Source organism: Triticum aestivum, chromosome 1D, assembly GCF_018294505.1.
Source record: "Triticum aestivum cultivar Chinese Spring chromosome 1D, IWGSC CS RefSeq v2.1, whole genome shotgun sequence".
NCBI lineage: Eukaryota > Viridiplantae > Streptophyta > Magnoliopsida > Poales > Poaceae > Triticum > Triticum aestivum.
In genome coordinates this window covers 7,051,559-7,112,506 of record NC_057796.1, presented here as the reverse complement: position 1 = coordinate 7,112,506, position 60,948 = coordinate 7,051,559, and the positions used below count along the sequence as shown (strand labels likewise).

General features: G+C 44.4%; 1 protein-coding gene across 2 annotated transcripts; it reads left to right on the top strand.

Annotated features, from left to right (window-relative positions):
- Positions 1–487: 487 nt before the first annotated feature.
- On the top strand, positions 488–6,515 carry LOC123179829 (zinc finger CCCH domain-containing protein 43). Of its 2 annotated transcripts, none has more exons than XM_044591720.1 (6): positions 488–1,440; positions 2,993–3,088; positions 3,265–3,540; positions 4,530–4,850; positions 4,929–5,834; positions 5,958–6,515. In XM_044591720.1, exons 1-5 carry the CDS (start codon positions 589–591, stop codon positions 5,505–5,507), a joined length of 2,124 nt encoding a protein of 707 aa, XP_044447655.1. In that variant the 5' UTR covers positions 488–588; the 3' UTR covers positions 5,508–5,834; positions 5,958–6,515. The 2 variants fall into 2 exon arrangements, with proteins under 2 accessions (XP_044447655.1, XP_044447656.1); XM_044591721.1 differs by lacking the exon at positions 5,958–6,515 and having other exon boundaries at positions 4,929–5,110; positions 5,206–5,448.
- Positions 6,516–60,948: the final 54,433 nt, after the last annotated feature.

Genomic DNA, 60,948 nt, shown 5'->3' with positions numbered 1-60,948 from the left:
TTTCCCGCTCGCTCACTACTAACTCAGAAAAAACCAGATATTGTATTTTATTTTAAAAAGGTCATTAAAATACAGATTAAAAATGTTACGAATTCAGAAAATCATAAATTTTGGAAAAGATCACAAATTTTAAATATAATTTTGTATTCCAAACAACATTTGTGAATTGGAAGAAAGTTGTGCAAATTTCAAAATGTAAGCATATTTTAATTTAAAAAAGTTCATTGATTTTAAAAAGTGTTCATGAATTTGTGTGTGTGTGTGTGGGGGGGGGGGGGGGGGGGGGTGGCGAATGCCTTTCCGCCTCTTAATTTCTGCTTGTCATGTGCACCGGCATCACAAAGTGAGCATGTTCACTGGCGAAGTAGCAATAGTGCAAAAAGCTAAAGAAGTTCCTCTGCGTTAAGGAAGTGAGTCAAAAGAGATTGTTCGTACGGTTTCTTTCTTTTCTTTTCCCTTTGTCTAGGCCTATGGGTCTTCTTTCCTTCTGTCTACTTTTTTCAGTCCAATGCTCCTCGACCCCATAAGCAAACACAGCGAGAGTTCGTTCGTGTGTCCTCATTCTTTCTCCTCTCAATCAACGCTCCGATGGGCAACTCCGGCGAGATCAAGCAGCTAGAGCTGGAGTACCAGCGGCGGCCCGGCCAGCCCGACTCCTTCTGCTACGTCAAGTTCGGGAGCCGCAGGTTCAGTTCGGAGACAGGCGAGCTCAAACAGCTGGAACCGGAGTGCCCGCGGCGGCCCGGTAATCCGGACTGCCCGATGGGTGACTCCCCTGGTTCTGCCACACCGTCCTCCTCGATGAATCTCGCCAACTCGAAGGCTGGCGAGATCAAACAGCTGCAGCCGGAGTACCCGCGGTGGCCCGGCCAGCCCGACCGCTTCTACTACCTCAAGTTCGGGAGCAGCACGTCCAATTCGGAGATCGGCGAGATCAGCGAGCCAGACTGCACGATTGGCGCCTCTCCGATAGACCCCTCGTCCGTCGCTTCAGCCACACCGCCTTCCTTGCTGAATCTTGCCAATTCGGAGACCGGCGAGATCAAGCAGCCGGAGTACCCGCGGTGGCCCGTCGAGGCCGACTGCTCGATGAGCGACTCCTCCTTGTCGTCTGTAAGCATCACCACTCCTCCTTCAGAAGACAAAAGAAGAATAAAGAAGAAAAGCATCACCGCTCCGTTGGGTGACCCCTCCTCCCATGGCTCCGCCGCACCGCCGGCCGATTCAGAGACTGGCGAGAAGCAGCCGGAGCCGGAGTACCCGCTGCGGCCCGGCAAGAGCGACTGCTCCTACTACGTCAAGTTCGGAAGCTGCAGGTACGGGATGAATTGCTGGTTCAATCATCCTCTCTACATGCATGGTAGCCGTGGGCTTCAGCGGGATAATTGGGTTGGAAGGAACAGCAGTCGAGCATCTAACTCATCCGAGTACAAGCAGCAGGTGCGTTCTCTCTCTCTGCCTCGTCAATGTCCCTGTTAGCTATCAGGATCATGAGTTCATGACCCCTCATCTGTTATTATTGATTTACTCCCTTGGTAGTGATCAAAACGCTCTTATATTTCTTTACGGATGTAGTACATTTGATGAATATTCATAAGCATATCAATCAGTAGGGGTCGGCGGAGCATGCATGAGAAAATGTGACCCTGCTGCACCACTTTAAAGGGATGCCGAAATTAAACCAAAATAGTGTAATAAAGTGTACTGAATTGTAGTGCGTATAGCATCATTTTGTCCTTTGGGGTTATTTTATTTCTTTCGAGAAGACACTTGTCTCCCCGCAAAAGAAGAAGAAGACACTTGTCTATAGTGTACTGTATTTATATTTGACAATGACACATGAATATATGCACGATCAACTAGATAAGTTATAAAATCCATAAGACTACCCTAACCTATTCAATTTTTTGCATACTACAAGTTGGGTCATAGGTCCGAAAAATAAGAGGTGCTTAGATATCCACATATATAATTTAAGGAGTACTCCCTCCTCCTGAAAAAAATATACGAGCGTTTAGATCACTAAAAAACAACTTTAGTGATCTAAGGCCCTATTTGGTTCATAAGTCCTAGGACTTTTTGTAGTCCCAACTAAAAAGCCCCTAGTCCCTAAAAAGTCCCTCCCTGTTTGTTTCCAGGGACTAAAAAGTCTCTAGTCCCTCCCTAGAGATTATTGAATGACCATGTTACCTCTAGTATATAGAAAATAACAACCAAACAACACCTTGGGGTGGCGGGCCAATGGGTGCATGGAGGGGCATTGTTGGAAAAGTCCCAGAAAAGACTCGCCTTGAGAGTCTTCTTCATTTAGTTCCAAAAAGCAACTTTTAGTCCCTAGTAGTCCCTCCTGTTTGGTTAACAAGTCTCTAAGAGGAGCTTTTTCTAGTCCCTACATCAAAAAGTCCCGGGAAACAAACACCCCCTAAACACTCTTATATTTCTTTACGGAGTGAGTACTTCAATTGGATTTGTACCTCTAAAAGTAGTTTTTTCTTAGCTGAATATAAAAGCAGCTTTGATGGACATAAGTTAACTTATCATGTATATGGAACAAATCATCAAAAGTTTGATTACCCTTTATTTTTTTTAGGATGACATTTTTCTGATTGGATATTAGAATGACCTTTGGCATGAGACTTCCAGTAATCCGTCGACATGGGCCGAATGCAACTAAGCCTACGTGGTTTGTGAACCAGACCCCGATATTTCCTTTGAGGCCTAAAATGCATTGCAGCCCGACACATGACTGTTGGGGCTACCTCCCGGGCCTTCATCAGTTTGCTGATGCACACATGGACTAGGGTGATTAACTAGGCCCCATATGATAGTAAGCACTACTCGCAAATTGTTTGCGCCATGATATATGTGCATCCGGGTTAGCACATTGGACTCGGTCCCTGTCAGCTGGTAGGACAGGACCAAATTGTTACCTTAAAAAGTGATGTGTTATTTTGTTTAGAAAAATCTTACTTTTAATACAAACACTTTTCAGTATACTTTCGACAAAGCATGCAACTACAACCGCCATGAAGGAAAAACCAAAGTCAAGCAAGTGAAGCTGAATTTCCTTGGGCTTCCACTGCGTCCAGTAAGTCTTTCTGCAATTCGTGTTCCTGTTGTCGAGTTCCTTGTCCACCGAAGTTTTGTCGCTCTAATCATTTCTTGGTTTTCATTTATATATCCTTTCCTTGCACTGTAAATATATAATGCTTTTAACACTCCTATTTTGCATAAATTACTCTTTTTTGGGGTGAAATCCTACAGGGTACAATACTATGTTCGTACTATATGAATCGCGGAACATGCAAATTTGGCACCAACTGTAAGTTTCACCATCCAGATCCAGAATCAGAAGACGAGATTTTGAATGCTCCTCAGCATACTACTCAAGGATCATATCAAATGAACCTTTCAACAAAGCATGTCCAACGAGCACTGAATGGGCATTCTGTTCCCTTAGTTACATCACCAACTATTGGAACATCAGAAATAGTTCCAACTCAAGGAGTCAATCCATGTCCAGAATGGAGTAAATATCAGGTATACAATATGGGACTATCCATTTCTATGTTGTCTGAATTTTTCATAAATCTCAGTCATATTTCTTAACCTTTGGATCAATATCATACCATCACCATTCCCATCCCATTCCATTTATGGAATTAATCTTTGTAAGATAGAATTTGAGGAATTGATCAACCCTGATAAAAAATAAAAAGATAAAAATAAATCATACTTAGAAATAATTATTGGAAAGGTTGAACCCTGATTTTAAACTGAAAATAATAAAAGCGTAGTACTCCCTCGGATCGATATTTCACCGGATTGCGTATTTTAGTCTTTGTATTGTGCAATTTCAGATGACTAAGATTCACAAAAATATCAGGTGGCCAAGAATTAGCAAAACTGAAACAATATTTGATATTCAAAACATGTTGTTCTGCTTCCTGGAAATTGGATTCATATTATTGTTCGAAGTGATTCAGATTTTGCTACATGATATTAGCCCCAAAAAGAAGGGACAATTACATATTATATTTCTATGGCAAATTTTGATTTGGGGTGGGGGTAGGTAGACATACATTCAACCTAACATGTACCGAATTTCCAATTTAAATTCAATGTACATAAGGCGGAGCAAAAATGACAATTCTTACTCCGAAAATAATCCATTGACATTTGTCTTGTACTAGCCCTGCAATATTTATTGTTCCTCTGCCGTAGTATAAGTGGACCGTACAAATAGAGTGTGTCGGTGAAGCCGCTCTCATAAGTTACTTAATTTAGATACTAACCTTCCCGTCCCCCTTCATATCCTAACACAAATACATAGAGAACACCAAATAAAAACTCATAGTACACATGGATGGTTCTGATTTGCTCAACTATCTTCTTCATTACTCTCCAGATTAAACATCATCAATCTTATAGTAGTGTTACATATTCCACTAATAGGATCCGCAAGTTAGCAAGTGATATATAAGAGCTTGACGTTTAGTTTGTAACTATATGAAATTGTGTAATTGTAGATGGATGAAAACAAGCAAGGAAAATCAGATTGGGATCCTTTCACTACTAAAGTTTTTTGTGATATTTGTACCGATGAGGTTTTATCTGGAAATCGACCAACCGACCATTTGAATGGTATTGGGTATGAGAACTTATGCGCCAAGTTTAATGAAAAAACAAAAAAAGGCTACAATCACAAGCAATTTGAAAGTAAGTGGGAGTCATTGAAGAAAGACTACCAGACATGGAAGGCATTGATGGAGAGTGAAGATAATCTAGGGCAGGGTACTAAAATGAATACAATATCTGCAAGTCTAGAATGGTGGGCAAAAAAGATGGAGGTATAACTTCCTTTTCATTTACGGCTTCCTGTATATCTATTTTTACCTAAACATATTGTCCTTTCATATTTTATTCAGGTAATGCCAGATTGCGGAAAGTTCTGTTTTGCGCCACTCGAGAATGTTAATCTTTTAAATATAATGTTCGAGGATATGGTGGATTTAGGTTCAACATCACCTGAAACTAATTTGGAAGTCAATGCAACTATCAGAAGTGAGCAAGGTCCTGGTGATGGAAATGATGTAGGCATCATTGATAAGTATGTTAATGAGCAATCTAAAGAGGCAATTCTACAACAATCTTCTAAAAACGAACCTAACTTGATGAAACTCAAGACAAATTACGTGCATGCAGAACTCAATGATCTTGTTAACTTTGAAGAAAATCTGAACCCAAGCAATTTGGCAACATCTATGAGGATCGATCGAGTAGGAAGCAATATTTCTGAGATCATGGAGTTGGTTGTAGGTGCTGGAGCTGAGGAGGGAAGTGATGAACATTTCATTGCTACTCAATTATTTATTAGAGCTGAACATCGAGAAATGTTTCTTACTCTAAAGACCCCTCGAGGAAGACTTAGGTGGCTTAAAAAGATGTGCCAACTGAAGGATCCTACTTCAAGTGTAGCTGATGTTTATTCGGTAAAACTAATTTGAGTTGTTGTTATCATGAGACCGTTTAAAAGTAATGTACTGGTTTAATGCTATTTTATTTTACGAACATGCTAGTTTTTTATGTAGCTTCTAAAATCACTTTTGATTTCGTGTGAATGCACTGAGCTCTTACTGTGATTCATCATATCACGTGTCCCTCCAATCTCTTCGGCAAAAGAGGAAATGTCCTGATCTTAATTTATCTAATGCCCTATGAAATATGTTCTCTAGAATGTACCTCTAACTGAACCGCAGCTTGAAGGGGACCTGCTGCAGCCATCAGCCTCTATTGCATCCTTCCGGAACATCGCACCCTGATATATCTCCAATGTATATATTTTTTCCAGATACTTTTGCTATTTTTTTCATCTCTAATTTGCTTGATTTGAATGAAAAGAAATCCGGACCGACGTTGTTTTTAACAGAACTATCATTATGTTGTATTTTGTGCAGACATAAAACTGCTCGGAATTGGACGGAGATTTCTGGAGATTTTTCTGGAATATATAATGTTTGCAGCGAAGAAGGACCAGAGGGGGGCCATCAGGTCGCCACACGGCCTGGTGGCATGCTCCCCCAGGGGGCACCACCTGACCGTGTAGGCCCCCTGGCCACTCCCATCCAATGTCGGCAACACCATTGCCTTCGGCCGCTAGGAGGGCTAGAACAGAAGTACAACCAGCCGGATCCATGCAGAGGATGGGGAAGGGCACGTCGTAGCCAGGAGGAGGAGAGTCGCCACCGCTCGATTTGGCCGAAACTTACATCCCTCGTACCGCACACGAGCACACAGGAGGCCTCCGCTCCCACACAGCCTGCCCACGTCGTCGCCAGGAGCACCTGCCGTCGTGTCGCGGAGCCCCGCGTCATCCCATCGCCACCGCTCAACTGGCCACCCCGCGCCCAGTCGCTGGTGTTGAGCAGAGCGGGAGGGTGGAGGGAGGATGGTATGAAAACGAGCTAGGGTTCCCGCTAGTCGCTCGCGGGAGCGACGTGAGAGGGAAAGGGGAAAGGGTCCAGTTGGAGCTTTTTTGAGTAAATTGCAAAATACCACCATAATTATGGACCTTAAATAAAAAAACACCATTATTCAGTTTTCTTCTGCAAAAGTCCACCGCCATTGTACCGATAGTTTACGAAAAATGCCGGTTGGATGATTAGATCAGTTTAATGATAAATCTGACGGATGGGTCCCACTGTTAGATGCCACATGGCCAGGGAAAATGGATGACAGTCAACCTCTGATCTACGTCCTTGGCATTTTGCCAAACACATAGCAGGGGCACCAGGTTGGCAGCCCGGTGCACGCCCCGGCCACCCTCCTCTCGGGCAGCCACCACCCAGTGCGCCACAACTATCTTGGCCCATGCCGCACTGCCGCCCCGAGCTTGCGCCACTCATGTTGCTCTCACCGCCACAAATAACCGCTGCCCCAAGGGTGCGTACTGCTGTTACTCGCTTCCTCTGCTTGTGCTCTCCGCACGTCCAACCTCAACGGCTCACTCAGGGAGACCTCGGCCGTGCTCTCGACGTCCTCAGCAAGCCTCGGCACCCACCGGAAACGCACCCGGCACATCGTCGACATTCCGACGCGGCTCTCCTCCCCACTACGCTCCTAGGATCTCGGGTCTTCGTGTCATCCGTAGCTATCACAATCGCTCCTCCGTTCTTCTCTCCTTTTATTTCATTTTGTTTAAACGACACATGGATCCCACATGTCAGCTCGGTTAGACAATAACATCCGTTTTTTCAGGAACCTTACCAAGTGCCATATCAGCAAAAATGTGGTCCCCCCGGTCAGATTCAGTATCAATAACTGTTTATTCGTGTTATTACTTATTAGTGCTTTCTGCAAACTGTCACCAACAAATTGGATGTTTTTTTTGCAGAAATAAATGTAAACCGATGGTTTTTGATTTAGGATACACAGATGTGATGGTCTTCTGAAATTGACTCGCTTTTGTTCAACTCGCCTTATATACCATCCACCCTGAACGATTTGCCGCTGTACGTCATCAGTTTCACCAGCATCCAAAATACCACCGTAGCAGCCGACATTGATCGCGCGAAATCAAAGAAAGACAACAAAAAGGAGCGCACGCATGTCAAACACTAAATTTCTCTGAACTACCAACCTTTATCCCTAAACTAAGATTTGAGAGGTATGTCAGAGGCTAACCTTCATCATTTTGATGGCGCGATTCTTCAGCGTCTCCTTTTGGTCCTTGATGAGACCAGAGAATCGCTGAACCCCCTTGTTCTTCAAAACCAACAGTTTTCTGTAAGTGCAGCATTTTAAAGTGAGATGTGGTCGACTTGGGCTTGTGAAAATATCCTCCTTCAAAAAAAAAAAAAACTTTCGCGTTCTAGGAAGTCTATCCGTTCCAAAGACTCCATGCATCTCTGTTGTGGAGCTCCAGAACAATCTTGAAGGCTGGATCTACATTTGTTGGTAGGCGTCAATGTTTTCGCGTTATTTTGGTGGCCATGGGGAAAAGGAAGGCGCCTTGTTCCCGCCTAAAGCAATGGACAAGCCTGTTAGATATACTTCAGCACACCATTGGCATTGGAGCTTGTCAGACAAGACCATTCCAGTTGCTCTGAAATATCAGTCCATTGGCATTGGAGCTTGTCAGACAAGACCATTCCAGTTCCATTAGCATCCATGAACTGATCGATAGTATGGATGCTAATGCCCTATAAATTTGATTAAAATTTAACTTTAAAAGAATCAAATACGCACTATATTTTGAGATGGATGGAGTACTTGTTTGCTGTATAAACAAACACATTAAGCACGGGATCAACATTCAGCAATGGTCGATCAAAAAGAAGCACAATACATATATAGATCTGCAAATCGACAACATTTATTCGTAGGTAGCTAGTATTACAAAAGAGCAAACAAACATTCAGACGAGCTAATTAATCTAGAGTAAACATATATAGAAACGAGCTCAGCTCACTACGACAATGGCTATTTTGCAGAAGAAGACAAGACACGCCATCGGTCCCGGCGTCGGTGGGATGCTTCTCGACGTTGTTGTTGATATGTTTGGTGACTTGGGAGCCTGCTTCACACCAAACCAGCATGCAGACGTCGTATTTGCCTGGAAATAGCCAAGCGTTCCTTATGCAGTACTCCGAGCACGTCATCTCATGCGTCACGCCGCGCATCCTCCTCACACGTCGACGGCTCCTCCTCTTTTGCTTCTCCTCCTTGTGTCTATATCGCCCCCTTCGACGCCCCAAGCTGGACGGCGGTGGCCTCTTGTCGATGCTTCTGGTTGACGAGGTGGCCTTGACACTTTTGCATGCAGGCATCATGGTCCTTACTGTTATGACAGGCCTTGAAGCAGTCAGGGACCACACCCACCACGGTTGTCAGCCCAAGCTGGACCTCGACGGTGGCGGCCTACTGCCGATGCTTGTTGTTGATGAGGCGGCCGTACTGTTGACACCAATGCATGCAGGCATTGTAGCGGTGGCTGCCTCACATCTCCGCCGCCGGTACCTCCCTCTCCCTCACCTTCCTCGCCGCCACCACAGTGCACAACCGGGCGAACCCCGGCCGACGCCGGCAGCGGCGGGGTCTCCTTCGTCTCCTGTGTGTCAGCTTGTCGCGGGTGGGTATGGCGCATCTGGAGGTGGTGCTGCTGCGGGGCATCACTGCACGGTTGCACTCCGGCGTGGTTGCGCATCGGCAGTGCATCGTTCGTGTGACAGGCCGCGGAGGGCGACACCGGGCAGTGGCGGCCACGTCTGGTTCCAGCCGACTTCGCCGGATCTAGGCCATGGCAGGCATGCGAGGCGCGCCGGCGGCTGGCGGGGTTACTGCTGGTCGATGGCCTGGCCTTCTCTCATCAGCACACGCGGCTCAGACGAGGGCCCGTCCGGCGGTGTGCTAGGTCGTGGCAGAGCTCCCGTCCTTCATGGCGGCTTGCCGGATTTGGTTCTGCCAGATCTTGGCCCTAGCATTCTTGTTCTGCCAAGTCATCTTTGTGCCGGATGTGGACCTCTCTGATCTGGTAGCTGACGAGTTCCGGTTTTCCCAGTCAGAGATCTGTATGGATTGGCGGATGTCGCCCCTGATATCTAGATCGCAAAACTCCGGTCGCCCGCGCTCTTGTTATCAGCCAAACACGGCCTTAGGAGGGAGCAGCGTGAAGCTTCGCTCTCTTATCGGTGTCATGGGACACGTCTAAGTGAAAATTCCCAAGGCATTGATAGAGATGGGGAAAGTCGTGGCGGCTACGATTGGAGGTCTTGAAGCTTCGGTGGAAGGGTATATTGGATGTGATGAAGTTTGTGTGCCAGATGTATGGTAACTTGTTTCAGCAGCCTCGGCAAGCAGGGGGCGGCTGCACTAGAGGACTGCATTTTTGCTGGTGCTCCTCGAGTACCGAGTCTCGATTTCCAGGGTGAAAACCCAAGGTCTGGCCTTCATTGGTTGTACCTGGCAATCGCCTTGTTGAAGGCATTGTTTTGGGTGAACTCGGACTTTCTCCGGGTGAACGCCCAAGATATTCAATCGGGCAACGACAACGCTTGTGCATTGTTTCTTCTTTGAAGGAGTTGCTTTTGGAGAACCTCTTTTGTATTCTGAGTGTTATCTTTGGTGGTGGTTACAGTGCTGCTGCTGCTAATAACTGTTCACCGTGGCGTCTTTTTCCTTTTTATGTTCTTTTTACTAGCACATATGCCCGTGCGTTGCAACAGGGAGATAATTGTTTTTGCAACAAGCGGCGGAAAATATAATTGATGTGTTCATAAGAAACGATCTCCACGGCGGTGGGCGATAGAGCGAGGAGCCGCGGTCTTCCCACGGGTCATGTTTGGCCCGCAAGATCTTAATAGTGGTGGGGCTAGTCAACGCGGCGGCGACCACCCAACTTGTACCTTTTTTTTCCTCCGGGTCGACCTCCATCTCGGAGTTGTGGTTCCGTATTCATCTGGTTGCTGGGTGGCAGGCGACCTTCGAGGCACGGTTACTTCGACCACTTTCTCCAACAACAACGTAACCGGATGGATTACTAATTGCAGCGCATAAATTATGTTTCATTAGCATAACCAGCGCATAACCAGGCATGAATGTCCCATCATTATCAGGGTTTATTCTCTTCAACTATTTTTGCGCTCACGTGCCCAAAATTTTTATTATTAGAGCAAAACCAGCATATTCTCTTTTATTAGCACGGGCCCATAATTTTTTCCCATTATAGCCAACCAGCATATTGTCTTTTATTGGCACGTGCAAGTTATCTCCAGCAATAATTTGTGGAGTCCCTCGTTCTGCTCATAATTCTCGAAACAACCTCCTTATTCTCACATAACCTCCTTAGACAACTTATGCACATATAAAAACTGGTGTTATTTAGTATAAAATTTCAAGATGAGACTGTTTCTATAGTAATTGCAAGCTAGCTGAGTTGGTTTTATGCGTGGGCACAATAGGGAAGGTCCATAGTTCAATCCCCTCGTGCCCCTCTTTTTTGCTACTCATCCGTCCGACAGAAAAAGAAATGTATGGTAGGTCCAGTTTGGCCCACCGGGGGGATAACCGAAAAAATTAGGGAGCTACGTGTGGAATGGACGAAACAAAATCTATGAACATATTTTTTTTTCTTTTCTTAGGGCAGATGTGTGGGAGCTACTATATGATGCTCGTTGCGTCAAATAGCGCGTGGGACGCACAACAGTTCGCGTCTGGGCCAATAACCTGTATTTGCAAGGCACGAGTTATAATCCAAAAAACGACGTGTGGAACACTGAAACACGTGACCTTAAAGACCGGACCACGTGCCGCTAGCCACGGCAACAAACGCCTACTACTAACCAATGGCCAGCGTGAATATTTAAGAACATAGTGCAATGTCGGATATAAAATACTTTCTTTAAATATGAATTGCCGAATATTCTTCGAAACATGAACATTTTATTAAATTACAAACAATGTTTTTAATATTCCTTCCATTTTGGGAAAAGCATGCTTTTTTTGAAATAACATCATTTTTTAACACAAAAACCTTTTATGAAAACCCAAACATTTTTTTAAATTTGTGTCCGGCTTTTGAAAACGGAACATGATTTCAACATTCAGAACAAAATGTATCCTTAAACTCAGACATTATTTTGAATTTGTGAACATTTTACTAAAATAAGAATATATTTCGTTTTTCGAGTATTTTTTAAAATACATTTTTTTAAATCACAAACAATTTTGGAATATTTCTTAGGTTGAAAAAAAATCAGAACAAGAAAATGAATTAATGTTCCAAATATTTTTGACAACGCGAACACAATATTGTAATTCAAGTATTTTTCGAAAATTTTACAAAAATTAAAATTCTCAACTAATTTGAATTACGAAATATGGTAAAATAAAAAAATTAGACGGAAAAACAAAACGGGCTGGCCCAGTCTTGGACGCCACGTGCGAACTCAAACTATCTACTGCCCAGGGCAAGAAATAGGCTTTTTGAAGCTACATGGGCAGGCAAATAAGTGGGCTGGCTTTACCGGGCCACATCATGTGCGGGCCGAGTACGAAATTCGTGATTGCTAAAAATACGGGAGCAACTAGTTAACGAGCGTTCCTTCGGAAGCCTCGCAATGATCAGCGTCACTTGGCGCGCTCTCAGCCATTCGCCACGTGTCGCGCTCTGGACGGTCCCTCCAGATTTTTTTTTATTTTTCCGCACGCGTTTGCGGCTTTTTAAACGGTTTTTTCCCGGGTTTTTTCGACGTTCTGGTTTTTCCTGTATCTTGCGCGAAAAAACGCGTTTACTTTTTTTTTCGTTTCGTGAAAAGTCACGTTTTTTTTCGCGAGAGGCACGGTTGTGCTTTAGCGAGAGTCACCGCCGTGCCTTTTGGAAACGAAAAAAAACGCGTTCTCTATTTTTTTTCTTTCACGAGAGTCACGGTTTTACTTCCGCGAGAGGCACGGTTGTGCTTTCGTGAGAGTCACGGCCATGCCTCTCGGAAAGGGAAAAACAAAACGCGTTTTCTTTTTTTTTCTTTCGCGAGAGTCACGGTTTTGCTTCCGCGAGAGGCACGGTTGTGCTTTTGCGAGAGTCACGGCCGTGCCTCTCGGAAAGGAAAAAATAAGCGTTTTCTGTTTTTTCTTTCGTGAGAGTCACGGTTTTACTTTTGCCAGAGGCACGGTTGTGCTTTCGCGAGAGTCACGGCCGTGCCTCTCTCGGAAAGGGAAAAATCGCGTTTTCTGTTTTTTTTCTTTCCATGAGAGTCTCGGTTTTGCTTCCCTGAGAGGCGCGGTTGTGATTTCGCGAGAGGCACGGGCGTGCCTCTTTCGGAAAGGGAAAAAACCGTGCTCCCTGTTTGGTTTTTTCGTCCGGTTTTTTCGTGAAAAAAAAGTTCGTCAAAACCTATCAACATGGGATCTAGTTTTGAAGATCTCGACGCGAGGAATCCAATGGTGAAAACGGTTTGAGATTTGGACGCACGGTTTAAGAGATAAAATGTTTTGAATAAACGAATCTACGAAAAAAGTAAAAACTCTCAGGTTGCGACAAGTGGCGCGCTGCATGTGCACCACTTGTCGTGACTTGGGAAGATGGAGTGTTCTTTGCAACGAGTACTCCTTATTTAGTGATTTCATAAAAATACAGATGGAGGCACAAAAATTTAGTACCACCTCGGATAGAAAAATAAATTTTCTCGGTGAACGGATGGAAAAATCGACGAAACGCACCCGGCTTTATTAGTAGGGGTACAGATATAGATATCCAACCTGGATAGAACAAACGCGCGCTCTAACCAATGGCCAACACGAATATTTAAGAAGATTTTATTTATTTATTATTTATAACATTGAAAGAAATATGAACTGTCGAAACGATAATTTTTTTTAAAGCCCGGACAGTTCTAAAAAATGTGATTTGTTTGTTGAAAATTCCATATAATTTTGGAAAAACACAAACAAAATTAGAAATGGGAATGGTAATTGAAATTAATAAACAATATTTTGAAAACATGAACTATTTATACAACACAAAATTATTATTTTTTAAAAGGGGAACATTCAGAACATTTTGAAAAATGTTTTTTTAGATGCAAACATTATTTTTTTGTGAACTTTTCACTAAAATAGGAATATATTTTGAATATGGGACATTTTATAAAATATTATTTTCATAAAAAATCTCGAACAATTCTGAAATATTTTTTTTTAAATTGCAACATTTTTTTAAATGTTGAGGAAATTCAGAAACCAATGTTTTTTAAGTTTCTAATATTTTTAGAAATAGGAGTAAAATTTTGCAATGCTAATTCTCTTGAATATTTGAACAAAAATTGAAACTCTGAATACATTTTGTATATTTTTATTTCACGAAAAATTAAAAATAAAGAAGGGGAAAATGAAAATGAAACAGAAACAGAATACTGAAAAAACAAAAACGGGCCGGCCCAGTCTTGGGCGACCTGTGCGTACATTGAACTATTTGGCGGCGCGTGCGGCAAATAAAGTCCTCCCAACGCATGGGCAGGATTATTACTGGGTTGGCTTTGTTGGGCTGGAGTGCGCCTGGCCAAGTTGTGGTATTCTGGACAAACTTTTTGTATTTTCCAGTGGAGAGACACACAAAAATTTAGTACCACCTCGGATAGCAAAAAAATATTTTCGATGGTGAACGGATGAAAATATTGAAGAAACGCACCTTGCTTTATTATTAGGTATAGATTTTGCTTTTAGATGTGTGTATCATTGCTGCCTTTGGACATCTTGTTGGTACAGAGGCCGGATGTAATTGTTATCTTCGCGATACTAATATATTCCTTATGTCGAAAAAAATACTAGGGTGACCACCAAGTGGCTTCCTCCGCATAAAAAGAAAACATCAAATTGCTCTGCGTACTACATGCATGCATATGACCTAGCCCCGCGATCGACCCAATTACTAGCATGGTTCGCTCATGAGATGTTTCAACGCTTCTCCAACTTCGATGAGGGAGGGATGATGACGGCGGCGCCCCTTCATGTGGAGAGGCTGTAGCACTAGCAGAGGATCTATATCTGCAAAATATGCTCATCGCATCGGAATTTAAGCGAATTGTTGAAATATTTCTCAAGGAACCGGAGGAATGTATTGTTTAATCATAAAGTAGATAATAGCTCGGAAGTCAGGGATCACCAGTTGCAGCTACACTGCTATACTAGATCGAAAAGAAAGAAACCATGAATTGGTCAACGTTCAGTTCATGGCGACGCAATCCGAACGCGCGGGCTGATGAGCTAAGATGAACTGATCGACTCACACACAGTATGGATGTGCCGGCCGTTATTTTATGTGAAAAAAAGAGAAGAAACGAGCTAAGCTCACCTAGGACAAAGACACTGGGTTTCTCTGCTTAAAACGCAGGCAGAGGTCATGCTTGTCTTCGTCGTCGTCATCGGTCACTAGATAGTGGCGGCCTCCTCTTGAAGTCTCCATGCTACTTGTTGTCGTTGATCTTCACACGAACTCATGCAGTCTTTGAATTTGGTTGCATCCTCCCAAAATAAGGGCATGCACTTCCTCTGGCACTGCTTGTTGGAATTCGGCGCATGCTGCACTTGTTCTGCCGACTTGGTAGTCCCAAGCTGGACCTGGACGGCGGCAGCCTCTTGTCTATGCTTCTCGTTGACGAGGTGGCCTTGACACTTTTGCATGCAGGCATCGTGGTCCTTACTCTTATGACGGACGGCGAAGCAGTAAGGGACCACACCCGCCACCGTCGTCGCCGCAAGCTGGACCTCTACAGCGGCGGCCTGCTGGCGATGCTTCTGGTTGATGAGGCGGATGTACTATTGACACCAATACATAGAGGCATTGTAGTGGTTGCTGCCATGACAGACCGCGTAGCAGTCCCGGCCGAGAGGAGAGGTTTAGCACCATGGTTCAGCCAAACCTACGGTCAGAGCCGTCCGATCTAGCATGACTCACATGTGAATCCGAGTCCTGTCAAGATTCAAATTTCTCTTATCTCGTACTATCATTCTTAATACGTCTCTCCATTAGCGATGCCTAGGCTTAGGGGCTCTATATTTTTTTTGGGCATGATGGGCTGGCACACCTTCCCATGCTACTGTAGCACAGGAGCCAAGCGCGAGAAATACCAAAATAATTCTATGCCAGGCTTGTGGGAACTGTTTTTTGATGGAAGCAATGTTCAGTAAAAACTGTATGCCACATCTACATTGAGAGAAGCCTGAATATTGCTATTTGAAGAACAAACTTTCCACTTACTACTAGTAGTCTATTCTCAATATATCCAAAAAAGCTAGAACGGGAAAAACATTTAGATGCCGCCGTATTGACCATAAACTAGAACTCTAGCATGCAACAAAAATATTAGATAGTAATCCAGAAATATTCGATATTGCAGAAATTTCAGATGCTCTCACTATGTTTGTTGCCAATAGATTTATGGTGTATCTGTCGACATCTAAATTTCTGTAGGCAATAAACAGCTGTGAACAGTGCAAGTGCATGGGAGACAGCGCTCACTTCTTTCAAGAATGGCCCGTTATTTTATTCTCTATATTGTTATTATATTGTTAGCAATCAGGAGTGATGGTTCCCGCCATGTGCCTTTTTTTTTTGCGGGTGCCCGCCATGTGCCTTGATTGTTCCTGCCTTGCATTACCACACTCATCATGCACAGATCCCACAAAAGCTGCCCTGAGATGTGTGGCTCGAAGCGTAGGTTCGAGTGAGCCATGGTTCCACACAATATTTTTGAGTCCCGGCCTGCCGCCGTGGACAGGTGGAGCCCGACTACCCCGCAGATCCGCGTAGGTCGCCCCATAGCAACCGCGCGTGTACCCCCGGCTTGCCGTTACATACATTTGTGCCGTCCCAAACCACGTTTTCCTGTTTTTTCGGTTTTTCCTGTACTTTTTAGTTTTTTCCTTTCTCTTTCAGTTTTCATTTTTTTTCTTTCCTTTTATCATTTTCCTCTATTCTTTCTTTAGTTTTTTTTCCAAATTCATGAACATTTTCTGAAATCTTGTAACATTTTTGCAATAGTTGAGCATTTTTACTGGAGTTGGAGGTGGCTGCATGGCCTCGTTATTAGTACTCCTACATCCACTTCTACTGGCGCGACGCAACTACTATAGTTTAGATGCCTGCTCAATACATATATATACAGTGGCCGCCAAGTGGCATCACACATAAAAAAAACATAAATCAGGTGGCTCCATCTGCACATGCATTCACGTGACCTAGCTAGCACGGCGATTAATGCCATTTGAGTAGCGTAGTCCATGAGGTGTTTGAACGCTTCCAACGTCATCTATGCATCAATATAATATATCCTCCATATCAACATATAGTATAATTTTGTACTGACTAAACCTTCATTGAGTTTACCAAAGTTAACAGGAACAAACATAAACACCTATAACACCACACAGGTATAATGTAAATATATATCCTATAATGGATCCAATGTTATGGTTTTGGTATTGTAAATATTTATAGTCTTCGAGCAAATATAGTAGCTTGTAAACTCGCTAAATTAGCTTAGGGTAGGGTTAGCACCATGATGTGGTTAATTACCTTGATGCTCATACATGCTTTTTTTAGTTGCGGCAAACTTAAAGATTGTAGCACATAACATGGTAAATATTTTTTCATAGATAAGCACAGTTAAAAATGAGTATCAAATACATGAAACATTTTATTCTGGTGTACGTGCACAATTTTTGGCAACACGCTTCAATTTTTTTTCACATAAAAGAATATTTAGTAAATATATTAAAGCACTTGACATTACTACATATGTAAAATATTTTTATTTGTGACCTATGAATTCTTATCTTATCGCTAAACAAATTTTCAAATAAGTAAATAGTGTATGTGTGTGTGTGTGTGTGTGTGTGTGTGTGTGTGTGTGTGTGTGTGTGTGTGTGTGTGTGTGTGTGTGTGTGTGTGTGTGTGTGTGTTTGAATGGGCCACAGAAAATGTCAGCCCATGTATAAATATTTCGGGACGCTCGGGCTATTGTGTACTAAGCACGTAGTACGCACTTGCCTGCACTAATTCCGAATGGCCCGGCCCTTCATAATGAGCAATTTCGTACGCTCGGCCCCTGCATGGACTCGTTCTTTAGTGTTAGTTCGCTCTACCACCTGTTCCATTTTTACTTTTCTTATTCCTTTTTAATTATCACTTTTATTTCTTACTAGTCATGCGTGTACGTACAATGCACGTTAATTTGGAAGTATATTAAGTGCATGCGGATATGAAGTAGGATATTATTTGCGTGTTATTATGTGATTAGCACTATATTTGGCATGAAATTAACTGCACGCTAAACGTGTTGAGCGCTCGACATTGAAGCAGTCTAGGTCGTTGCATTGACGTGATTTGATGGTTGAGATTAATTGGATCTGCCCCTTTGGGTCTTTTTATGTTGCTATAGATTATTAAGAACACTCTTCCAATTACCAAAAATGTGTAAATACCTTTTTGAAATAAATGATTTTATAAATGCGTAAACACTTTCTAAAAATACAAGAACCATGAAATTAACTGCACGCTAAACGTGTTGAGCGCTCGACATTGAAGCAGTCTAGGTCGTTGGATTGGCGTGATTTGATGGTTGAGACTAATTGGATCTGCCCCTTTGGGTCTTTTTATATTGCTATAGATTATGAAGAACACTCTTCCAATTACCAAAAATGTGTAAATACCTTTTTGAAATGAATGATTTTATAAATGCGTAAACACTTTATAAAAATACAAGAACTTTTTTCAAATGCATGAAATCTTTTTCAAAATACATAATTTTTTTAAATACTCCATGATAAAGTACTTTCTAATACAGAAAACATTTACAGGATGAACAACTTTTAATTATAGTGTTTTATACATGATAAACATCTTTTATATACAAGGTAAAGATTTTTTATAAACAAGGTGAACAATGTTTACTACACAAGAACAATTGTAAAATACACGATTACCATTTCTCAATATCAGATGAATATTTTTAAATAAACGGTGATGTATTTTTACAAATATATGGTTAATTTTTTAATTCAGCACAAACACTTTCTGAATACATGGTCAACATTTTCAAAATATATGATAAACAATTGTTAATACATGATGACCATTTGTAAATACATGATAAACATTCCTAAATACGTGTTGAATATATTTACATACGGGATGAACATTTTTTAGATGCACGATATACATTTTTTATAACACATTCGCATTTTTATACGTGAGATAATTTTTTGAATTCCTGGTGAAATATTTTTATGCACAACGAAACTTTCTAGACACATGATGAATAATATTTTAACACACAATAGATTCCGGTCGACGAGGTGCCTACGGTAACTAATTTCAAGATGATATGCCGGCTCAGTCTTTCGGAGGTGCTCATAGGGGTAGGGTGTGCGTGTGTGCGTTCATAAGAGGGAGTGTATGCGCATGTATATGAGCGCTTGCATCTGTACTGTGTTAAAAAAATATTCTTAAAATACATGATGAATATTTCTCATACGCAATGAGCATTTTTAAATATACAATAAACATTTTCTAAGTACATGTTCACATTTTTATTAAATGCACGATATTACTTTGTTCAGTGATGCAACTAATTGTACCACAAATCATCAATAAAATGTATTGTGTAAGTGTTGTGTTCTATCAAATAACAAACCATGTAATATTTCTGCAGCTAGCTTCAAATAAATAGGGCAACTGCCATTATGCACCTGAGGACTGGTTCAAATCATTCGGTCAGAAAATTAAATTATTATTACGTGGGAGTGCACGTTCATTGTACGAAAATAGTTTATTTAATTCTTGGCACACTCAGCTCGACTCATTGGGTCGGTGGTTAGCGTGGGAGGCAGATTAATTAATTTATTCGTCACAACCACACGGCAGGGGTGGTGCAATCCTTGAATTACTAAGAAAAAGGATCTCTAGCTTAATTTTTTTCTAAGAACAAAAAACTGAGGGAGCAGTAACTTTTCTGTGCATAGTCCCTTATTCCCCTCCAAATACGACTCTAACATGCATCAACTTAGTTTCTTTCCAGTAAAATGATTCTGTTAGCGCCAAGAACTAGATACAGTTACAATGGTATGAATTTCAATTTGTATTCTAATCCATCTCCCTTTGTGTTTGTTGGCTGCTCCTTCCCGTGATTGTGCATGCATGAGTGATGCTTCCCTATCACGCAAATGAGATGCTCTAGTGCAGCAAAATTTATGTTCCATCTAATCAATCCATCTATCTATGCACTATGCACTATGGGTGGAGGCCAAGTTCCTGGCCGGCTGAGGTACCTGGCCTTCATGGCTGACCTGGACCATGCTGCGGGCCAGACCGGTAGCGGCACAATCAGCGCCACCCGGTTCTTTCAGCAGTACCAGCTCAGCTTGTCGTCGGCAAACTTGATCCTGGTCGATCTCATGGAGCCCACATGTCGGGTGCTCACCACCCTCGCACTCTGTAAGAATAATCTGTACCTTTCCGCATTCGAGAACCCATACGCGTTTTAGGGACAACTAGTAGAATGCCTGCGCGTTGCTACGGGCTACAATGCATATAATGAAATCAGATAGACGATTAAGGTGCATATAAATGAAATTAGTCAAAGCTCATTTCTCCCTCATACGTCCAGACGGGTTCGAATAATTCATGCATACGAATGATTAAGGTCATTTATAAGTTCAAAGCTCATTTCTCCTTCATATGCCTGGGTGGGTTCGGATATCAAACATGCGCCCAACGGGCTCCCCAAAATTCAACCGTCTAGACTGTCTAGGCTCCCCCAAATCCATGCCATGTGTGTGGGAGAAAAGTGGTTGTCCTGGCTATCCGCCATCTTCTCTCCGGCATGCGGTCCCGACACAAAATCCCCACACCAGGACACACCCTACCATTTTCCTGTCGGACCCTACGTTCCTGCTTAGTTTCCCGCTGTAATGGGACATTTATCGCTGGAGCCTTCTTCTGTAAAACAAGATAACGCCAATCTCACCTTTGCCATGGATCCCTTTCTCCTTCACACTGTACATCCCCACAGACCACCAAGGAGGAGTTGCCTGCCAACCACCCTGATCACCCCCCCCCCCCCAATGTTAATGCTAATCCATCACTGCCATCAAAGGGGGAGAAGGTGTACATCACCGCCATTGTCACGTTGTAACATACAGATGAATCTCATGCATTGCAACGAAACAAAAATATGACGTCCGTTATTGAGCATGCAACTCATGCGCCCGTGCGTTGCCACGGGGGATGGGCAGGATTCACAATCACTAGTAGAAAACAGGGCTTTGGTTCGGGCCTGGCCAGCCCATTAGTCCCGGTTCAGTCACGAACCGGGACCCATGGGGGGCATACGTCCCGGTTCGTGAGCCCAGGGGGGCGACCGGGGCCTCGTGGGCATTGGTCCCGGTTTGTGTGGACCCATTTGTCCCGGTTCTAGGCATGAACCGGGACCAATGGACCTCGCTCCAGGCCCACAGCCATTGGTCCCGGTTCGTGCCTAGAACCGGGACGGAAGGGGGTCCTTTATTCCCAGTTCCAGCCACGAACCGGGACCGATGATTTGCCTATATATACCCCTCGCCCGCGAGCAGAGCACTCCACAGTACTCTGTTTTTTCTGGACGGCGAGGGGAAAGCTTTGTGGTACTCTAGCTCACCTCCTATGCACATGAGGTGTTCGATGAAATGCCCGAGCCACACTAGTTAAGCTTTCTCCTCTCGAAGCTCGACCTCCAAGCTCCATTTTCCCCGAGATTTGTCTAGGTTTAGCGGTCCGTCACGTCCCGTCGCCGTCTTCACCGCCGTCGATCGCCCGCGCCGATCTCGTCGCCGGCACCACCGTGGCGAGCCTCTTGTTCTTATCTTCTTCTAAAAGAAAACATTCTTACTTTAAATAGATACTTGTCTAATTTTCTCACTTTTATTATTGCTTGTTATTATATAGTGCGATGGTTTTGGTATCCGCCCCCGTCGGCCCTCGTCCTGGCTATGATTCAGATGTGGTATATATTATCTTTTATAACTATTTGGTTCATTTATTTTTTATGACAATTATGCCCATCAAGTTGACATAGATTTTATTTATCTAGGAGGTAGTTGAACCGGAAATTCCAACCGACCCTATTGTCGAGAGGTTAAATTTAGTTGAAGAAGAAAACAATTACTTGAAGGAAAAAATAAAAAAAATTGAGGAGGAGAAGATGATATTGGAGTTGCATGTTGCGGATGTCGTCGATGATCACAAGATCAAGATGGATGCAATGCGGTTGAAGATTAGAAAGATTAGAAAATATGCCATTCATACCGAGGCTTGGTATCATTATGCCATTGGATCAATTGTTACCTTGGTTGTGATTATGATCGCATTTGTTGTTGCATTGAAAAGTTTTACATAGTTTCAATGTATGGTTTAACTAGATGCTCTGGAGAGCTATATCTTGTTCAATTTGAACTATGTATGTACTTTGGTTTTAATGTGATGATGAACTTCTATTAATTTGTCACTTATCTATCCATGTGAATCTGTAATGGTTTTTGACACACATAATTATATATAATGCACGCAGATGAACCGGAAATGGATGTACGGTGACAGACACAGCTCCGAGTACATTAAGGGCCTGCATAATTTTCTCGAAGTGGCTGAGGCAAACAAGCAGAATGGTTTTATGTGTTGTCCATGCCCTAACCCTCTCAACTTTTTTGCAGATGCTATGTGGGTGAAATGATGATACCATGCCAACTTTCAACCTTTTCAGAGTTCATTTGAAATGCTTTCGAATTTCAGGGTCTTATAGCTCAAAAAAAATCATTAAATGCATGAAAAATAACAAATGAAGTCAGAAAGGGTTGAAAATTGATGATGTGGCTTTGAATGATGCATTTTGAACACAAAAAGTCTGGAGTTCAAGTAAGTTCAAAAAAATGAAATCCCTTTGTCACAGATGAGTTTCCGTATGTAACCCTGATACTTCGAAAGAGATTGTCCGTTTTGTACACGAAGTGCATCTAGTTTTTGCCGTAACCCTCTCAACTTTTTTGCACATGCTATGTGGGTGAAATGATGATACCATGCCAACTTTCAACCTTTTCAGAGTTCATTTGAAATGCTTTTAAATTTCAGGGTCTTATAGGTAAAAAAAATCAGTAAATGCATGAAAAATAACAAATGAAGTCAGAAAGGGTTGAAAATTGATGATGTTGCTTTGAATTGTGCATTTTGAACACACAAAAAGTCTGGAGTTCAAATAAGTTAAAAAAATGAAATACCTTTGTAACAGATGAGTTTCCGTATGGAACCCTGATACTTCGAAAGAGATTGTCCGTTTTGTACACGAAGTGCATCTAGTTTTTGCTGTAACCCTCTCAACTTTTTTGCACATGCTATGTTGGTGAAATGATGATACCATGCCAACTTTCAACCTTTTCAGAGTTCATTTGAAATGCTTTCGAATTTCAGGGTCTTATAGCTCAAAAAAAATCATTAAATGCATGAAAAATAACAAATGAAGTCAGAAAGGGTTGAAAATTGATGATGTGGCTTTGAATGATGCATTTTGAACACAAAAAGTCTGGAGTTCAAGTAAGTTCAAAAAAATGAAATCCCTTTGTCACAGATGAGTTTCCGTATGTAACCCTGATACTTCGAAAGAGATTGTCCGTTTTGTACACGAAGTGCATCTAGTTTTTGCCGTAACCCTCTCAACTTTTTTGCACATGCTATGTGGGTGAAATGATGATACCATGCCAACTTTGAACCTTTTCAGAGTTCATTTGAAATGCTTTTAAATTTCAGGGTCTTATAGGTAAAAAAAATCAGTAAATGCATGAAAAATAACAAATGAAGTCAGAAAGGGTTGAAAATTGATGATGTTGCTTTGAATTGTGCATTTTGAACACACAAAAAGTCTGGAGTTCAAATAAGTTAAAAAAATGAAATACCTTTGTAACAGATGAGTTTCCGTATGGAACCCTGATACTTCGAAAGAGATTGTCCGTTTTGTACACGAAGTGCATCTAGTTTTTGCTGTAACCCTCTCAACTTTTTTGCACATGCTATGTTGGTGAAATGATGATACCATGCCAACTTTCAACCTCTTCAGAGTTCATTTGAAATGCTTTTGAATTTCAGGGTCTTATAGCTCAAAAAATTAGTAAATGCATGAAAAATAACAAATGAAGTCAGAAAGGGTTGAAAATTGATGATGTAGCTTTGAATGGTGCATTTTGAACACAAAAAAAGTCTGGAGTTCAAATTAGTTCTAGTATTATTGAAACTAAAGTTATATAAAATTTATGCACTAAAATTATCAAAGTATTTTCTGTTCAAAACATTAAAAGGAAAAAAGAATTTTCAGAAAATAAGTAAAAAGACAAAAAATAAAATAAAATAAATAAGTAGAAAAAAATAAACTTTAATAAATAAGTACAAACAAAATTAAATAAAATAAACTTTAGTAAAATAAATAAGTGGAAACAAAATAAAATAAAATAAACTTTTATAAAAGAAATAAGTAGAAACAAAACAAAATAAAATAAAATAAACATTAATAAAATAAATAAAAATATCAACCGTAAGTATTTTGTTGTAAGTAGAAACAAAATAAAAAAATAAAGCAACAAAGAAAACAAAAAACTGGAAAAAAATAAAAAATGTCACCTACTGGGCAACCATGGCGAGATTACGACTAGAAACCCCATTGGGCCAGGATTCAGGTCCGCAGCAAGCCCAGCAGGCCCACAGGCAGAACAGAGACAAGTTTAGGCCAGAAGGCCTGCAATAGTGAGGAGTTCGAATGGGATGGCACATCAGCGCTTATAAACAGGTGCCGGAGCTCCTCAACTAGCGAGGTGGGACTAAACTTCCCACCGCACAGCGCCAGTACTAGGCCATTGGTCCCGGTTGGTAGCACCAACCGAGACTAAAGGGGTGCATTGGTCCCGGTTCGTGGCACCAACCGGGACCAATGCCCCCCTTTAGTCCCGGTTGGTGCCACCAACCGGGACCAAAAGTCTCTACTTCCCGCCCTTTCGGCTGCTGAAAAGAGACCTTTGGTCCTGGTTGGTGGCACCAACCGGGACTAAAGGGGGGTATTCGTCCCGATTCCTGCCTCTAACCGGGACCAATGCTGAGACTATATAAGCAGCACTTGTCAATTTTTTCATTCAGTTCTTCGATCTGCCTCTCCGCGCCCTGCCTCTCTGCCGCCGAACACCTCGACGCCGCCAGGCTGCCGGACCTCGACGCCGATGCCGTCGCCGCGCCCTGCTTGCCCCGACGCTGCCGCGCCCCTGCCTTGCCCCGATGCCGTCGCCGTGCCCTGCCTGCCCCGACGCCGCCGCGCCCCTGCCTTGCCCCGATGCCGACGCCGTGCGCCACTGCCCTGCCCCGACGCCGACGCCGTGCGCCCCTGCCTCGCCCCGACGCCGTCGCGGCCTGCCTCGCCCCGACGCCGTCGCGCCCTGCCCTGCCCTGATAACGCCGCCGTGCGCCCCTGCCTCGACCTCACCGCCGCCGCCGTGTGCCCCTGCCTCGACCTCGATGCCAACGCCGCCGCGCCCCTGCCCTGCCCCGACGTTGTGCCACGTGTTCGAAATATGCCCTAGAGGCAATAATAAAATGGTTATTATTATATTTCTTTGTTCATGATAATTGTCTATTGTTCATGCTATAATTGTGTTATCCGGAAATCATAATACATGTGTGAACACATAGACCATAACATGTCCCTAGTGAGCCTCTAGTTGACTAGCTCGTTGATCAATAGATGGTTACCGTTTCCTGACCATGGACATTGGATGTCATTGATAATGGGATCACATCATTAGGAGAATGATGTGATGGACACGACCCAATCCTAAGCATAGCACTAGATCGTGTAGTTCGTTTGCTAAAGCTTTTCTAATGTCAAGTATCATTTCCTTAGACCATGAGATCGTGCAACTCCCGGATACCGTAGGAATGCTTTGGGTGTACCAAACGTCACAACGTAACTGGGTGGCTATAAAGGTGCACTACAGGTATCTCCGAAAGTGTCTGTTGGGTTGGCACGGATCGAGACTGGGATTTGTCACTCCGTATGACGGAGAGGTATCTCTGGGCCCACTCGGTATTGCATCATCATAATGAGCTCAATGTGACTAAGTAGTTAGTCACGGGATCATGCATTACGGAACGAGTAAAGTGACTTGCCGGTAACGAGATTGAACGAGGTATTGGGATACCGACGATCGAATCTCGGGCAAGTAACGTACCGATTGACAAAGGGAATTGTATACGGGATTGCTTGAATCCTCGACATCGTGGTTCATCCGATGAGATTATCGTGGAGCATGTGGGAGCCAACATGGGTATCCAGATCCCGCTGTTGGTTATTGACCGGAGAGTTGTCTCGGTCATGTCTACGTGTCTCCCGAACCCGTAGGGTCTACACACTTAAGGTTCGGTGACGCTAGAGTTGTAGAGATATTAGTACGTGGTTAACCGAAAGTTGTTCGGAGTCCCGGATGAGATCTCGGACGTCACGAGGAGTTCCGGAATGGTCCGGAGGTAAAGATTTATATATAGGAAGTCCAGTTTCGACCACCGGGAGAGTTTCGGGGGTCACCAGTATTGTATCGGACCACCGGAAGGGTCCCGGGGTCCACCGGGTGGGGCCACCTATCCCGGAGGGCCCCATGGGCTGAAGTGGCGTGGGAACCAGCCCCTGGTGGGCTGGTGCGCCCCACCCAAGGGCCCAAGGCGCCTAGGGTTGGAAACCCTAGGGGGCCGTTGCCCCCCGAGGGGGCATGCGCCCCCCTGGTTGGAAACCCTAAGGGGCCCGTTGCCCCCCGAGGGGCCGCCGCCCCCCCCCTAGATGGGATCTCCAAGGGGGGCATGAGCCCCCCTAGCCCCTATATATAGTGGAGGGGAGGGAGGGCAGCTGCACCCTAAGCCCTGGCGCTTCCCTCTCCCTCCCATGACACCTCTTCCTCCTCCAGTAGCGCTTGGCGAAGACCTGCTGGAATCCCGCTGCGTCCACCACCACGCCGTCGTGCTGCTGGATCTCCATCAACTTCTCCATCCCCCTTGCTGGATCAAAAAGGAGGAGACGTCTCCGCTCCGTACGTTTGTTGAACGCGGAGGTGCCGTCCGTTCGGCGCTAGGATCATCGGTGATTTGGATCACGACAAGTACGACTCCATCAACCCCGTTCTCTTGAACGCTTCCGCTCGCGATCTACATGGGTATGTAGATGCACTCCCCTCTCTCTCGTTGCTAGATGACTCCATAGATTGATCTTGGTGATGCGTAGAATTTTTTTAATTTCTGCAACGATCCCCAATACCACGCCCCTGCCCTGCCGTCAACGCCGCTGCACCACTGCCCACCGGACAGGCCGGTACTCCCTCCTCCCTCCCACCCTTCTCCTCTGTCCTTCCTCCATGTATGTGATGATGGTGAAGTTGGTTCAGTGCAAAATTTCAGAGAATTGCATGTTTTCAGCCATGTCCACAAGGTGTTTGATGAAATGCTAGGGCTAGCTAGGGAAGTTTGTTTTATGTGAAACTTGGCAGGATGATGTTAGTGAAGATGGTCAAGTTGGTTTGATAAAAGGAAAAACAATGTACAGGCAAGAGTCCATGGCGTTCAAGCCTCAGGATAAAAAGTGTGCACGTCCCGATGCATAGAAAAACACATGTTTCCGTTGGAAAAAAAGACACGTACATATATAAATATTAAAGGACCACGTACATGTAAAAGTCCTCAACGACGTGTTAAAAAAAAGTCCTCACGGACCACCTTCAAGTTCCAACCAATAAAAATACACGTGCTTGCTTCAAGCCTAAAAGAAAAGGGCACATACAAGGAAATGAAAACTATTCAGGCGTTCAAGTTCTGGGATAAAATGAGTCAACGTCCCGAGTCCCATAAAACACACATGTGCATGTTCCCTTTAAAAATGAACAAAACGATGCATAATAAAGAGCAAGCTAATTAATTTAATATGTGAAATCACCTAATTCTAAGATAATAACTAGAAAAGTATACATAAATTTGCATGGATAGAAAAATTATATATTAACATAATTTAACCTGTGATTTTATTGGTATTTCAAATAGGGAAAATTATCACAACCACGTCCATTTAAATTTAAAATTAACGGTTATATTTTTTCAAGTATTACGATATACTCTATTGTTAGGAGACTAATAGTCATGAGCACCTTTTGTAAATTTATATTCCATGAATAATATATCATGGTCAAACCAAATTTTTATTCACTAATAGTCCCCCTGTCCCATATTAAGTGTCGCACAAACGGATGTATCTAACACTAAAATATGCCTAGATACCTCCGCTAGAGCGACACTTAATATGGACGGTGGGAGTAACTTCTTAGAAGCCTTTACTTGGTGTACAGACTTATGGTTCAAAAGTGGAATAGTTATATGCAAATATGCTAAGCAATTAGAAAAATTATTACCGCCAACCATTCTTTAGGGGAAATTGACTCTTTCATTTGTACTTATAGTTGACTCTGTGCCTTTAATACACCAGAATATAAATTCTGTTGCTTATTTGTACTTATAGTTGACTCTTTCATTTCAAAATTTCATTTTTGAAACAATATAGAATAACATAAAAACGTTAAAAACAACTATATCTAGCCCGTGCAGAAGCACGGGTTGATGACTAGTATACTTAATGCATACAATCGCCCGACCTGACTTGTCTACCTCCTCTCTTGGATTGCGTTCCTGCTCAGTGCGTGTGGGGCCCGCAAACACCTTTACACACCATCTGCCCGCCCAATGCAATGCGTCTACCCGCAAACTCACCTGAAGGAGAAGACCATGGCATAGCGGCTGCGGCCTACTACATCACCCTCATCAGTGAAATTGGAAACAAACGTGGGCCGCCCACGGTGACCCGCAGTCGTCGTACACGAAGCGCACCACCATGGCCTAGTCAGACCTAGACGACAAACCCACACAGGAGCCAATGGACAAGCTGGCACTTCCATTGGAGGGGAGCCAAGCGAGGAGACGCAGTCAAGCTTCGCTGATTTTAGAAGGAAAAAAGAAGACGGGGGCAACAAGAAAAGAAATCATGAGAGGAAGCACCGACGTTGCCGGCCTGTTTGGTTGGCGCCTATGCCCGCCATGCCAATTCAGGGCTCGCCAAATTATTGGCGAGGAAATTTGCCGCCCTGGTTTCACCCGTGCAATGGCGTGAAAAGTGAAGGGATGATCCCAAGGTTGGCCTACTACCAAAATTTTGGTTACAATCCAAGCGGCAACCAACCCAGCTGGTCAACTCCAAAAAATTTGTAAGGCAGCTCTCTGCATGTCCTATCTTACATCAGACAGCCGAACACAAAGCAAGGTCGTATACGGATGACGGTCCGAGCACACGGCCATGAGGCAAAAACGACCTTCTGGCCGGCTCGTGCGAGCAAAACAGCAACCCCACTCACTAGGACACTGAGCCAGACGCCAACACACCGGAACTTCCGGGCAGACCAGCCACAGCCGACTCTCAGGTACCCATCTGGCACGAACCAAACAGCCCGTCACAAGACGTGAGGCGAGCGCACACGGTTGCTATGGGCGCAACGCCTGCCGCAACCGGACCAACTCGGCTCGAGGCCAGGACGGCGCCAGGCAGAACCGACCTCAACATCACGTGCGGGACAACACGCGGGCAGTCGCTTGACCTGGCCTCCCAAACTGGATGCTGCATGACGGGTGGACCACATGGTACGCCCGAGGCCACCGCCGTTGGGCTCGGATGGTGGCTTGTCGTGGGCATTAGTAGAAAATAGGGCTTTGGTTCAGGCCGGGTAAGCCCATTAATCCGGGTTCAGTCATAAACCGGGACCCATGGGGCATAGGTCCCGGTTCGTGAGACCAAGGGGGCGGCCGGGCCTCGTGGGGCATTGGTCCCGGTTCGTCTGGCCCCTTTGGTCCTAGTTCCAGACACGAACCGGGACCAATGGGCCTCGCTCCTGGCCCACAACCATTGGTCCCGGTTTGTGGCTGGAACCGGGATGAAATGGGGTCCTTTAGTCCCGGTTCCACCCACAAACCGGACCAATGAGATGCCTATATATACCCCCTTGCCTGCGAGCAGAGCAGTGAAGTGCTCTGTTTTTTTTGCCGGCTGTGTGGTGCTCTAGCTCACCTCCTATGCACACGAGGTGTTCTTATCTTCTTTCTAAATGAAAAAATGTTACTGATATGATTTAGATAGATACTTGTATAATTTTCTTACTTTTATTATTGTTTGTTATTATATGGTGCGATGGTTTTGGTATCTGCCTCCATCACACGTCCTGTCTATGATTCGAATGTGGTATATACTATAGTTTATAACTATTTGGTTCATTTAGTGTTTAAGACAATTATGCCGACCAACGTGACATAGTTTTTTTTATCTAGGAGGTATGTGAACCAGAAATTCCAACCGACCCTATTGTCGAGAGGTTAAATTTAGTTGAAGAAGAAAATAATTACTTGAAGAAAAAATTGAAAAAATGAGAAGGAGAAGATGATATTGAAGTTGCATGTTGCGGATGTCGTCGATGATGACAAGATCGAGATGGATGCAATGCGCTTGAAGATTAGAAAGATTAGAAAATATGCCATTCATACTGAGGCTTGGTATCATTATGCCGTTGGATCAATTGTTACCTTTAGTTGCAATTATGATCACATTTGTTGTTGCATTGCAATGTTTTACATAGCTTCCATGTATGGTTTAATTAGATGCTCTGGAGAGCTATATGTTGTTCAATAAGAACTATGTATGTACTTTGGTTTCAATGTGATGATGAACTTCTATTAATTTGGTCACTTATCTATTCATGATGTTCTGTAATGGTTTTTGACACACTTAATTATATATAATGCGCGCAGATGAACCGACAATGGAAGTACGGTAACAGACGCACCTCCGAGTACATTAAGGGCGTGCATAATTTTCTCGTAGTGGCTGAGGCAAACAAGCATAATGGTTTTATGTGTTGTCCATGCCCTATATGTGGGAATACAAGGTCTTACTCTGACTCGAAAACCCTTCACACCCACCTGCTTTATAAGGGTTTCATGCCACACTATAATGTTTGGACCAAGCACGGAGAAAGAGGGGTTATGATGGAAGACATCGAAGAAGAAGAGGATGATGACAACTATGTGCCCCATGAATACGGTGATGCTGCAACGGGGGAAGTTGAAGATCAAGAGGAACCAGACGATGTGCCCGATGATGATCTTCGCCGGTTCATTGTTGATGCAAAGAGACAGTGCGAAAGTGAAAAGGAGAAGCTGAAGTTCGATCGCATGTTAAAGGATCACAAAAGAGGTTTGTATCCCAATTGCGAAGATGGAAACACAAAGCTCGGTACCACACTGAAATTGTTGCAATGGAAGGCAGAGAATGGTGTACCTGACAAAGGATTTGAGAAGTTACTGAAAATATTGAAGAAGAAGCTTCCAAAGGATAACTAATTGCCTGACAGTATGTACGCAACAAAGAAGGTTGTACGCCCTCTAGGATTGGAGGTGCAGAAGATACATGCATGCCCTAATGACTGCATCCTCTACCGTGGTGCGTACGAGGATTTGAACGCATGCCCGGTATGCGGTGCATTGCGGTATAAGATCAGACCAGATGACCCTGGTGATGTTGACGGCGAGCGCCCCAGGAAGAGGGTTCCTGCCAAGGTGATGTGGTATGCTCCTATAATACCACGGTTGAAATGTCTGTTCAGAAACAAAGAGCATGCCAAGTTGATGCGATGGGACAGAGAGGACCGTAAGAAAGACGGGAAGTTGAGAGCACCCGCTGACGGGTCGTAGTGGAGAAAAATTGAGAGAAAGTACTCGGAGGACTTTGCAGGTGACGCAAGGAACGTATGGTTTGGTTTAAGCGCGGATGGCATTAACCTTTTGGGGGGCAGAGCAGCAATCACAACACCTGGCCTGTCACTCTATGTATCTATAACCTTCCTCATTGGTTCTGCATGAAGCAGAAATTCATTATGATGCCAGTTCTCATCCAAGGCCCTAAGCAACCCGGCAACGAAATTGATGTCTACCTAAGGCCATTAGTTGAAGAACTTTTACATCTGTGGAATGGAAACGGTGTATGTGTGTGGGATGAGCACAAACAACAGGAATTTGACCTACATGTGTTGCTGTTTGTAACCATCAATGATTGCCTTCTCTCAGTAACCTTTCAGGACAGACAAACAAGGGATACCACGCATGCACACACTTTTTAGATGACACCGAAAGTATATACCTGGACAAATGCAGGAAGAATGTGTACCTGGGGCATCGTCGATTTCTTCCTACCAACCATGAATGTCGAAAGAAAGGCAAGCATTTCAAAGGCGAGGCAGATCACCGGAAGAAGCCCGCCATCCGTATCGGTGATCACATGCTTGCTATGGTCAATGATTTATAAGCAATCTTTGGAAAGGGTCCCGGCGGACTATTTGTTCCGAATGACGCTGAGGGACGCGCACCCATGTGGAAGAAGAAATCTATATTTTGGGACATACCCTACTGGAAAGACCTACAGGTCCACTCTTCAATCGACGTGATGCACGTGACGAAGAATCTTTGCGTGAACCTGCTAGGCTTCTTGGGCGTGTATGGGAAGACAAAAGATACACCGGAGGCACGGGAGGACCAGCAACGTGTGCACGAAAAAGACGGCATGCCTCCAAAGCAGTATGAAGGTCCTGCCAGCTACGCTCTTACCAAAGAAGAGACATAAATCTTCTTTGAATGCCTGCTCAGTATGAAGGTCCCGTCTGGCTTCTCGTCAAATATAAAGGAATAATAAATATGCCAGCGAAAAAGTTCCAGAACCTAAAGTCTCATGACTGCCACGTGATTATGACACAACTGCTTCCGATTGCATTGAGGGGGCTTCTACCGGAAAACGTTCGATTAGCCATTGTGAAGCTATGTTCATTCCTCAATGCAATCTCTCAGAAGGTGATCGATCCAGAAATTCTACCAAGGTTAAGGAGTGATGTGGCGCAGTGTCTTGTTAGTTTCGAGCTGGTGTTCCCATCATCCTTCTTCAATATCATGACGCACGTCCTAGTTCATCTAGTCGACGAGATTGTCATTCTGGGCCCTGTATTTCTACACAAGATGTTCCCCTTTGGAGTTTCATGGGAGTCCTAAAGAAATATGTCCGTAACCGCGCTAGGCCAGAAGGAAGCATCTCCATGGGCCACCAAACAGAGGATGTCATTGGGCTTTGTGTTGACTTCATTCCTGACCTTAAGAAGATTGGTCTCCCTCAATCGTGGTATGAGGGGAGACTGACTGGAAAAGGCACGCTAGGAGGGGACTCAATAATATGTAGGGACGGGCATTCTTGGTCTCAAGCACACTACACAGTTCTATAAAATTCTACCTTGGTGATCCCGTATGTCGATGAACACAAGAACATTCTGCGCTCCAAACACCCGGAGTAGCGTGACGACTGGATTACATGTGATCACATCAGGACTTTCGGCAGTTGCTTGCAAACACGTCTCAGGGATGACAACACTGTTTCTGATGAGCTTCTGATGAGCTGTACTCGTTGGTTAGGGGACCATCTTCGACTGTATTAACTTACAAAGGATACGAGATAAATGGGAATACATTTTACACGATCGCCCAAGATCAAAAGAGCACCTACCAAAACAGCGGTGTCCGCTTTGATGCAGCAACCAAGAAGGGAACGGACACATATTATGGTTACGTAGTGGACATATGGGAACTTGACTATGGACATGATTTTAAGGTCCCTTTGTTTCAGTGCGAATGGGTCAATCTGTCAGGAGGCGGGGTATAGGTAGACCCAAAGTATGGAATGACAACAGTGAATCTGAACAATCTTGGGTACACAGACGAACCATTCGTCCTAGCCAATGATGTGGTGCAGGGTTTCTATGTGAAGGACATGTCTACCAAACCGAGAAAAATAAAATATAAGGAAGCCAATACATCATACGATGAGCCAAAGCGCCACATAGTTCTTCAGGAAAAAGAGACATCGTGGGATTGGAGGGCCAGACAGACATGTCTGAAGATTATGAAAAGCTTCATGAAATTCTTCCCTTCAAAGTCAAGGCTAACCCATGCACCTTGTTAAACGATGAAGATTATCCATGGTTACGGCGCAATAAGCAAAAGACAGATGCGAAGAAAAAGTGAAGACTTTCTATCCAAAACTATTATTATGATGCCTTTGATCTAGAATATCACTGCAGTTACATGTGAAGAAATGAATGCCTTTTGTAACAGATGAGTTTCCGTATGAAACCCTGATACTTCGAAAGAGATTGTTCGTTTTGTACACGAAGTGCATCCAGTTTTTGCCGTAACCCTCTCAACTTTTTAGCACATGCTATGTGGGTGAAATGATGATACCATGCCAACTTTCAACCTTTTTAGAGTTCATTTGTAGTGCTTTTCAATTCATTTAGCTTAAAAAAATCAGTAAATGCATGAAAAATACCAGATGAAGTCAGAAAAGGTTGAAAACTGATGATGTGGCTTTGAATGGTTTATTTTGAACACACAAAAAGTCTGGAGTTCAAATAAGTTAAAAAAAATGAAATACCTTTGTAACAGATGAGTTTTCGTCCGAAACCCTGATACTTCGAAAGAGATTATCTGTTTTGTATACGAAGTGCATCCAGTTTTTGCCGTAACCCTCTCAACTTTTTATAACATGCTATGTGGGTGAAATTAACTTCCAATATTTTCAGAGTTCATTTGTAGAGCTTTTCAATTTCAGGGTCATTTAGCTTAAAAAAATCAGTAAATGCATGAAAAATACCAAATGAAGTCAGAAAGGGTTGAAAATTGATGATGTGGCTTTGAATGGTGCATTTTGAACAAACAAAAAGTCTGGAGTTCAAATAAGTTCGAAAAAATGAAATCCCTTTGTAACAGATGAGTTTTCGTCCGAAATCCTGATACTTCAAAAGAGATTGTCCATTTTGTACACGAAGTGCATCCAGTTTTTGCCGTAACCCTCTCAACTTTTTAGCACATGCTATGTGAGTGAAATGATGACACCATGCAAACTTTCAACCTTTTCAGAGTTCATTTGTAGTGCTTTTCAATTTCAGTGTCATTTAGCTCAAAGAATGAACTAATAGCAAAAAGAATGAACAAAAAATAATCAATTAAAATATTCTGTTATGATCAACTAAAACATAACTATAATATTCTTCAATAGCAAAAAGAATCAACTAAAAAGCTTTTATAAAACTCTAATAGCAAAAGGAATCAACTAAAAAGCTTTTATAAATCTCTAGTATTTTATAAACTGAAATTATATAAAATTTATGCAACTAAAATTATCAAAGTATTTTCTATTCAAAAAATTAAAAACAAAAAGAATTTTCATAAATAATTTTTTGTTAGAAACTTTAATAGCAAACTAAAATAACAATATCTGTTTTTGACTAGAACATATATTTAAAATAACCTAAAAATTATCAAATTAATTATAATGATAAAACACAGTAATATTAAATAGCAGGAAAAAGAATCACTGAAAAATCTATTTGTATTGTAAAGTTATTCACAAACTAGTGATTCACACAATTTCAAAAAATTCAAATTTAAACTATTCAAATTTGAAAACTACTGGCAGTAACAGAAAGTTTATAATTTTTGTGACCTAACAGCAAAAAGAATCACTGAAAAATTGTAAGTGGAAACAAAAGAAAATAAATAAAGCAAAAAACAAAACAAAAATGTGGAAAAAACAATAAAATGCCACCTACTAGGCACCATGGCCTGAATAAGACTAGAAACCAACTATGGACCAGGATTCAGGCACGCATAAGGCCCAGTAGGCCCACAGGCAGATAGAGTGTGTTTAGGCCCATAAGCCTGCATTTGAGAGGAGCTCGAGAGGGCAGCGGCAGTGGGCTTATAAACCACTTCGAGCCCCTCTCAACTAGCGAGGTGGGACTAAACTTTTTGGCCGCGGGAGCACAAGGCCTTTGGTCCCGGTTGGTAGCACCAACCGGGACGAAAGGGGTGCATTGGTACCGGTTCGTGGCACCAACCGGGACCAATGCCCCCCTTTAGTCCCGGTTGGCGCCACCAACCAGGACCAAAGGTCCGTGTTTCCCGCCCTTTGGGCTGCCGAAAACTGACCTTTGGTCCCGGTTGGTGGCACCAACCGGGACTAAAGTGGGGCATTGGTCCCTGTTTGTGCCACGAACCGGGACCAATGCTTCATGTATATATAGCAAACACTTGGAAAATTTCAGTTTTCATCTACCAGTTGCCCCCGACGACGCCGAGCTCATCGACGCCGCCAGGCTGCTGCTGCTCCTCGATGCCGCGCCCCTGCCCCGACGTCGTCGTCGCCGCCCCGAGGTCGCCGCCCGCTCCTCGTTGTCGTCGCCTCCCGCTCTTCGTCACCGTCGCCCCGCACACCTGCCCTGCCCTGACGCGCCGCCCCGTGCCCCCTACCTCGACGTCGTCGGTTGCCCCGTGCCACGGCCCTACCTCGACGCCGGCCGGCCCATGCCCCTGCCTCGACGCCGCCCTGCGCCCCGGCCTGCCCCGACCACGCCGCACCTCTCCTCCTCGGTTGGTCCGGTCGGCCTCCTCTCTGTCCTTTTTTTGACATATATATGATGATGTTTTTTCCAGAGATGATATGTATAGTATATGATGATATGTATGTGTGTGTATATATGAGGAAATGTCCTAATTTTTCATAATTTTTTTGTTCATATATATGATGATTTTTTTTCATAGAATATGATGTTTTTTTGTTCATAGATGATCATATATATGATGTTTTTTTGTTCATATGTGTGCATGGATGTGGATGGAATATGATGTTTTTTTGTTCATAGAATATGATGTTTTTTATTCATAGAATATTTTTTTTGTTCATGAGGGGGAGGTCGATATACCCCCTCCCCGAGAAGTTGGACATGACCGGGGGGGGGGGGGGGTCGATATACCCCCTCCCCGATAACATTTTTTTTTCTAAGTTACTAAGGTATAATGTTCACCCCCCTCTCGATATACTAGGCAACCAACTCTCGAGGCCACCCAAACCCTAGAAAAAAGCGTTGTCGATCTCCTACCCCCTCCCGCCCCTACCCGACAAACTCTCGAGGCAACCCAAACCACTAGAAGAAAACTCCGGTAACTTCGACATAAGGGGGGAAGTCTATGTATCGTTTTATATCGCGGTGGACATATATCAAAGTTTGATCATATGCCAAAGTTTGAATTTTGACATATGCAACATTTGATCATATATCAAAGTTTGATCATATGTCAAAGTTTGAATTTTGACATATGCAACGATTTATCATATGTGAAAGTTTGATCATATGTCAAAGTTTGAATTTTGACATATATAGATTTATCAAGAATGCCCCCATTATGGATGTGCACAAGTTGATCCATTTTTTTTCTGATCTCGTCTATATATATATATATATATATATATATATATATATATATATATATATATATATATATATATATATTCTTCTATATGTCATGTTGTCTGTCAAAGTATTGAAGAAATCCATGACTTCATCATTAACTGGAAGTAACAGGCGTATGATGCTACGAAGCTCTTCAAAGTTGTTTTGGAATGGAGTTCCGGATAGAATAATTCGCTTTTTGGTACGAATTTCAGCAAAGGCCTTGTAAATAGCGATATTCGGAAGGCTCTTGCTGAACTTCGTACCAAAAAGCTAATTATCCTATCCGGGACTCCGTTCCAAAACAATTTTGGAGAGCTTCGTACCATTATGCGTCTGTTACTTCCGACTAATGATGAAGCCATGGTTTTCTTGAATCCTTTGACACTAGACAACGTGACATATAGAAGTGTAGATGAGATCAGGAAAAATACGGACCATTTTATGCACATCCAGAATGGCGCCATTTTGTTAAATCCTTTGTTTGACATTCATGAGAGAGGCGGTCCGGTCCGGTCGCCGGACATGTCATGTGATAGGTAGTATTTTTTTGTTTATAGAGAACTCCGGTAACTCTTCAACATGAGGGGGGACGTCGATCAACCCCCTCTCGCCCGACCAAACCCTAGAAGCGCCGAGGCCACCCAAATTTACCAAGTTAAAAGAGTGTTGTCGAGGCCACCCCAAACCCTAGAAGCGTTGTCGAGGCCACCCCCAACCATAGAAGCGTCGAGGCCACTAATTAATATTCCTTGTTCTGATTAGCTAGCTAGGTCTATGTTTGCCACTAATATATCCATCTCTTATGTTTATATATTAATTGCCATGTTGTAATATTTGCAGAAACTATGGACCAACAAAGAGACTTGGAAATAGAGCAGTTGTTGGGGGATATAATCTTCGGCGGAGGTGATGTCTTGTCATTTCTCAACGACACCGATGGTCTGGAAGGAGAGGATGAAGCAGGCTCCGGTGATCGAACAATGGAGGAGGAAAGACATGATCATGATGGCTCCGGCGACCGAATGCCGGTTGAAAAAGGAGACCGTGCTGATGGCTCCGTTGACCGAACGGAGGAGGGAGCTGTTGCAAAGTCCGGCGAGGTATATATATTAATTAAGCCTGTGCTGACTAGCTAATTGATGCATTAATTGTTTTGGTATGTACATATATTAACTCTTATTTCTTCTTTTATAGCCCTCCGGATCGAGCCAAACTTCGGTAACGAGACGAGGCCCGAAGAAAAGGTTGCGCCAGGATGAAAGGTTCACGATCACAGCAATCGCGGACGATGGCCAACCGATTGAACCCAGGCGGACCAAGGATGCATTTTCTGCTCAGTGTGAAGCTATTGTTAGGGACAACATCCCAATCAGCATCTAGCTATGGAATAAGCCTAAGAACGAAGACCCTCAAGTTTCTTATGTCACCGATAGACAGAAATATGATCTTTGGACCTCGCCGAAGGCAAATTTCACCCTACCGCCAGAGGAGGATCCGAATAAGCCAGTTATAGAGCCACTAGTCGAGGCGTGTGCTCTTAAGAAGATGGCAGATCTATTCGGGAGGTGGAAGAATGAGTTGAAATCAACGTTTTTCGACAAAGGGAAGACTCCAGAATTCACCGGCCGATTTGAGAAGATAAGATATCACTGGCCCGCATTTGTGGCCTACAAGACATTGAACAAGAGCAAGAAAATGTCAGAGATAAACAAGATAAATGCTGGAAAGAAGCTGTATCACCATCGCACGGGGTTAGGCGGCTACCTCAAAGCCCGGCCGTTGAGGGACAAAGCTGAGAATGACCTGATTGCTAAAGGGGTCGAACCAGAGACATTGAACTGGCCCGACTGTTCAAGGACTTGGTTCTCGGGGTTGGGGGAACATTGGACCCTGAAACAGGGAAGTGCCGTTGGACAGACGAGCAACTTGCAATACCCGTCAAGAAGCCTCAGAAGTATATCGCCGCAGCACAGGAAGGGACGTTCATTCCCGACAGAGAGAAATGATGAGCTGACTGAGGCACTCGGGAATCCTGAGCACCCTGGACGAACACGAGGCACGCCAGGCTCCGTTGTGTGGACGGTTGGGTTTCCAGGTGTAGGAGGTTACAAAACCCGGGAAAGGAAGAGGAAATAGGAGCTGAGCTCGATGCAGAAGCTCAATGCAAGAGTACTAAAGCTAGAGGAATAAGTTGAGAGCCAGCGAGTTGCCGACCAACCATCTCAGCGGCGCGAAGCTACCCCTGAAGCTACCCCGCCATCTCAGCGGAGAAGCGGCGTGGCTTCCATGGAGCTCGTTCAGCAGCCTGACTTCATGGCTCCTAGGTACCCCATGGATGCTATCACGGAGGCTCAACATTGCCAGCTTATGACGCAATGGCAGAACCTCAAAGTCAAGGCGGCTGTCGGCTCTGTTGCACCTCCTCAACCCAACGGAACTTTTCACTGCCGTCTGATTACACACGGCTATGCTATTGTGATGGGGGATGAAATAACGGAGGGATTTGAGGAGCTCGAGTTTGACCACCCTACAGGTGAAGGGGAGACTCGGCTGGGTCTTGCTCTGAAGACTCCATGTCTATGGCGGAAGGACTACATCAAGCTTCCAAACTGGACACCTCCACCTCCTCCTCCTCCTCCGGCGAGTTAGGGCACTCCGCCTCCTCCTCCTCCTCCTCCGGCGAGTCAGGGCACTCCGCCTCCTCCTCCGGTCAGCAATGGCGGAAGACAGACGCCGCCGCTCCGGCTCCTCCGGCGCGTCGGAGCACTCCGCCTCGTAAGCAAAAGAAGAGAGACGCTGCTGCTCCGGCGGCTAGCAGTACAGCCAGAGGCGAGAGGCAATTCAGATAGGTCCATCTCTCAAGCCTCTAGAAAAGTTACCATACGAGAGGATCGAGAAGGAAAACGCAGAGATCTGTGAAGCCCAAGTGAGGGACTTTTTCGCAAAGAAACTCCACCTCCGAAGGAGACGATAGATCCGCTGAAAGCGAAGCGCACTATCGATGCCATGAAGCGACCACCACCGCCTCCGCCGGATTCCAACTATGTCCGCGCTCTTGAAAGGACATATCAAGATGCGCGACGGCCGAGAACTACTTCCAGTGATAGAAGGTTAGCAGAACGAAGAAGTGGGAAAAAAATTCCCTAGCTCGGCGAACAGGCGAACCAATCGTGCCCCCCGCTCAAGGTGTCTAGCGATATCGTCGCTAATCTGCCGGGGATGGTGCCCGGTACCAATCCTCGTGATTACCTGGGCGATGATGTAGAGTTAAAAACAATGGAGGTGGACGAATTCAGTTACCAGTACGGGAAGCCTCTCGTCAAAGATGGAAGTCCTCCTCTAACAACGATGATGCGAAGATTCCATCAATGGTACATGCAAACCTGAAGCGAGTCTGGGAAGGATGTTTTGATGATGAGAATTAAAGAGGAGCACGACCTCGTTGGAACTTGTCTGTTCTCTATTGAATTTGACGAGTTATTCCAGTTATACAATCAAAAGGCCCTCGACAAAACACTCGTGACTTGCTACTGTCTGTAAGTACTACTTATGTAATTAAGTCTCTATATATAGCTCAGCTCTTTTATTGCATGTGTATACATAATTATCCTCACTATATTATGCAGATTGAAGATCGTCGAATGCAGAAAAGCACAAATCTATGACATTGGGTTCATTGACCCAAATATCATACATGAATGGACGGTTAAAAATAATGACACGGAAACCATGAACAACTTGCTACAATCGTTGCTCAAAAATTAAAACAAAGATAAAATACTCTTTCCTTACAACTTCAAGTGAGTGTTACTATCTTGTGCAGTATTTGGTTTTCCTTATTACTCGAGGTTATAATAATGTAATTGACGAGTTATGCATGCGTGCGCAGGTTCCACTATATTCTCCTAGAGATTAAGCTTGAGCAGGGAGTAGTAACCCTCTTAGACTCGAGACGAAAATATCCCGAGGAGTATGCGGAGATGACTGAAATGCTCTAGAAGTAAGTTCAATCGATCATTATCGTACCATATCGGCAACTTTGTTCATTTCCTGATATCTAGTAATTGTTTTCTTTGTCTAGCAGGGTTTGGAAAGGTTCACCGTAATTACTCTGGGACTGCCGAGCGAGCTGTGATTTACACACCTGAAAGTAAGTACTACTACCTAGTTCCGCGCATCTCCCATTGATTCTAGCTAGTTTCATCAATACCATTTAGCATGCTTGCTTATCAGTTTGATTGACCTCTATTTCATGTAAGCAAAAATATTCACAAATTTATTTTATGACCATAACATTTGTGTTGAGTTTTATTCATATACATGTATTGACCCTCTTCTTCAATTTGGATCTGGCAGATGCGGGATGAACTCCTACCACAAGATCGCATACGAGCAATTCAAGAGGAATTGGCGGGATTCTTTCTTGACCACGTCATCAATAAAGCCGGAGAATACCATGTGGAAATTGATATAGACATGAGATGTTAGGGATTGTAAGAGATCTTATATTGTATATATGTAGCTAGTAGCGTCGGACAGATACACAGAAACTTGTTGTTCGACAAATCTCTCGAAGAAAGAGAGGTGCACTCCTCTTTGTATGTTCATGACGATCTTGTGTAATTAATGGTTCCTTCATTTGCTTACTAGCTAGCGTGTCGAGTTCTCTCTATACGTATAGTAGCTAGCGTCGACCAAGCACGGAGATAAGAGAGGTCACTTCTCTCTATTAGCTAGCTAACACAATATATGAAACCCCTAAATTAACCCTCCAAAACCCCCACCCCCCCCCCCCCCCCCCCCTTCAAAAAAAAACAAAAACCCCTGCTCCTGCCATATGCTGACGCGTGGATGCCTTTTGGTCCCGGTTGGTGTTACCAACCGGGACTAAAGGTGCTCGTGCCTGGGCGCCCCGCAACGGCCACGTGGAGCCCTTTCTTTCCGGGTTTGTAAGCGAACCGGGACTAAAGGTATTGGGCTTTAGTCCCGACCCTTTAGTCCCGGTTCCAGAACCGGGGCTAATGGGCCTCTGGAACTGGGACAAATGACCCGTTTTCTACTAGTGGGGGTCTGTTCTTAATGTTTCGAACAGACAGATCTGCCCGACGGCTCGAACCCAGGCGACATGGTTGAATGGTCCATGATGCATGGACCGCCCCGTGCCCCTTAGGCCACCGTCATTGGGTAATGGCGCACTGGGGAGTCCCAGAAAAGACCTTGTGGCATGCCACCCGATACGGATGGGCACGGGCACCACATACGTTCCGTCGGTGCGACCGCATGGGCCGGCTGGCGCGACCGGACCAGCCGAGCATGAGGACGCCACCAGGCGGGTCCGGGCATGGCTTCGCGTGCAAGAAACGGCACAACGTGTTACCCGCAGGGGCGCCCGACGCAGCCTAATGACGGTGGCTCCGGGTGCGTAAGACGGCCCATCCGTCATAGACTTGCTAGCTGGGTTGCCCGGGCGCGAGCCGTCCGGGCCGATCGGATGGCCCGTATTGGACCTGACTGACCTATATCACGGACGAAAATAACCTACGAGAAAAGAGGGACACAGCGTATAAAACCCATCGACATAAGCAGTCGACTGAGAGATAGGGAGACCTGCGAGATAAGCTCGTACGATACCATCAATGACGTATGTACACAGACAAGAGTGTCAATTTAGCTCTCTGGAGGGAAAACGAAACAAATGTCTAGCTAGCACGCGCTGGTCCATCGCGCCAGACAGCGATCCCATGGAGCTACTATGTCGACACTGGACATCAAACAAGGAACACGTGCTCAAATCCAAAATGCAAAAATGCTGGTTTTTCATCCTTTCCCGTGGAAATTACGATTAGGGGGGGGGGGGGGGGGGGGGGGGGGATGGAGATGCAAAAATGATGGTCCTTCGTTATTCCCCGTCGATTGTTTGTAATTATACATGCATGGCCACATCTTGATTGGTACACTGCAACTTTAGGAAAATAACAAAATAAGTTTTTGCATACATACAAAACAAACTATTGTGATGTGATGTATCTCAATTTGCAACTGCACTATTTCGTTTACTATAATTTTTTATGCGTGTGCAAGAATCAAGAGTGTTAAACCCCATGATAATTTGAGTCTTTTTTTATTTTAGTCTTATTACGTTAATAGACATAAAAGCACATATGATTTATGTAATCTTTGTATCTCCCTTTTCTCTCATGCTTACTACATTCTTGCCCTTTGTGCTTTGGATGAGAACGGATAAATGTTGGATGCACTTTTACTGCTGGTTAGAATAGGTGCTTACTTTCAGTCTTATTTGCTTCCAATTTACTGCTGAGAAGAACATCAAGAAGTGTATTCTTTTTCATGTTTATTCGTTATACTAATATGCCTACTTTTTCAAAATCATGTTAACTGAAGTTGGTTGCTCCTGTACACTTTCATTCGTTTTACTGCTGAGAAGACACAAGCTACACCGATAGATGAAATCAGAGAATGCAAGTGTGCCAAAATTGATTGGTTTAAAAGGTATTGTAATCTCACGTGATATATAAAGTAATGTACTTGTTATTGTCATCACTGTCAAATTATTGCATCAAATAGTGTCAAACACCCAAATCACTATTCTGAATGTCTATAGGCTGCTGTGTCTTTGGGATATGTACACTTCTCGTTGTATCACTCACCTTTTTCACCTAATGTCCACGTATTATTTGTTACTTGACTTCTAACGAGATATTGGGCTGCTTTCTGGCCTAACTTTTGGGCAGTGACATCTCCAGACATCTGAGCACAATTTTCTCAATAGAAGGTAAAATTTTAATACATGTAAGATGTCCGTCCTTTATTTCTTGTTCTTTGACCTACTATTCGTGGCACTGCTTATTTTGAGTTCATCTAGCCCATGAATGTTTACGAGTGTTATTGAATTAGTTTCCGAGCATGTACTAGTCTGTCCGCTTGCCATAGCAAGCCCGTTGTCCGAGCATGCAACTTTTGTACCGAATGTGGAATTCTAATCTTCCATCCTGATAAGTATTTTACCCCTCCTTACAATACTTCGCTGTTGGATACACATTAAAAAATCTGAAGAAGTTTCTAAACCCATCTGTGGAGAAAATGGAGATCAAGACCACATGAGGATGTGTTCAGGCACAAGCACAACTGATGGAGGGACATAAAAAATGAGCCACAATTACCACTAATTGTACAAATTTTGTCCAGGCAGCAAGCCTTTGGAAAGGTGACATCCATGTCTTTCTTTTTGAAGACAAACAAGGATCGCTGCCAGCACTATGCACAACCTTTCATAAGGTAAATTGATTAATACTTTCATGTTTTCCTAATGCCCAAACAAACTTACACAGATATGGTTTAGCTACCTATCCATCTACCAACGGAAGGAAGACAACTAGACCACAAGGCAGCAGCACAACGCTATCTATATGATATGGCTACCTATATGGTTTGCTTTATAAGACTAATGTAAATAAGCTATCGTGAACTGACTTTCTTTTTGCATCGCTTAATGCTTTTGGGCTACCATGCTGCCGTGAAATGTATTATAAACCATAGTTTTTTATTAGAAATGAAGGAGGACCCCCGGCCTCTGCATCTAGACGATGCATGCAGCCACTTTATTAATTATTCACACAAGACCTTACAAAGTCATACAACAGTAAGACTGAAGCAACCGTCTAGGCAACAAAAGTGTCGCTACTTCTATCCAATTGATGAAGGGATGCTGATAGTCTGGACCTAATACCAAACAGACCACGCAGCCAAACCTTACATCTAAGACCTGAGGTCCCAACCAGGACGCCTGCCGGGTATGGGCACCCACCAGTCCGGCGTGCTCCTCAACCAGGACGCCTGCCGGGTATGAGGCAGCCGCAGCCACCTGCCATCAATCCATCTTCAGAGTTGTACTGCTGCATGAACGTTGCCCGGTCTAGCTGCCCCCGACGCCACCACGACACCAGACAGCGTCGACCTCCTGCGCGAGTCCATCATCGCACATCAAACGCCTAATCTCCAGAGCGCCATGCCATCGAGATCCGACGCCATCAATGTGTGTGATGAATCACCGCTCCTCCTCTTGTCACCTCCAGCCATCACTTGCTCCAAAACGATGCCCCCATGAGAGAAAGCGCTACTAAGAACGCCATCATCGTCCAATCCGGGAGACCCAGATCTAGGGTTTCCCCTGGAGCATCCCGAGCCTGATGACGCCAACTGCAACTACGATGCCTCGACAAGGAAACGACATCAAAGACGCCGCCATCATCCGCCATGACCGTAGTCGGCGTGATTTTCATCGGCAGTTGCGCCACCGGGCGTATGGCGCCGGCCTCACTGGTTCCTTCGACCGTAGCAAACTCCAAAATGATGCCCTGAAGAGCACCGCCATCGCTCGATCCCATGGAGATCCAGGGTTTCCCCCGGAGTTGCCCGGGTTGTCAAGGACCAGACAAAGATGCCGACGTGTCGCACTCGCCATCGCGCCGACCGTGACACGGAGACCAAGCTCACGCCTGAGCCCATATCCGGCCGCGCCGCCGCCAATCTGGTCACGCTGCCGTCGTCCATGGCGACCGTGGCGCCCCAGATCTTGAAGCCGCCTGCCATGGGGAATGGGATTGCCGGAGCGCCGCCAGCCCCCGTCGTGACGTCCGGCCGCACGCCATGCTCCGGCCAGGGGGCGCCGGCCCGCGCCAGCTCCTCACGAGTGGGAGGGCACCTAGTCCCCGCCGCCGCCGGCGACGGCAAGGCTTTGCCTGGCCGCGCCCTCGGGCGGCGGCGAGAGAGGAGGAGGACGAGAGAGGGAGTCGGGGGCGACCGGATCTGGAGGCCTCCCAGCCGCCGCACGGGGGCGACTTGGGAGGGACTGGCATAAGTCAATTATAAACTATAGTATAAACATGATATCTAAGTATCTATTTCCATGTTGTTTAAAACCGCAACATGTGTTTGATTATGTATGAACATGCCATCTAAGTGTCAAGCTTTACATAATTATCTCTTAGATATGTGGAGATGCTCTAACTCGCGTAAAATGGTGACATGGAGCTGATGTGGAGCGAGGCAGGCATGAGGAGGCCATCACCTTCTGCTCCATCATCAATTACACATCCTCGCGCTCCTCCCCTTCACTTCGTGCCTCGAATGCGTGCTTGCTAGCGCTGTGCAAGAGAAATGTCATTCCGTCCGTTTTGGTCCAGACGATATTTTCTTCTTACTAGCACAATGAGACAATGCTTGAGAATCCCCTGTATGGACACCACACGGGTCAGTCCATGTTTTCTTCTTACTAGAACAATGCCCATGCATTGTTATGAGCCGCAAAATAGATGAGAATCTGTCTTAGGAGACCGTCAAACCATGATGTTGTTTTGCGGCTGTTACATGATTTGCAATAAAAAAGAAAGCGAAAATATAATGAAATATCATGTTACGGCCATTGAAGATCCTTAAGCAACCGCAGTAGGTCCTTTGCAAGGTTTACAGTTGGATACCATTTTAAATTTTGTTATATAGTAAAATGGGCATGAGTAAGTTGAATGTACAAGATCGGGGATTAGATAGGAGCACTAGTAGAAAACAGGGCTTTGGTTCGGGCATGGCAAGCCCATTAGTCCCGGTTCAGTCACGAACCGGGACCCATAGGGGCATTCGTCCCAGTTTGTGAGCCCAGGGGGCCGGCCGGGGTCTCGTGGGCATTGGTCCCGGTTCGTGTGGACCCATTTGTCCCGGTTCGAGGCACGAACCGGGACCAATGATCCTCGCTCCTGGCCCACAACCATTGGTCCCGGTTCTTGGCTTGAACCGGGACAGATGAGCTGCCTATATATACCCCATCGCCACGGCAGAGCACTCCACAGTGCTCTGTTTTTTCTGGACGGCGAGGGGAGGGCATTTGTGTGCTCTAGCTCACCTCCTATGCACATGAGGTGTTCGATGAAATGTCTGAGCCACACTACTTAATCTTTCTCCTCTCGAAACTCGACCTCCGAGCTCCATTTTCCCCGAGATTTGTCTAGGTTTAGCGGTCTGTCACATCCCGTCCCCGTCTTCACCGCCGTCGATCGCCCGCGCCGATCTCGTTGCCGGCACCACCGTGGTGAGCCTCTTGTTCTTATCTTCTTTCTGAAAAAAAAATCTTACTTCAGATAGATACTTGTCTAATTTTCTTACTTTTATTATTCCTTGTTATTATATAGTGCGATGGTTTTGGTATCCGCCCCCGTCGGCCCTCGTCCTGTCTATGATTCGAATGTGGTATATATTATCTTTTTATAAATATTTGGTTCATTTATTGTTTATGACAATTATTCCGACCAACGTGACATAAATTTTATTTATCTAGGAGGTGGTTGAACCGGAAATTCCAACCGACCCTATTGTCGAAAGGTTAAATTTAGTTGAAGAAGAAAACAATTACTTGAAGGAAAAAATAAAAAAAATTGAGGAGGAGAAGATGATATTGGAGTTGCATGTTGCGGATGTCGTCGATGATCACAAGATCAAGATGGATGCAATGCGGTTGAACATTAGAAAGATTAGAAAATATGCCATTCATACCGAGGCTTGGTATCATTATGTAGTTGGATCAATTGTTACCTTGGTTGCGATTATGATCGCATTTGTTGTTGCATTGAAATGTTTTACATAATTTCAATGTATGGTTTAATTAGATGCTCTGGAGAGCTATATGTTGTTCAATGAGAACTATGGATGTACTTTGGTTTTAATGTGATGATGAACTTCTATTAATTTGGTCACTTATCTATTCATGAGAGCTATATGTTGCCTTCAATTTCAGGGTCTTATAGCTCAAAATAAGCAGTAAATGCATGAAAAATAACAAATGAAGTCAGAAAGGATTGAAAATTGATGATGTGGCTTTGAATGGTGCATTTTGAACACAGAAAAACTATGGAGTTCAAATAAGTTGAAAAAAATGAAATCCCTTTGTAACAAATGAGTTTCCGTATGAAACCCTGATACTTCGAAAGAGATTGTCCGTTTTGTACATAAAGTGCATCCAGTTTTTGCCGTAACCCTCTCTACTTTCTAGCACATGCTATGTGGGTGAAATGATGATACCATGCCAACTTTTAACCTTTTCAGAGTTCATTTGAAATGTTTTTCAATTTCAGGGTCTTATAGCTCAAAATAATCAGTAAATGCATGACAAATAACAAATGAAGTCAGAAAGGGTTGAAAATTGATGGCTTTGAATGGTGCATTTTGAACACAGAAAAACTATGGAGTTCAAATAAGTTCAAAAAAAGAAAATCCCTTTGTAACAGACGAGTTTCCGTACGAAACCCTGATACTTCGAAAGAGATTGTCCGTTTTGTACACGAAGTGCATCCAGTTTTTACCGTAACCCTCTCTACTTTCTTGCACATGCTATGTGGGTGAAATGATGATACCATGCCAAGTTTTAACCTTTTCAGAGTTCATTTGAAATGCTTTTCAATTTCAGGGTCTTATAGCTCAAAATAATCAGTAAATGCATGAAAAATAACAAATGAAGTCAGAAAGGATTGAAAATTGATGATGTGGCTTTGAATAGTGCATTTTGAACACAGAAAAATTATGGAGTTCAAATAAGTTCAAAAAAATGTAACCCCTTCGTAACAGACGAGTTTCCGTATGAAACCCTGATACTTCGAAGGAGATTGTCCGTTTTGTACACGAAGTGCATCCAGTTTTTGCCGTAACAATCTCTACTTTCTAGCACATGCTATGTGGGTGAAATGATGATACCATGCCAACTTTTAACCTTTTCAGAGTTTATTTGAAATGCTTTTCAATTTCAGGGTCTTATAGCTCAAAATAATCAGTAAATGCATGAAAATTTAATAGCAAAAAGAATTATCATAAAATAAAATAAATAAGTAATTTGAAACAAAATAATATAAAATGTAATAAAATATATAAGTAGAAACAAAATAAAATAAAATAAACTTTAGTAACATAAATAAAATTTATGAAACTAAAATTATCAATGTATTTTCTGATCAAAACATTATAAGCAACCTCTAGTATTATCGAAACTAAAATTATATAAAATTGATGCAACTTAAATTATCGAAGTATCTTGTGTTCAAAATCATTAAAAGCAAATAGAATTTTCATAAAAACTTTTTTTGTTAGAAACTTTAATAGCAAAAAGAATTATCATAAAATAAAATAAGTAAGTAATTAGAAACGAAATAAAATAAAACAAATAAGTATTTTGTTGTAAGTAGAAACAAAACAAAATAAATAAAGCTAAAAAGAAAACAAAAAAACTGGGAAAAAATAAAAAATATGCCACCTACTAGGCCACCACGCGTGAATACGACTAGAAAGCCATCCATGGGCCAGGATTCAGGCCCGCAGAAGGCCCAGTAGGCGCATCAGGCATAGCAGTCACAATTAGGCCCGTAAGCCTGCAATGGAGAGGAGCTCGAGAGGGGTGCGGCAGTGGGGCTTATAAACCACTGCGCGCCCCTCTGAACTAGCGAGGTGGGACTAAACTCCCACCACCACCCCGCTGTGCAGAGGCCTTTGGTCCCCGTTGGTGGCACCAACCGGGACTAAAGGGGGGCATTGGTACCGGTTCGTGCCACGAACCGGTACCAATGCACCCTTTAGTCCCGATTGGTGCCACCAACTGGGACCAAAGGCCTCTGCTTCCCGCCCTTTGGGCTCCTGAAAAGAGACCTTTGGTCCCGGTTGGTGGCACCAACCGGGACTAAAGGGAGCATTGGTCCCGGTTGGTGCCTCGAACCGGTACCAATGCCCTGGGTATATAACAAAACACTTAGCAGTTTCGACCAAATCCATCACTTCTTCTCCCCCGACGCCCCTGCTCCTCCTCGCCGTCGCCGCCCGCCGCCCCTGCTCCACCTTGTAGTCGCCGCCACCACCGACACCGTCAGGCTGCTCGACGTCGCCGTCGCCGCTGCCACCGACGCCGTCAGGCTGCTCAACAATGTCGCCGCCGCCGCTGACGCCCTCTGCCCCGACGACGGCGTCGACCCTCGCGCCCCTGCCGACCCTGACGCGCCGCCCACCGTGCCCCGCCGCCCCCTGTGAGCACCAGCCTGCTCCCGCGCCCCTCCCCTGTCCCGCGCCCCTGCGCCCCTCCCCTGCCCCGCCGGTGCCGTCGCCGGCCCCTCCGCCGTGCCCCTCCGCCCCTGCCCCGCTAGCTACTAGATTTTTAGATGTTTTTAGATGTTTTTTATATGTTTTTAGATGCTATTTTTAGATGTTTTACATGTTTTTTAGATTATTTTAGTTTATGTTTAGTTTAGTTTTAAGATTAGGAAAATTTCAGATGTGTAGTTATATTTATTTAGATGTGTAGTTAATTTAGATGTTGTAATTTGTTCATAAAAATTGTGCACTTTTGTATAGAAATTTTATTTTTTTCATATGTACGAAAATGTAGAGTGAAAACGAAAACAAACATATAAGAAAAAACAAAGGAAAAAATGAAGAAGGAAAAGAAAAACGCCCGGCCCGGCCACCACCGCATTTTCATAAAGTGTTTCCACTGAGTCCACGTCGCACAGATCCAGCACCCGCGGCGAAGCAAGTCTTTTTTTTAAGGTAGTTCTCTGTTAAAGTGAGGGGGGACGTCCGACATTACATGAGGCGCGGGGGGGGGGGGGGGCGGCGGACATGACATGAGGGGGAACGTCGGAAAAAATAAGAAGAGGAAGAAGAAGAAAAAAAGGAGAAGAAGAAGGAATAGAGGAGTGGAAGACTTCTTCCACTCCTCTATTCCTTCTTCTTCTCCTCTTTTCTTTCTTCTTCTTTTTTATCGGGAATGAGGGTGTCGAGGATCGCCGAGCGGTAGAGGGTCGGGAACTAGGGCAGAGGGTCGAGGGTCACCGAGGGGTCGAGGGTCGTCGAGGGTTCGAGGGGCGAGGGTCGTCGAGGGGTCAAGGGTCGAGGAACGCCGAGGGGTTTTGTTGAATCCTTTGACACTAGCTAGACAAATGTGAAGCGTTGCCGAGGCCACCCCAAACCTGGGAGAGGCTAGGTCTACGTTTGCCACTAATATATCCCCTGTCGACCGTGATAACTTATACCACGGGAGCACCCCCCGGCCCTCTCGCTCAACAAAAAATCTCGAGGACACCCAAACCCTAGAAAATAACGATGTTGGTCTCCTACCCCCTCTCGCCGCGCCCCTACCCGACAAACTCTCTCGAGGCCACCCAAATTTACCAAGTTAAAATAGCGTTGTCGTCGAGGCCACCACTACTGGAATCAGCTTCTTTGCCGTCCGCCATGGTGGACAGCAAATGCATGGTTCACGGACGGCAAACCTCTTTGCCGTCTGCCAGCGGATGGCAAAATGTCCAGATGAACACATGCCAGCAAAGGCCTAAAGGATTGTGCCGTCCGCCGTTGGTGGCCAGCAGAAGGCAAAGATCGTGGACGGCAGTGAGGTGGGGTGAGAGCCGTTAGGGGTTAACAGCGTGCTTTGCCGTCGGCCAGCGGACGGCAAAGAGGCTAAGGTCTTTGCCGTCCGCTGGCGCACGACAAAGTGCTCAAACATGTGAGTCCCAGGAATCACAGGTAGCTGCCACGTGGCATATTTGCCGCCAGCTAGTTGACGGCAAAGAGCCTGTACAACCCTGTTTTTAATTTAATTCATTCAATTTGACAGCAATTCACAGATATAAACAGATATACATATATACACAACAAGCATATCCAACACACTAGTTTCATCATATATACATACATAACCAACACATATATAGTTCCATCCTTACATATTACAAAAGTTTCACATTTGTTCATCCAACACCGTTATCCATCCATCCATATAACAAGTTGCAACCATGCAAGTTCATTGATACAAAATAAAAGCACAAATGGAAAAGAAGCACTCCATCCATGCAAGCTTCCGTGAATTAAATCAAATCTGCAAAATGATAAACAAGATGTTAGAAGAAGAAAAAGAAAATGAAGAAGAAGAAGAAGACTATAAGAAGTAAGCATACTTATTATGTAAACTTGGTCATTTTGTGCTAACATAAGTAATTTTGGAGTTAACCTATAGGAAACTAAGCATATTAGAGCTAACTTATGTCATTTTGGAGAAGAAGAAGAATAAGAAGAAGAAGAAGAAGACTATAAGCTTATTATGTAAACTTGGTCATTTTGTGCTAACATAAGTAATTTTGGAGCTAACCTATAGGAAACTAAGCATATTAGAGATAACTTAGCATATTAGAGCCAACTTAGCATATTAGAGCCAACTTAGGTAAAATGGAGCCAACCTAGCTAAGTATGCCATCTTTGAGTGAACTAAGCATATTAGAGCTAACTTAGAGCTAACTTATGTCATTTTGGAGAAGAAGAAGAAGAAGAAGAAGAAGAAGAAGAAGAAGAAGAAGAATAAGAAGAATAAGAAGAAGAAGAAGAAGAAGAAGAAGAAGAAGAAGACTATAAGCTTATTATGTAAACTTGGTCATTTTGTGCTAACATAATTAATTTTGGAGCTAACCTATAGGAAACTAAGCATATTAGAGATAACTTAGCATATTAGAGCCAACTTAGGTAAAATGAAGCCAACCTAGCTAATTATGCCATCTTTAAGTGAACTAAGCATATTAGAGCTAACTTAGAGCTAACTTATGTCATTTTGGAGAAGAAGAAGAAGTAGAAGAAGAAGAAGAAAGAAGAAGAATATAAGCTTATTATGTAACCTTGGTCATTTTGTGCTAATATAAGTAATTTTGGAGCTAACCTATAGGAAAGTAAGCATATTAGAGCTAACTTAGAGCTAACTTATGTCATTTTGGAGAAGAAGAAGAAGAATAATAATTATAAGAAGAAGAAGAAGAAGAAGAAGAAGAAGAAGAAGAAGACTATAAGCTTATTATGTAAACTTGGTCATTTTGTGCTAACATAAGTAATTTTGGAGCTAACCTATAGGAAACTAAGCATAGTAGAGATAATTTAGCATATTAGAGCTAACATAGGTAACTAAGCATATTAGAGCTAACATAGGTAACTAAGCATATCGGAGGAAACAAAACTAAGTATATATAGATCATTTTGGAGATCAAACATATCTGACATAGTTCAGTTCTCATTGTTCTTCTCCTTCTCCTTCCTCAGCCTGATGCGCCAAGAGCGGCGACGCGGTGGAGGCAGTGGGATGTATTCTTCTACTACAATTGGTGTGGTCATGTCGCCCAGCTGTGGGATCGCCGGCGCCACCACCGGCGCGAGGTCATTGTCAGGCACCACCACCATCGCGAGGCCATCTTCAGGCAGGACAGGCACGACCATCGCTAGGTCATCCTCAGCCACCACCATCTCTTGCCCATGGTGCGCCACCACCATCTCTTGCCCTTGTTCAGCCACCACCATCGCTAGGTCATCCTCAGCCTGATGCCCACTCTGCTCCTCTTCTTCCCCACTCCAGTCCAGATCATCCTTCTTGCTGTCTTTGCTGCAGCTCGAATCACTGCTGCTTTTGCTACAGCCAGAATCGCTGTTGCTTTTGCTACAGCCAGAATCGCTGCTGCTTTGGCTGTAGCCACTATCGCTGCTGCTGCTCCCATTGCCTGTCCAAATGCAACAAGGACCGTTAACAATCGATGCGAGACAAAGCCACATGTAGAGGAATAAGAAGAGGCAGAACGTACTGGCATCATCGTCCTCAGCGTAGCGCATGCGACACATAGTCGCGTTGAACACCTTCACGATGAGCATGGTGGCGTCGTCGTCGTACCTGAAGAGAAGGAAATACCCCTGTCCCAGGTTGCAGGCACGGTAGAACTTCTCCCAGCCACGACACAAGTACATGTGGCCCTCCTTGATCACCAACTCCACGTCCCACAGCCTGCGAAACCCGCTGCCAGCCTATCGCAGCTTCACATTATTTGGCGGATCTTCACCCAGCATGTTCATAAAAGTGTCAGGCAGCCTCTGCAGTTTGGGACAATGAGTGATGTAGCAAACAACAGAGTTATCATAATGAGATGGGTGAAGGGGAGATCTCTCCTTTTATATATCTGCCTCGTGGATGATACTGAAGTCCCAAGTATGATACCTAAGAACTCGAAAGCATCCAACTCGTACTCCGGTGTGGCAGACCGGAGTCTGCGGTGGTGGCTTCCACCCATCTCTGATAAGCAGTAGAAGAGACCAATTAGTACCCTTACAACATTATCATACAACATTATAACATAAGAAATTTTGAGTAGAAGATAATCAACTACACCAAGTTATCATTTCCCGTTCAAAAAACAATGCACTTGTGGACATATGATGGCTCTAGTTGAATTTATTAGTAGCACTAGTCGTCAAAAATGTTGACCTTAGTTGAATTTCATATAATAACTATTTTAACTTCTTTGGGTCAGCAAACTAGGCAACTAGCTAGCAGTATAAAAGCATTCAACTAATGAAAAGAAAGAAACTGCAAAACGTGGCGGAACCCTAAATAAGAAAGTATAAAAACACTTCTTCTTTCTTCTTCTCCCTCCTCCTCTTCCTACCTCCTCCTCCTCCTCCTTCTACTCTTCTTCTTCTTCTAAACTAAAACTAAAACTAATCTAAAATAAAAATAAACTAAAATAAACTAAAACTAAAACTAAAACTAAACTGAAAATAAAACTAAACTAAAACTAAAACTAAAAAAGAAACTAAACTAAAAGAAACTAAAAAAACTAAACTAAAAAAAGGGGGAAGAACTCACCTGCAGGGGATCGCCGGTGGAGGAGGCGCGGGGCGACCGGTGGATGGGAGGGCGGCCGCTGGAGGAGGCGGCGGCCCGGTGGAGGGGGAGGCCGGACAGCCGCGGTTGGACGGGGCGGGGGCGACGCAGGGGAGGGGGCGGGGCGGCTAGGCGAGGGGGCGGCGGCGGCGCGGTGGAGGTCGGGGCGTCACTGAGGAGGGGTGCGGGGCCACGGGGCGAGGCAAGGGGGCGGTAGCGGGGCAAGGGGGCGGCGGCGGGTCGTCGGGGAAAGAGGAACACATACAGAGAGAGAGAGTAGGGCGGCCGGGGTGGGGCTCGACCCGTTAGTTAGGTCAACTCTTTGCCGTCCGCCATCCTTTGTCGTCCGCTTTTGTGCTCTTTGCCATCTGCTAGCAGACAGCAAAGAGGGGGGCCGTTAGGTTTTTTCTATGCAGCTCGTTAGTGGGGCCCACCTCTGGCTGACGCAAAGACCTTCTTTGCCATCAGCCAATTCTTTGGCGTCCGTTTTGTGTAAGCGGACGGCAAAGACCTTCTTTGCCGTCAGCCAGCTGACGGCAAAGAAAAGGCGGACGACAAATAAGCAATTTCTAGTAGTGCACCCCAAACCCTTACCTGACAAGCTAGCTAGTTCTACGTTTGCCACTAATATATCCATCTGTCATGTTTGAATAATAATTGCCATGTTGTAAATATTTGCAGAAACTATGGAGCACCCCCGAGACGAAGCAACAGAAGCGGTGTTGGGGGACATAATCGCACAAGGAAGTTATGCCGTCTTGTCGTTTCTCAATGACACCGATGGTCTGGAAGGACGGGATGAAGAAGCAGGCTATGATTATGATGGCTCCGGTGACCCAATGCCGAGAAGGAGACCGTGATGACGACTCCGGTGACCGAACCGACTCCGGCCAGGTATATATATTAGTTAAGCCTGTGCTTACTAGCTAATTGATGAATTCATTGTTTTCGTATGTACACATATTAATTAACTCTCATCTTTCTTCTTTTTTCTAGCCCTTCGGAACGAGCACAACTTCGGTAAAGAGACGAGGCCCGAAGAAAAATTTGCGCTCGGATGAAAGGTTTGAGATCACAGCAATCGCGCGCGATGGCATGCCGATTGAACCCATCCAGACAAAGGAAGCATTTGCTGCTCAGTGCGCGGTTCTTGTTAGGGACAAGATCCCGATCAGCATCCACCAATGGTTTAAGCCTAAGAAGGAAGACCCTGAGGTGTCTTATGTCGACGATATGCAGAAAGAGGATCTTTGGACCGCGCTGAAGGCAAATTTCACCCTACCGCCAGAGGAGGATCCGGAGAAGCCAGTTAAAGAGCAATTGATCAAGTCTCATGCTCTTAAGAAGATGGCAGAACTATTCAGGAGGTGGAAGAATGAGCTGAAAACATCGTTTGTCGACAAAGAAAAGACACCAGAATTCATCCGCTGGTATGAGAAGATCAGAGAGCACTGGCCCGCATTTGTGGCCCACAAGACATCGGACAAGAGTAAGAAGATGTCAGCGACAAACAAGAAAAATGCTGCGAAGAAGAAGCTTCACCATCGCACGGGGTCAGATGCTACCTCAAAGCCCGGCCGTTGTGGGCCAAGGCTGAGAATGACCTGGTTGATAAAAGGGTCGAACCAGAGACATTGAACTGGCCAGACCGTTGCCGGACTTGGTTCTTCGGGGTTGGCGGAACCTTGGACCCTGTATCAGGGAAGTGCGTTTGGACGAATGAGCAACTGAGAATACCCGTCACGAAGCTTCAGCACTATATCGATGCAGCGCAGCAAGGGACGTTCGTTCCAGACAGAGAGAATGACGAACTCACAATGGCCCTCGGGAATCCTGAGCACCCTGGACGGACACGAGGCACGCCAGGCTCCGTTCCGTGGAAGGTTGGGTTTCCGGACGCTGGCGGTTACAAATGCCAGGAGAGGAGGAAGAAAGTGGAGCAGACCCAACTGCAGGCGCTGCACGCAAGGGTACAAGCGATAGAGGAACGAGAAGCAGATCGCAGCAAGCGACCGGCCGAAGCTACCCCGCCATCTCAGCGGAGAAGCAGCGTGGCTTCCACCGAGCTGCTTCAGCTGGAGCCTGTCTTCACGGCTCCTGCTAGCTACCCCGTGGATGCTATCACGGAGTCTCAACATTGCCACATTATGACGCAATGGATGAAATTGAAAGTCAAGGCGGCTGTTGGCTCTGTTGCACCTCCTGAACCTGGCGCAACCTATCACTGCCGGCCGATTCCAGAAGGATATGCTAGGGTGATGGTGGATGAAATAACAGACGGATTTGAGGACCTCGAGCTTGACCACCCTACGGGTGAAGGGGAGACTCGGCTGGGTTCTTCTCTGAAGACTCCATGCCTATGGCGGAAGGAGCTCATCAACCTTCCGAACTGGACGCCTCCGCCTCCTCCTCCTCCTCCTCCGGTGAGTCAGGGCACTCCGCCTCCTCCTCCGGCGAGTGATCAGGGCACTCAGCCTCCTTCTCCAGCGCGTGGCGGCACTCCGCCTCCTTCTCCGCCTGCGCCGGCGCGCCCAAGCAACCAGCCTCGTCCTTCTCCGCCTCGCCAACAAGGGCGGAAGAGACCCGCCGCCGCTACGGCTGCTCCGGCGCGTCGTAGTCCTTCTCCTCCGCCTCGTAAGCAAGCACGAAATAAGACAGTCGCAACCGCTCTGTCTGCTCCGGCGTCTAGCAGTACAGCCAGAGGCGGGAGGCAATACAGATTCGGTCCATCTCTCAAGCCTCTAGAGAAGTTACCATATGAGAGGACCGTGGAGGAAACCGCGAAGAACGTGGAAAAAGAAGTGAATGATTTCTTTGAAGGGGTGAAAGCAAAGAAACATCCACCTCCGGAGGAGAAGATAGATTCGGTGAAAGTAAAGCGCACTATCGATGCCCTGAAGAAACCACCACCATCTCCGCCGAAAAATAATTATGAGCGCATTACTGAAAATGTATATAAGGAAGCGGAGTGGTCGGGAGGTACTATCAGTGATCGAAGGTTAGCAGAATGACGAGCTGGGAAAAAAAATTGCCCAGCTCAGCGAACAAGTTGACCAATCGTGCCCCCTGCTCAAGGTGTCTAGTGATATCGTCGCTAATGATCCGAGGATGGTGCCCGGTTATAGCAATCTTGGAGATTACCTGCCCGACGATGTACATTATGATTTCTTGGAGGTGGACGAACACAAATACCATCACGGGAAACCTCTTGTCAAAGATGAAAAATCTCTAACAACGATGATGCGAAGATTCCATGATTGGTACATGAAAACCTGCAGAGAGTCTGGAGGGGACGAATACTTTGTATCTGAGAGTTAACGAGGAGCACGACGTTGTTGGAATTGATGTGTTGTCTGTTCCATTTGAGGAGTTCTTTCAGTTTTTCAATCAGAAGGCCCTCGATAAATTAACGGTCACTTGCTACTGTCTGTAAGTACTACTTCTATCATTAAGTCTCTATATATAGCTCAGCTCTTTCATTGCATGTATTTATAATTATCCTCACTATATTATGCAGATTGAAGATTGTCGAGTGCAGAAAAGTAGAAATGTATGATATTGGGTTCATTAACCCAAATCTCATAGATGAATTTCAGGTTAAAAAGAGCGCCAAAGATGCCGAGGACAACTTTCTCAAATCATTGATAATAAATCAAAACAAAGATAAAATACTCTTTCCTTACAACTTCAAGTGAGTTTACTGTCTTGTGCATATTCGGTTTCCCTTATTACTCGAGCGAGGTTATAGTAATGTAATTGATGAGTTATGCATGCGTGCGCAGCTTCCACTATAATCTCCTGGAGATTAAGCTTGAGCAGGGACTAGTAACCGTCTTAGACTCGAGATGAAAAGATCCCGAGACCTATGCGGACATGACTAAAATTCTCAACAAGTAAGTTCAATCGATCATTATCGCACCATATCGGCAAATTTTTGTTCATTTCCTGATATCTCAAGTAATAATTATTTTCTTTGTCTTGCAGGGTTTGGAAAAAGTTCACCGCAGAAGCTCCGGGACTGCCGAAGGAGCTGCGATATAAATACCCGAAAGTAAGTACTACTAGCTACCTAGTTCCGCGCATCTCCCGTTGATTCTAGCTACTTTCATCAATGCCATTTATAATGCTTCATTATCAGTTTGATTGACCTCTATTTCTCGTAAAGTGCTTGTGGCAGGAACAAGGGAATGATTACTATGGATACTACGTGTGCGAGTACATCTACAACGCGACTTGCAAAGATAAGCGTGGCTACTCTAAAATACAATATGAGGTGCGTAAGCAATAATATTCACAATTTCATTTTATTACACCATCATTTCTGTTGAGTTTCGTTCATATATATGTATTGACCCCCTTCTTCAAATTAGATGTGGCAGATGCGGAATTAACTCCTACCACAAGATCGCATGAAAGCAATTTAGGAGGAATTGGCCGGATTCTTTCTTGACCACGTCATCAATAAAGCCGGAGAATACCATGTTGAAGCTGACATCATATATAATTAGGGGAGATTATATTGTAAGAGATCTTAATATTGTATATATGTAGCCAGTAGCGTTGGATAGATATACGAAACTTGTTGTTCGCGCAATCTCTTGGAGAAGGAGAGGTCGATATCACTTCTCTCGGTACGCATGACAAACTTCTGTAGTTAATGGTTTTCCTTCATTTGCTTACTAGCTAGCATGTCGAGGGCCTCTCTATACGTATATTACGTAGCGTCGACCAAACACGGAGATAAGAGAGGACACTTCTCTCTATTAATTAATTAGCTACCTAACACAATATATGAAACACCTTAATTAACCATACAAAACCCCCAAACCCCCCCCCCCTTCAGAAAAAAAAACAAAAACCCTAGCCCCTGAACAGCGGACGCGTGGATGCCTATTGGTCCCAGTTGGTGCCACCAACTGGGACTAAAGGCCCTCCTGCCTGGGCTGGCTGCACCGGCCACGTGGAGGCCCATCTGTCCCGGTTTGTGTAAGAACCGGTACTAAAGGCCAAGGGCATTAGTAACGACCCTTTAGTCCCGGTTCAAAAACCAGGACAAATGGGCCTTACGAACCGGGACAATAGGCCCTTTTTCTACTAGTGGAGGACAACATATATCGCCGCGTTAAAGTTGCAATTTGTTTGCCACCCTCTACTATGATATAGAACTGGAATAATGATTGGGTGGAGAAACTAAATCAAGACCATGATTTTATGTTGGAGTGACATACTTGCATTTATAATTTATGTTTTTAAGAGAGTGTTCTTTTCACATTAGGGTAGGAGTATATTTATTTATTTGAGACTGGTCTCGCACCGGGAGAGGATTTGTGGCACACGGGTGCGAGGGCACTGACCCTTCAAGTGTGCCTTTTTCTTTTAGCTTTTGATTTTCAAACTTTCAGAAGTCCAAATTAAGTCCTATTTTCATATTGTATTTCTCGTGATGAGGGATTTCAAACAAGATCCATTTTGAATATGTTTTCATGAATTTTAAATTGTTTGTTAAGTTTCAAATTTTGAAACTTTGTACGGCGACCGACAAAACCATAACTTTAGTACTGACCGAAAAAACCGCTTAGAATAATTTCAACTCTGAAACTTGATACGAGCTACCAAAAAAAATTAAGTTTCAAAGATTGAAACTTAAAACTTATCATGCCCTTGTGTGGGATCCAACTGTTTTGCGGATCACGGGAAAATCAGGCGGTCGAACTGGGTTGTCGTAAGTTTCAAAGATTAAAATTTAGAATTTACGGTGCCCTCGTGCGGGATCCAACTATTTTGCGAATCACGGCGCACTCGGGCAGCCGAGCAAGGTTGTGGTAAGTTGCAGATGTAAAATCGTCAGTTCCAAAGATTAAAACTTCAAATTTACAGTGCCCTCATGTGAGATCCAACTATTTTGTAGACCGCGAGGCTATCGGGTGGCCGAGCAGGACAGCGCAGGTGTGTGTGCCCTTGCGAATTTTCGGCATCACACCAAGCAAAAGTAATATTTATTTATTTATTTATATCTCTTGCAATGTTGCTAGTCCCACACTCCCACATGTGGGTGGTTGGTTAGTTACTCTGTCCTTCTCCTGGAACGTTGGACGTAATGTCGAGCCACTGGAAAATGTATGGGTCGCACCTTGGGATTGGCTATGCCTAGCTATTGATTTTGTCTTAGCTGACATGCATGTGAATGAACGGTTGGCTGGCGACTCCAT

Bases quoted from the DNA above. Each gene is read 5' to 3' on its own strand.
- LOC123179829 (XM_044591720.1), top strand. From the start codon at position 589: ATGGGCAACTCCGGCGAGATCAAGCAGCTAGAGCTGGAGTACCAGCGG. The intron at 3,089-3,264 runs GTAAGTCTTTCT...GAAATCCTACAG, and splicing joins TTGGGCTTCCACTGCGTCCA to GGTACAATACTATGTTCGTA. The intron at 4,851-4,928 runs GTATAACTTCCT...TATTTTATTCAG, and splicing joins GGTGGGCAAAAAAGATGGAG to GTAATGCCAGATTGCGGAAA.